Source organism: Apium graveolens, chromosome 6 (genome assembly GCF_009905375.1).
Source record: "Apium graveolens cultivar Ventura chromosome 6, ASM990537v1, whole genome shotgun sequence".
NCBI lineage: Eukaryota > Viridiplantae > Streptophyta > Magnoliopsida > Apiales > Apiaceae > Apium > Apium graveolens.
The window spans coordinates 24,984,530-25,056,618 of NC_133652.1; the positions used below are offsets into that span (position 1 = coordinate 24,984,530).

Here is a 72,089-nt window from a genome sequence, read left to right on the forward strand (position 1 = left end):
ATCCACCAGGTTTTCAAGATAAACAAACCAGGAAGTTTGCAGCTGTGACACTCCAGAATGGTTCAACTTATTCTGAAAACTACTCCAATGAAGAGATAACTGCTGATTCTGAGACTGTAACCAAGGAACAATAGAGTCACTTGTTGAACTTGATCAATCAGAAAAATAGTGGCAGTAATGGTTCTGACACAACTGATTCTGGTGAAACAAAACATGCTTTGCTAGTTGGTAAATTCTGTTTATTCTCTGATTTCAATGGTGATTGGATAATTGACAGTGGATATACTGATCATATATGCCCAAACCTAGAGAAATTCACAACATATAGCGTGGTCAATCAAAATGAAAACTCTATTACAATTCCTGATGGTAAGAAAGTCAAAGTCTGCCACATAGGGTCTGTCCAGATAAATGATGATATTGTTCTGAATGATGTGTTGCATGTGCCTGATTTCCAATTTAAATTGTTATCAGTGGCTAAATTGTGTGAAGATTTATCTTTTCAAGTAACATTTACTAATGACAAATGCTTTGTTCAGGGCCATTCAATGAAAAGGCCTCAGATTCCACTTAGTAAATTGTCAAGAGGGTTGTATATCTTGCCTAATCTTGTTACAGACAATACCAACACCATTTTATCTGTAAAAAATTACAATGCTGTGATATCAAAGACGGTGGAGGAAGCTAAGGTTTGGCATCTCATGATGGGGCATCTCCCTTTTGCTCAGTTGAAGTTTGTTATTCCTTCATTACATGTAAAGGATTGTTCAGATTCTATTGTTTGTCAAATATGTCCCGCTGCAAAACAAGTTAGAACACCCTTTCCAATAAGTCATATCAAGTCTACTAAGGTGTTTCAGTTGTTACATATAGATGTTTGGGGCCCCTACATAACTAAGTCTCTTACTGGTTGCACTCAATTTGTCACCATAATTGATGATTTTTCCAGATTTACATGGGTGCATCTTATCAAGTATAAATCTGAGGTATATTCTGTTCTACAAAGTTTTCTCAATTATGTGGAGAATCATTTTCATACTGCTATACAGTTTATAAGATCTGATAATGCATTAGAATTATCTGCTGGTAATTGTGCACAGTTATATAAGGATAGGGGAATTATTCATCAAACTACCTGTGCTTATACACCACAACAAAATGGTGTTGTGGAGATAAAACACAGACACTTACTTGAAACATCTAGATCAATTTTTCTTCAATCTCATTTGCCACCAAAGTTCTGGGGTGATTCGATTTTATGTGCCACCTATATCATAAATAGAATGCCTTTACAATCTCTGGGAAATGTTACACCTTATTTCAAACTATATAACTTTGTTCCTCCTGTTGATCATATGAGAACATTTGGATGTTTGTGTTATGTATCCACTTGCAAGGTTTAAAGAACAAAGTTTGACCCTTGAGCAGTTGCATCTGTTTTCTTAGGGTATTCTAACACCACTAAAGGATACATAGTTTTTGATCTCAAACATAATACTCTTTCAATTTTTAGAGATGTCACATTCCAGGAAAACATATTTCTTTTTCAGCTTATATCATAAACATCTCAAGCTCAGTTTCTTAATAATATTTTTCTTCCAAAGACCTTTACACCAGACTCTTCAGATGTTTCTTCTCCAAACAGTGTTACTTTTGATACTCATGAAAATCAGAATTCGTCACATAATGATACCAATGATTTCAATGATCATGATTCCAATGACAATGATCCTTCCAATCATGACAGTTTACACAACTCTGATGTTATTTTGCAAACTAGGGCATCTAGCAGAAATAGACAAACTCCAGCATATCTCAATGATTATTACTGTAATTTTTCCTCTACTCCATCTAGTACATCACACTGGTGTAATCTAGTATCAAATCATCACTTACCATCATCTCACTTTACTTTTATGGCTCAACAATCTGTGATTACTGAACCCTCTAGTTATGCTGAAGCTTCTGGACATCCTCTTTGATTTCTGCTATGAAAAAGGAAATTGTTGCATTAGAAAATAACAAAACCTGGGATTTAGTACCATTGCCTAAAGGAAAAAAACCAATTGGTTCAAATGGGTTTATAAAGTTAAATTACTGGCAGATGGTACTCTAGACAGGTGTAAGGCTAGATTAGTGGCCAAGGGTTTTAGTCAAAAGTTTGGAATTGATTTTAATGAGACTTTCTCACCAGTTGTGAAGATGAGTACTGTTAGGTGTATATTATCTGTAGCAGCTAGCAGAAAGTGGAAAATATATCAGCTTGATGTGAATAATGCATTTCTGCATGGTGATTTAGTTGAAAAAGTTTACATGACAGTTCCTGAGGGAATCCCTAATCTTCATAACTTGGTTTGTAGACTGAGGAAATCTTTATATGGTCTTAGACAGGCTAGTAGACAATGGGCAGCAAAGCTTACCTTTTCATTGATTAACTTTGTTCAGTCAAAAAGTGATTATAATTTATTCATACATTATCATGGTAATGATATCACCATACTGGCTGTCTATGTGGATGATATAATTATCACTAGAAGTGATGATCAGCATATTCAGCATATAAAAAATTACTTGGACACTACTTTTACTATAAAGGACCTTTGTATTTTGCATTATTTCCTTGGAATTGAAGTGAATTATCTTGATGATGGTATTGTCATGAGTCAACACAAGTTCATTAAAAATTGTTGCAAGAATGTCAGTTGGATGTGTCCAAGACAGCTGTAACCCCATGGCCTTTGAACTTTAAACTATTTGCTACCGATGGTGATCTAATTGCCAATCCTGAAGAGTATAGGTCCATTTTTGGAAAGTTAAACTTTCTCACAAATACAAGACCATATATTAGTTACACAGTGCAATTATTGAGTCAGTTCATGCAATTTCCAAGAACTTCGCATTATGCAGCACTGCATCATACTTTGAGATAAATATCATCTACAGCAGGCCAATGAATCAAATTGCAGAATCCAGAAAACTTGACCTTGCAAGCTTTTTCAGATTCTGACTGGGCATCATGTCCAGATTCCAGAAGATGAGTCACATGATATGTTTTGTTACATGAGGTTCTCCTATTACATGGAAGTCTAAGAAGCAACCTACTGTATCAAGATCTAGTTCAGAAGCTGAGTACAGAGCCATGACAACAGCAACTTCTGAAGTCACTTGGGTTGTACAGTTGTTAAAGGAATTAGGGGTAAGAAATATGCAACCAGTTACTTTACTCTGTGATAATCAATCTGCTTTGCACATAACAAAAAATCCAGTATTCCATGAGCGTACAAAACACATAGACGTGGATTATCATTTCACGAGAGATAAAGTTCTCGAGGGTTTATTGCAGCTGTCATATTTGCCAACCAGAAACCAGATTGCAGATGTTCTAACCAAGATATTGCCTTCTCATCAAATGCTTGAGTTATGTTCTGAGTTAGGCTTAACTGATTCTCATATGCAGCCTCACTTGAGGGGGGATATTAAGACTAGTGGTTGTACAATTAGTAATTTAGAGCTGCAGTTAGAAAATAGGTATAGGTTTTTGTTATATTTGATTTTCCAGCTGCCGCCTATAGCTTATATATAAACTTTTGCACACAAATATTCTGTACAGTTTTAACAACACAGATCAATACAATTTCTATTTTCTCTCTTCAACAATCTCTATCTTTTCTGCAACTTTTACAGAAATCTACATTATATGCCATTTATTCCATGACCTTGTACACCATTTATTCCATGACCTTGTACACTTTCCATATTCTTGAGCAGTTATAAATAAACATTCAATTCACAGGGAGATATCCCATTTATTAACCTACATGGCCTCACATACATTACATAAATACATGCTTGATAATCTATATTTTCTATATATATATTTATCTATCTATATCTTTATATATATATATATAAAGAAAACCCCCAGAAACTCTATAATCGTCTGAAAATTATTTATCTATTTTTCTAGAGTTTCTCAATTTTAATTCAATAAAATTAAATTTTCTTTTATACATTCGAATTAATAGGGAACATAATAAATATTTAAAAATCAATCATATTTAGAATTTGTTTAGTTGAATTAATAGGGAAGATAATAAATATTTAGAAGTCTATCTTATTTAGAATTTATTTAATTGAATTAATAGAAAAAATAATAAATATTTAGAAGTCAATTATATTTAGAATATCTTTATCTTTTTATATATATAAAGGAAAATCACCGGAAACTCTACTCTCGAATCATATATATCTTTTTTTCTTGAACTTCTCTATTTTAAAAAATTAAATCAAAATTTCCATCTTTAAGTCCTTTTTTTAGAAAATAAAATAAATCTTTTAAAAATTGAATAGAAATTTTTCGGAATCCCATTTATAATCCTATATAAAGTGATTATCACCCAAAAATTATATGTCTATGGCTCTATTCTTCTCCTGCTCTGTTGTACAAAGAGCTTTAGTTTAGTTTTTTTTTATTTCTTTCTCATATTTATCATTCCTAGTTTTTTATTATTATTCAGATTCATCTTTTACTCTAGTACTCCACCAGTGCTTTTAAACTACATATATATGTGGAGGTTTGACGTGCCATCTTAGAAGCGACTCATCAAAAGATTGGGCAGTTAATTACACGCCATCTAAAAAATAATGACTCTTACAATACAACTTACACGACTAGATAGAGATCACCTATTCAGTGTGAAAAAAATTGTTTCTTATAATTTTTACGTTTAATTTATTTTATGCAGATTAATTTTGTGATTTTTGTAAACTTGCAGACTCAATACACACACACTCTTGTATATATTGAACTAGAGAGAAGATAAACTATTATTCTTCTTATTTTGAAAACAACGTACAGGATATGAATATAAACATTACACAATATGGAACCTGGAAAATAGGATCCACTCAAAACAAACTCCTACCAAGTCTCTACTACTACTATTATTTCAGTCCTACAAATACGACACCCACAAGACCCATTCTGATCTTATTTCCTACAAATAAAAACTAGAAAATAAACTAATAAAATATGTTTAGATTAATAAAATATCCAACACATTTCCCCCTAATTTAAACACCTTCACAGCCTGCAAATTCAACTTGCTGCTGCAATGTTCTCGACCCCTATCATTTTTCGCATTTCCTCAAATTTAATCCTTCCCAAAGCTTTAGTGAGAATATCTGCCCTCTGCTCATTCGTGACTACAAACTTAATAATGAGTTCACCTCGTTCGATGCATTAGCGAATAAAATGAAAGCGGTCATCTATGTGCTTGCTCCTACCATGTAGTACTGGAATCTTCATTAACTCAATAGCAGATTTATTGTCGACATGAAGAACGACTGGTCTAACTGGTTGTCTCGAAATCTCACTTAATAATCCCCGAAGCCATATACTTTGGCAAGCTGCAGTAGTTGCTGCCATATATTCTGCCTCACAGGAGGACAAAGCAACCACCTTCTGTTTTTGTGAAGTCCAAGAAATTAAATTGCTGTTAATCAGTTGTTCCTCTAATATACCTTAAAATATGCTTCACAGCTTGTTGATGTTTAATTGTAGGATTCTCCATGAATCTACTTACCACTCCCACAACATAAAAAATATCCGGCCGAGTGTGTGTTAGATAACGTAAACTCCCAACAATGCATATGTACTCTGTAGCGTCCACCAGTATGCCTTCTCCATCCGTGTCTAACTGTAGCTTGTGCTCCATAGGATACTTGGACGGATTACAATTACTCATTCCAGATTTATCCAACAATTTCTTGGCATAGGCCGACTGTTTCAGAGTTGTGCTCACACTTCCCTGATTTACTTCAATACCGAGATAATAAGTCAGTAGCCCCAAATTGCTCATTTCGAATTTCTCGTTCATCTGTTGCTTAAACTCATGTATTTCTTATTTTTCTGATCCAGCAACTAAAAGGTCATCAACATAAACTCCTACAATGAGTGTACTCTCATTCCTGCACTTTGTACATACAGCCTGTTCGTGCAAGCATCTGTCAAAACCCAAATCCTTTAAATATCTATCCAACTTGGCATTCCACGCTCTAGGGGCTAGACGTAGCCCATACAGGGCCTTCCTCAACCTGTACACCATTTGTTCTTGTCCTGGCTTTGCGAATCCCTCGGGTTGGGTGACGTACACTTCTTCAATGAGCTCGCCATTTAAAAATGCTGCTTTAACATCTAAATGATGGACTTCCCATCCTTCTTTTGCTGAAAGTGCTAAAAAAAGTCGAACATTATCAAGGCGCGCTACCGGGGCAAAGACCTCATCATAGTCTATCCCTTTTCTTTGAACGTATCCCTTGGCGACGAGGCGCGCCTTATGTTTTACCACATTTCCCTCCGGATCCTTTCTTTTTTTTATGTACCCATTTTAAGCCTATGGGCTTGTGCCCAAGTGGTAAATTTGTGAGTTCCCAAGTCTCATTCTTTTCTATCGTATCAAATTCCAACTCCATCGCATCCTGCCACACTTCATTTTTGATTGCTTCCTGAAACGACGTTGGTCCTTCTACTTTCAACAGCATCAGCTCATCAATTAATTCAACAATCTCAGTGTTATCATAAATATTAGCTAATTATCTGAATCGTCTGGGCTCAGTGCTTGCTGCGGACATCACACTCGTAGTTCCTGTAGATAATTCAGTTGAGGGAGTGGTCGGGGTCTGCTCAAGTGTTGACTGCATAAATGGCGACTGGAGATATGGTGACTGTAGAGGAGTTGTCGGTTCATGCTCAGTTTCTGTGTTAATCCCTTCATCCGCAGACACACTCATCTCAGTATAATTCCCAGGAAAACACACATCAGTCATCTTTTCTTCTTCCCATGGCCAAAAAACATCCTCCTGTATTATCACATCCCTACTTACACGTACAGAGCTTGTCTTCGGATTAAATAATCTACTCCCTTTTGTCCCTGGTTCCTTACCAAGGTACACCGCTAATTTACTCCGATCATCCAACTTTCGTACGTGCACCGATGGAATTTTCATATACGCAGTGCAACCAAACACCCTCAAATGTGTCAAATCTGGTTTATGCCCACTCCAGGCTTCATACGGAGTTCTACCATTTAGACTTCGAGTGGGTAAATAGTTTAATACATAAACCGAGTGATGTACCGCTTTTCCCCAGAAAAGTGCTAGTAATCCAGAGCTCCTTAAAAAACTTCTTGTCATGGAAGTGACGGTCCGGTTTCTTCGTTCTACCACCCCGTTTTGTTGCGGGGTGTATGGTGCTGTGTAGTGTCTTTGGATGCCTTCTTTCCCACAAAACGATGTAAACTCTTTAGAGCAAAATTCCCCACCCCGATCTGTCCTCAAAATTTTTATTCTTTTTCTAGTTCCGTTCTCAACTAGTGCCTTAAATTTTTTGAACATCTCAAATGCGTTGCTTTTCTCCTTTAACATATAAACCCACATTTTCTTGCTAAAATCATCAACAAATAATAAAAAATACCGATTACCTCCATTAGTCGTTGGTGTGATAGGCCCACAGATATCAGCATGTACTATTTCAAGTGCTTTCTTCGCAACACAACTAGCTTGGTGTGGGATGGTTTTCTAGATTGCTTCAACATTAGACATCCTTCGCATTTTTTTAGTGGTTGTATCAAAGTCGGAATTCCGTGTGCCATTTTCTCCTTTGACATTAGTTCTAACGCTTGAAAGTTAACATGCCCAAGTCGGGCGTGCCACAACCAAGTATCATCTTCCAATTTGGATAGTAGACATGACGACTTGCTTTCCTCGAGGCTGATTTTATATAATCGATTTTCTGTTCTCTTCACCTTCATTGGTAGCTTACCACTAGATTCGTAGACCCACAAATAATCCCCGTCTAAAACTACCTTGTTTCCCACTTCAGATAGTTTCCCCAAGCTTATTATATTATTACACAAATTCGGGATATAATACACCTCCTTGAGAGTCCTTTCCTCACCATTTTTGCATTGGAAAGACACTATCCATTTTCCCTTAATATTCACTATCGACCCGTCACCAAACTTGACTTTCCCGGTCACACGTTCATCCAGCTCCTTGAATTTTCCACGTTGCCCGGTCATATGGTTACTAGCACCGTTATCGAGGTACCACACTTGTGATTCCCTTTGATCTCCAATATCATGCCGTAATTTTGGAACTACTGCATCCTCCTTCAATAACAATGACTCGATCTCTGTTTCTCCCACCTCAGCAATTAATAATGCTGGTTCATCCTCTTGAATCTTCAAGAGATTGGCTTCCTTTTGCATATCTCTCACATCTTTACGTGGTCGTCGACATTCCGCAGCAAAGTATCTGCGTGCTTGACAATTAAAACACTTTACCATACTCCTGTCCCGTACTCCACGAATGCTTCTGCCACCTCGATCCCCTTCTTTTTTAGTTCTCTTCAACCACTCTTCTCAAGTCAGCAAAAGTTGCCCCTCATTATTTTCCTTTTTTCTCCACTCCTCTTCTGTCAGTAGCAGCTGCCCCGGGTTTGTTTCAGTTAGCCCTCTCAATCGTTCTTCGCGGGCCTTCAAGGAGCCGACAACTTCTTCTACCAACATCTCTTCCAAGTTTCCAAATTGCTCAATGACTGATGCAATTTGTAGAAACTTGGAAGGAATAGCTCTGAATAAATATTTAACCACATACACCTCTTCAACTTTCTCCCCAAGAACTCTGATGTTGGTAACCAGACTATTTAGTTTCAAATAGAACTCATCCAGGGGCTCATTGTCTTTCATGCATAAAGCCTCGAACTCGCTCTTAAGGGTCTGTGCTCTTGCAGCTTTCACCTTATCAGCTCCCAGAAACATTGTTTTAATAGCCTTCCAAGCATCCCTCGATATCTTCTTTCCTACAAGTGACAACAAGATGTCCTCTAGTACTCCTTGATAAATGATAGCCAGGGCTCGTTTGTCGATCTTGTCATCTATAGCGGTAGTCGCCTTGGGGTCCTTGGGCTAAATTGCCTCCCACACACCATGGGCCTGCATAAAGACTTTTATTTTGAGGGCCCATGTCGTGTAGTTGGTTTTTGTCAACATCGGGTAACTGAGACCAAACGAACTCTCCTTGGTCTTGCATGACTCCATTTGAAACGCGACTGAGATTGTTTACCAAGCTCTGATACCAAGTGTAAACTTACAGACTCAATACACACGCACAATCTTGTATATATTGAACTAGAGAGAAGATAAACTGTTATTCTTCTTATTTTGAAAACAACGTACAGGATATGAATATAAACATTACACAATATGGAACCTGGAAAATAGGATCCACTCAAAACAAACTCCTACCAAGTCTGTACTACTACTGTTATTTTAATCCTACAAATACGACACCCACAAGACCCATTCTGATCTTATTTCCTACAAATAAAGACTAGAAAATAAACTAATAAAATATGTTTAGATTAATAAAATATCCAACAATTTTAACCTTTTTTAAATTGTCAATTTCTCACTTCACCCTATGGCGTTGCGGTATATTTTTTTATTTTTGATGTTTTGTAATGATTTGGAATGCATGTAGAGATAAATTTTAATTCTAACACTTCCTATATTCAAGCAAACCTAAAATTGCATGTTGTGTTGCCCTAACCTGCAAATCTTAGTTTTTTTTAAACGGGGGCAAATATTAAAGTTATCGGTTTTTCTATGGTGTGCCCATGGGCACACACATTAAGCACAAACTTCTATAATTTTAGTTTGTTTTGATTGGTCAACACTTCTTAATAATTTTGGATCCCCCTCATTTACAACAATTCCACCAATCAAAACACTTCAAACTTTATAATTTTTAGTGCTTAGCATGTGCCAATTGCCACACACTAGACAAATCCTAAAGTTATTACTCTATCAGTATGCATAATTAAATATTAATGACGAGTTCATTGATTGATGAATTAAATATTAAATACACTATATATGTGAATTATGAGTCGCATCTTGATAATTAGGTTAGTAGCAATTAAAATATTCCCGAGAGGTATATCTATATTTCTAGAAATAATCTACTTGATAAGATGACCCCGGTTTGTATGTTTTGTTAAATTTGGGAAGCTTTATAATCATACTAATCATAATTTAAATAGAAAAAGCATTCAATTATCTTCCCTACTAAACAGATACAGATAAACTAAAAAAGTTGAGCCGCCGCCTCCCTCCTCTCTCCCCTGTCCTAGGGTTTGTCCATTTTCAAGTAAATCGAGGGGCTTCCACTGGTTTTCTCCAGTGGAAAGCCCCGATCCCTTCATTTTCTTTTATTCTGGTTGATTTTTTTCAATAAAACCCAATTCTTTTGGGTATTTGTGTGTCTCTCCTCTTGGAGTGTGTGTTTGTCTCTCCTTTTGGAGTGTTTGTTATGTTTTTGTTTAGTCATGCTTGGGTTAATCTGGTATTGGATCTGTTGAGGACGAAGTTGCTGATATTTTTGGTGATCTGCAAAACCTGTATCGAATCTGGGACGATGATGATTATTGCAAGAGTTCACCTTTCACAACCAAAGATTGTTCATGTTTTATGGGTTTACACTTTCAGCATGTCTATAGCTGGTATCCGACATATAGATAGATGGGGTGCCTTCGGCATGTCTATAGCTGATATCCGGCATGTAGATAGCTGGGGTGCCGCTTCTCCAATCTCATTTTATGCTATTGTTGTTTCTGAATATTGGGTTAACCATAGTTTTTACGTGATATGGTCAATTGCGATGTTGCTATCTTCAGAGATGCTGGTGCAATTTGGATCGCTTGAGATGTTTTTGATTTCGTTTTTAGCTTCAAGAATTTTTAAATTCTATGTGTTAAACGATCTGGAAACAAATCATCTAATTGATTCTAGTATGTTATTTGTTTCATCACCTGGTTGTATCGACAGTTGGGGGTTTGTCCCGGCTGTATTATATTCAATTTAATGAAAAATTTTTGCATTTGTAAAAAAAAAATAGAAAAAGCATTCAAGTTTATAAAAAAATCAAATTTATAGCAAAACCATATAATTTAAGAGTTTAATTTTACACATTCGAAATATTTATTTATCTTTATTATCTTCTATATCTATATCTTTATATTCTTCTTTATCTTCTTTATCTTCTTTATCTTTATCTTTATATATATAAAGAAAAACCCCAAAAAATGATGATATTTAAATAACTCTTTACATACATACAAACAGTCAGGAAGAAGGACCCATGACAATGGAGTTTAAAGAAGTCGATAGACCTTCCACTTATAAATTTTTAATATTGTTTCGTAACATTTTTTTATTTATTTAATTTTGTAGGTCGTCAACTCCGTAAAGTCCTAAATTTTAGGTAAGACTATAACTATTAAAATATTTTTTAGTTTATTCAAAAAAAATTGCTACTTACATATTCGAAATGTAAAATACTTATAATAATAAAACTTATTTTAATTTATTCGAAATACAAAAGAAAAATAAGTTGCTACTAACATATTCAAAATAGAAAAGAAAATAACTTTCAACAACAATATATAAATGAAAATTCTTCAAATATGTATAATATATAAATAATTCTCTGCATGCAAAGCCATGAAAGACCCATGGTCATGGGAGTTAAAAGGAGCCGATAGAGTACAAATCTTTAAAATTGTTAATCGTAACCCTATTCTTTTATGCGATTGTTGTTTCTGAACATTGGGTTAACCATAGTTTTTACGTGATATGGTCAATTGCGATGTTGCTATCTTCAGAGATGCTGGTGCAATTTGGATCGCTTGAGATGTTTTTGATTTCGTTTTTAGCTTCAAGAATTTTTAAATTCTACGTGTTAAACGATCTGGAAACAAATCATCTAATTGATTTTAGTATGTTATTTGTTTCATCACCTGATTGTATCGACAGTTGGGGGTTTGTCCCGACTGTATTATATTCAATTTAATGAAAATTTTCTGCATTTGTAAAAAAATAAATAGAAAAAGCATTCATATTTATAAAAAAATCGAATTTATAGCAAAACCATATAATTTAAGAGTTTAATTTTACACATTCGAAATATTTATTTATCTTTATTATCTTCTATATCTATATCTTTATATTCTTCTTTATCTTCTTTATCTTCTTTATCTTTATCTTTATATATATAAAGAAAACCCCCAAAAAATGATGATATTTAAACAACTCTTTACATACATACAAACAGTCAGGAAGAAGGACCCATGACAATGGAGTTTAAAGAAGTCGATAGACCTTCCACTTATAAATTTTTAATATTGTTTCGTAACATTTTTTTTTATTTAATTTTGCAGGTCGTCAACTCTGTAAAGTCCTAAATTTTAGGTAAGGCTATAACTATTAAAATATTTTTTAGTTTATTCAAAAAAAATTGCTACTTACATATTCGAAATGTAAAATACTTATAATAATAAAACTTATTTTAATTTATTCGAAATACAAAAGAAAAATAAGTTGCTACTAACATATTCAAAATAGAAAAGAAAATAACTTTCAACAACAATATATAAATGAAAATTCTTCAAATATGTATAATATTTAAACAATTCTCTGCATGCAAAGCCATGAAAGACCCATGGTCATGGGAGTTAAAAGGAGCCGATAGAGTACAAATCTTTAAAATTGTTAATCGTAACCCTATTCTTTTATTTAATTTTGCAGGACGTTGACTTTTGAGTGTATATAAAGATATCCAATACAATATTCTTTATTTGTAGAGACTTGCATCTGTTTATTTTTTCCATATTTAAATACTTTTTGTCTAAATTATAATAAATTTTTATTGGGATTGCATTTGACGGGAGTACCGCTCAACCTAAATTTTATCTAAATTATAATATATATTTTTATTAGTATTGTGTTTGACGGGAAGACGGATCAAACTAAATCTCATCTAAACTTAAATAATTTTTTCATTGGTATTGTGTTTGACGGGAATGCGACACAAACTAAATTTTATCTAAATTTTAATAATTTTTTCATTAGAATTGTGTTTGACGGGAGGACGGCTCAAACTAATTTTTATCTAAACTATAATAAATTTTTAATAGTATTGTGTTTGACGGTAGAGCGGATAAAACTAATTTTGATTTAAATTATAATATTAGTTTATATTGGAATTTATCTAATTAATCTTTTTTTACTACAACTGACGGCTGACAAAACTTCATAATTAGATTATTATCGACTTATGAAGACGTGATATAAACTGGTATCATGAAGAAAAATGTATGTCACTTTGTTATGTTATGTATATTATAACATGTGTCGGCCTAACAAAGAGTGACACAAAATGGACAATAATTATGAATAATTTTTTTTAACTATAGTTTGTGTTTTTCTTAAATAATCTTCCTATTAACTTTTTTAATAAATTTTTTAGGGTCGCTGCGCAGCACGGCTTTGTCGACTAGTATTTATATAAAGAAAGTTATGTGCTTTGTATATATTTTTAGGCTAACTCAATTTTGGACTAATTTATGTGAAAATAATCAGTTTCTGGCTGTCTATCTCCTAATGTCAATCAGTTTCTAACTTTCCATCCGCCAAACCTAATCAAGCGCCAAAAACCTATATATGTAACGCCTTAATGATTTGTTAAGGTTTATTTCCTCTCGGTTTCGATTTTGTGAAGGTAATTGTTAAAATTTGGATTTGTATTTGTTTTGGAAGTTCTAAGTGTATTTGTTTTGGTCAAGAACCAATATAACAGGATTACTTTAAGGTTCCTGCCACCATTTCGTTTCAGCTAACAGTTCAGGCAAGTATGTTGAATTAAGTTACTGCTTTATTTATGTTGTGGATGTAATAAAACTGCCTTCAAATATTGTGTTGTAACATGTATTCATTCTTTAGTGATTTGAGGGACATGGTTACATTCGAGGTCAAATTTAGTTTATAAGTTCGGTCGGCAAGATAAATGTTTACAATTTGTCAAGAAGTAGTTGCTTCCATCACATATTTCATAAGAATGTTCCTGTAGTAATTTCTCAACAAGATTATAATCTTCCTACAAATTTCGGATAAAAAGTAATCTTCTCAATATCCCATACATGTTTTGAAATAATTTACCGGCTTATTTGTAAATGTTATTAACATTATGCATATATCTCATACAAAGTTTCGTACAAGAGATGCATAATAATTTAATAAAATGAATAAATCTTGCCGAAGTTCATAATTAGAAATCTCAGGTGCCGACTATATTACCGTAATATATACAAGATATAGGTATTAATCACTAGTGGCGGGCGGACAAACCAGATTAAACATACATTAACAAGAGTTTTCACCATTAATCAGTTCACTTTTTTGTATAATTTGATCTCTCTCCACCTTGATTTTATATAGTACTCCTCATCAAGTGCAAAATTTCCATTCCCTTTAATTATTTTTGGTTATTGCATCATAAATTGTGTAATAGATAAAAAATTTCTTTCAATGAGGTTTCTTTTCCCAACTACTTCGATGCCAAAATCTGAAATTGCAGGCTTAGTCTTAACAACTTGTTTTTATATTGCAGATTCAAGTAAAGCAAGAGTCAGAAACATCAGGTATCATTGATGTAATAAAGGGCAAATTAACCATGTTTTTTTTGTAAGATCTAGCCAGTATTTTTGAGGTTTTTACATTTTCAGGCTCTTGAAAATTGAATTTATAAACACTAAATTATTGTTCTTAGTGTATGCTTTCATTTTATGAAATTGGCATGGGTTTTCAAGGGGGTTTCTCGTGGCCACTGCTGCATAAGGTCTTCTAAAGTCCTACTTTGGGTTTGTTATTAAAGAATTATTTTCCTGACTAAAATAATAAATATTTACATTTTTAAGACTCGGGTTACAAATTTGATTTTTTAGAATTGGGTTATAATTTGATTTCTAGAGTACATGTGTTTTACTAAGAATTTAAAAAGTGGAGAGTCGTTCATTTCTCAAAAATTAAGTTGAGTGCTTAAATCTAATTTCTAATTGTTCAATTTCCTTCCGCAATTGTAAAACATCGTGTTTATAAAAATAATGCGTGTCTCTTGAATAAATGCAAATTGTGCACAGTAGAAATAACACTTCACACATTGCATTGCAGATTCCAAGGCAAAAGCTTATGTTCTTTCAGTTCGTGAATTAGCTTAACAAATGGCAAAACAAGTTATTTGATGCGCCCAAAAAGTAACTTTAAGGTCAGTCAATACATATTAATTGTGATGGACGGGGTGTCCTTTGGAACATTAGCACACGCGTACCCGCCATTCTTTTTTCTCTCCTCCAACATGTTAACCTAAAGAAGACAACATCATACTTGGCCGCATAGACCACATTATTGTTATTATTACATTATTTTTTGTTTTCAAGGTGAGCAAGGATATGGAGAAGTTACATATTTGCTTTATTAGAATCCTGATCTGGCATATGCTGCAAAGCACACTGAAAATCTTCTACTCACATGGATTATTGAAATTGTAGAAGTGATACTGAGACAGCCGTCTTTTAATATCTTATAGATGATGTCCTAACTACATATTACCTCGAATTGTACAGTCCATGCTTGAGTGGTAAATATAATGGGTGCTTCTGGATATCGATGCTATGATTTGTATTTGTAAAATGAACTCAGGCTGCTTTGAAAAGAATCGTCACAACATGCCTAATTGATTGGAATTGAGAAAATTATGTCCATTTTGTGGTTAAACTTTGTTCACATTGTGTAAACTCATGGGTGGTACAGTAGAACTTAGAGAGGTGTTCGTCAGAGTCATATAGTTTCGAAGCAGTCTTAACCGCAGGGTATTCCGTGATTTTATTTTGTTAAATTATGAACTTAGCAGTCAGGCAGCTGAGATTTTGCAAGTGTTTTAATGTTAAACCGACAAGAGCTTGGAAAAAACTGAATTACATCATCCTTCGTGCCGGTTCTCTGACGAAAATAATACATTTAGTTTTATTATTAGCATATGGTCCTTTTTGCTGCAACTCTAAGTTTTTGCTGCAACTGTAACTGAATTTACAAAGGAGGTTCTTGGGCATATGACCTGACAGCCTCCCAGGTAATTATCGATTTTTTTTTAATCTCTGATCAATTTAAAATTGATTGTTTAAATCATATTTCAAGTCTTTAACTCTACTGTCTCTCTTTAGAACGATCAAAACTTTAGGTTGCTCAAAATTTGAAGCTAACATGAAAATTTTGATACCCTTAAATTTTACTACATATGGTCGTGACCTTTTGAAACTTTGCTGTGCACAGGTCAAACTTAGTACAACCCAAAAGGAGTCGTGACAATGTTTTCTTCCTGTGAATTGATATAACTCCTTCTGCAGGTACTTGCGGCTTTAATATTTTGTTTTAACACAGAAACATTAAACAATACATGTATTTATATATAAAAGGAAGATATGAAAGCTGGCATAAGATCTTAAATTTCTCCCAATTTTGTATGTAAATTCTTTTATATCCTGTTTGGTAAACAAGATTTCATTTGAAATTCTGGATTTGATCAAATAAGCTGTTTGGAATTTTGGATTTGGATTTGATTTGAAATCGAGTACATTTAAATATTAATATAAACACGAGAATGTGAAATGACAACTCAAATCCTATCATTTGAAATCACTAATTTAAAATGAAATATAAGTTTCCAAACGCCATCTTCGACATTTTTAATTTTAACCTTTCATGTTCACATACTTTCTACGAAATATGCCTGACAAAAAATTTGAGATAATCTATGCATATCAATAATAATGCAATGGAATATATGTTAAATTAAAAGTGGTAACTAGCAGATTTATTAGTCCACTAGATGAAGTTTTATCAAATGTCATTATACATATGGTGGTTTTTAGGCTTCTTGGTGACTTTAGACTTTAGAGTAGAGGGTATCTATAGGTCACAGGGTCCGGCTTCTTTCATCTGTGATGGCTTTTTTCAGTTTAAGTTTTTATATTTGACGGTTACATATATTTAAAGCGCATTGATGAAAGAGGCATAATCTTGCGTTCGTTGAAAAACAAGATGCTCAGCCCCACACGACGACACAACTAAAACTTATATGCCCATCAAGTGTAACATTTCATTGAATAATCTACCAGTTGATTTTTCACGCATATTTTTGCTGGTAATTATTCCTGCATATTGGAGGTATATATCTATGGATGTGTCCCTTCATTTGCCTATTATCATATTTAAATACTATTATAATTCACAATTGTGATTTTTCTACCCCCATGTCTAAGAGAACTTCAAATACGTGTGCTCGGTTGTGTTAAACAAGAGTTGTCAAAATTCACACTTATTTTACTGTCAATAATTTTTTCAGTTGCCAGTTGATTATTATGTAAAAGAAATTATAATGTTAAGATAAGAAAGTTCTTATCCCTGTTCATCAGTGATTTAAAAATAGTCAAATATGATACATCAACTGATCATGATAACAACTTGGAACGAAAGTGTGTCTTACAAGATTATAATTTCGTTCATTTTCCATCCAGAGGTATATTATATTTTTTTAAAAAAATATTAAAAGATAAGAGAACATATTTTTTCGTAAAGTATGCAAGAGAATTGGAGAACTAATAGACAAAGTTTAAATAAAATATTACTAATTTAAGTATTTCAAATATATCATTAAAACGGACTTTCGAGTTTTTCTGACCGGGCGAAGGTGATTGTACTACCTAGTTATACAAGATAAGAAAAACATATTTCACCCCCTTTAACTAGGATAATCATTACCCGACTTCTGTCTCTTCAAAGTATAGCATATGATCTTGTATGTGCCATGTGAATAATGTATACATTCATAATGTAATCATTCATAATTTCATCTAATTTAGTATATGTGCCATGTGAATAATGTATACATTCATATAATTGATGCCATCTTATAATAATACATGGAGCAAAACTTGTACATGATTTAGCGAACAAAAACTAGATATATTATCACCCACATACACGAAAACTATATATATAGCCCTCGTAAGATCTAGCTAAGTTGCACATTATATGTGTTGGTTAAAGTACATAGCTGCATTTGGAGTCTGGGAGAGCAACATGCCTCTAATTAATCATGGATAAAGACACTGCAAAGCGAACTGGAACACTCCAGTGGACAAATTTAAAAAGTTCCAACACAAATATAAAAAGGATAGACAGGACATGAACAAATTGATGGAACAAAGTGGTTTGGATATGGCGGTTAGGAGAATAAAGGAACAGGACTGAACCAGAAGTGCAGTTTTTAAAAATGCATAAGCATTCAAGTGGTGTACAAACACAGCGAGTAAGACAGCATTTCCTAATCTTCCCCATCCTTGTTTGCTGTTAAGTGTTCACTTAATGCTAACACATTTACCCTAACCTGAATTGTCTGAAATTTGATCCATCCCAGAGAGGGCCTGCCATACAGGTCAACTTTTATGCTTGTACTTCTCAGCCAATTCACTCACCATTAAAAAGAAAAAAAAAATAAAGTTCAATGTATTAGAGGTAATAAGCTCATACAAATTTAGAGAAGGTCTAATAAATATACACAACCACAAGTTTAGGCAAGGTCTAATAAATAACAAAATATACACAAGTTTAGACAAGGTCTTAAGAGTTCAAATCACAAAAGATACAACTTTCGGTTACTCTTCGGACAAGTCAAAATAATATCAACCACGTTCAATTCACAAAGAGATACAAGCTCATCTGCAGAGCATAAGTGTAACTTCCCCAGAGTACAATTTACTTCACATACCCAAAAGAAGTAAAGCACAAGTCTACTTTACATACCAAAACAAGTGGAAGTTTAATTTACATACCCAAAATAAATTCATCAGCATAATGGCTCACATTCTGCGGCACATTACAACACTGGGACTCTAATATCTAGCATGAGTGTCTACGGTACGATACGAGGAGCACGAGCTCATTAACTGCCAACTCTCTTTGTCGTCATCGCTGCAGGGAGAAATTTTGAAGTTATAAAAAAAAATGCTTAGACCACCAAAAACACTAATGTGCTGAATACAACATATATATGATTGATAATAAGGAAAGAATGAAACTTTGGATGGAGAAACTTACATCAAGTATGCACCCATTACACTGGTAACCTCTCTGAGAAGTGGAAAGCAGAGACACGCTACGGCAGAAGCAGTCAAAGAGAGCACTGGATTTTTATCTGTACCGATATCAGAATTGGAATCCGTATGCTCCAAATCTATCTCTTTATGAAGAGAAACATGCAAGATGGTGATATGCAAGGTAGAAGCAGAACGAAGGCAGGCAACAAAATGAATGTCGCACCATAACAGGCCCAAGAGGTTTGGGGATATAGGAAGCAACGCCAGAGGATAGGAATCTCTATCCTTCAAAACTTTGTTGATGAAACTATGCTCTTCTTCTCCTTTGAAGACACTAATGGGTCCTACATAATAGCTACCGTTACCCTTCAAAATATAGGCACAAAGTCTCCCAAGTTGGTCAATCCAGTAGAGAGTGTCATCAGAGATGACGGGATGAAGATATGTGATCCACCCTCGGAAGTGAAGGAGCTGGCACAAACGTGTACAGGCACGGAATGGAGACCAATACCATGAGGATGTACTGAAAGTATAGACGACATGTGATACATATCCAATCAGCAAAATAGAGGAGGATTCATGAAGGGGAAACACAAGGAGTTCGTAATCAGCTAACTTTCCAAAGGGGGGGTTTGGAAGTGGGGACCAATATCCAAGGTCGGGGTCAAATACCTCAGCATAGGGAGATTGGTCGTCGGTAAGAAGATTACCTCCGAAAGCATAAATCTTACCATTCATTGAAACCAGTTTGGGCCAAATGCGAGGAGAGATGAGTGGTGCAGGACTGATCTCCCACTTGGGTTTTGGCTTGCTGAAATCACAGAAGTGTAGGCGATGAGATGCGTGATTGCTAGTAGTGAAGCTAGGGTTGCGGAAGGGAGGTTTGACACTGGCACGCCCACCTGTTATATTCCATTCCAGTTAGTAAGATTAACGTTGGTGGTAATAATTAAAAAAAAAACAATGAGTATAATCGCAAGTAGTGTGTGTGTAATCTGTAATTTCAGGATAAAAAATTGGGTTTTATTAAATGAAGTTGATAGTTCATGAGCTTGCCTACATATTATCCGAAAAAAGCAAGAAATATAGTATAAAGCAGGTTGCGCAACATACCCGTGACAGCTTCGGTGGTAACATATGGATTGGGTGGACAGACTTGACCGGAAGCCTGAGATAGAATATCCTTATACGAAACGACTTCAGCTGGGTCGGCACCAAGGGCGTACATGACCGAACCTACAGGGGAACAACGGATCCAAGGAGTGTAAATAAAATTATTCCGAAGGGATGGGAAATCAAAAGGGCCATTTATTGGATCAAGTAAGCAGCAAAACTTATTCTGATTCGGAAGCATAAACTCGCCGCACCCATCATCCTCCTCATCAGTATCGGAATAATCGACTAAGTTTGGTATATCAAGAGGGGAAGTAGGAGAAGCATATTCTAATCGTCCACGTTTATGCAAAAGGATGGCTGGGATCTTCACCCTCAACCACTTCGCATGATCAGGACCGTCTTCGTGGTCCTCAAACTCCAAACGAATACAGATACAAACATCCTTGTAATCTCCATACGACGACGTCGTATCACACATCCTCCTCCTCATCCTCTTGTGTTTCGATATCTTCGGTTTCTGCCCCGATCTTATTTTCTTTCTCCCCCATTTCATCGTACTACCGCTGCTATTCATATTTTCTGATTCTCTGCGTCTCTGAGTCTTTATTTATCAAAATCGATTTGCCAACCCTACTTTCTTCCCCAATTCCGCTTCTCACTCTTACCGGCTTACGGCCCGTTTCCATTTCTGACTTGTATAATTTTATTAAAATTATATTTAAATAATTAAATATTAAATAATGATTATAAAATAATAATTTCATTGTCTATTATTTCAACTTAAATTTAAATAGTATATTTATTGATGAGATCTTTTTATAAATAATAATATAAATGTTTGTTATTGCTGAGGTTCGAACCTGAAATTATATACGTATCTTTATAAATAGTAATATAAATGTTGGTTGTTAACGTGATTCAAACCCAATAACTTATATCTTATAAATAATAATATAAATGTTTTTTTTCTTGACGGAATTCGAACCTGAGAACTTATGGAATGTATTTTTTTAGTATTTGGATCTAACGACTCTGATTTTTTGATGAATAAGACCTGATGGTCGTGATGAAAATGGACTACCAAAATGAGAGTTTAACCGAACTACAAATTATACTTCATTCCGATTATTATAGTATATATATATATAATAGCTTTACAACTCATGCGATACACGGGTCTCAATTAATATTTTTATAATATATTATACTATTTATATCTATAGTATATTATAGATATATATAGTATAGTATATAGTATAGATTTCATTCAATTCTCGGCCGCCGCCTTTACATAATTTTTCTTTTACAATATCTTTTCTTTTTTATTTTAAAATACTTAAGAATACAAAATTTAAGTAAAACTATATTATATTTCTTCTTTGAAAGAAAAACAAACAATATTATTCAAATATATTGATGTATCACATTAATAATAACCTAGTATTATAATTTGATCGATCAAACTTGTCTTGGATCATTTTATTTTTATCATCTCCGGATTTGGGATTATTTTATTCGGATCTAAACTCATCCTGAGTATTAAGTTTCGAATATCAGCCAAGTTCGTATTTTCATTTTTCTAACCGTCTGGTCTGTGATCCATCGAATACTAATCAAATATGACCCATTAATATTGAGTATCATTTTTATTTGAAATATATACATGATCATTTTTGTAAAAAAAATGTAATACTCCCTCAGTCCCATTGGATCGCTTACGTTACTTTTTACACGTTTTTCAATACTCGTTTAAAGTATAGTTCCATAATATTTTTTTAATTTTTTTCTGAATAAAGTTTTATGTTTAAACTTTTATTCAAAAAAATATATTTTAAAACTATATTTTGTAAAAATCTCGAAATACGTGCAAATAGTGAACGTAAACTATGCGGTGGGACGGAGGGAGTACGATAAAAACATAATATTTACGAAATAATAACTTAAATATTATGATAGACTAAGTATATCTACATTGATAGATTATAATATTGGATAACTTATATTTTGTTATAATATAAATTTATAAAAAAATATTTAAAGTTTATAGAAATGTTCTTTGCTCAGAAATGTAATTAACTAAAAATATAATCCATATTCAAGTTCGAACCGAATACAAATCATGGACCATATTCGGATAAGATCATTTTATTAAATATAATATGATACATAATCTAAGCGGTTATAAGAGTGCTCATATCCGGTATCATATTTTATCTGGACCTAATTTTTCTCCAAATTTGGATTTTTTATAAAACAAATTTGTTACATTTATCGTATTTTCCAGTCAAATATAAATAATGATACCGCATAGTTCATATAATTTCCGGCCCTAATTACACAAATCTCACCTAGTTCATATATTGTTATTATGTATAAGATTTACTATATTTTATTTTATACTCTCTCCACCTATTTTTTTCTTTTTTGTTCTTTTCATTAAAGCTAAACACGAATTTAAGGAAAATATGCTCTTACTTAAAGAGAGTATAACTATTTTCTTGGTCACAGGTTCGAATCCCACCGGAGGAGAATTTATGATTATGCCTCATGAGTTAGAGTTTGTCGTTTAAATGCAGTTTACCTTGATTCACATGGTTTGCAACCTATTGCGTGAGTCCGTAGGGTTTACCCAGTGCGTACCCGAAGAGTAGCGGCTGCGGGTTACCTACGATAAAAAAAGAGTATATAAGTTGTTCTAATTTAATAAATTTGATACCTAAAAATTAATATATTTTCTTAATTTACTTTCAGACATATATTATTATAAATTAATATATTTTTCAATTTATATTTGAACCATTGAGAATATATTAGCATATAAATAATTTTAAAATAAAATATATTATTAAAAATCATTCGAGTGTTAAAAAAAATCCGTGCATCGCACGAGTTATAGGCTAGTTTATTTTAAAATAAAAACATTTTTGAAAAATACAAAATTTAAGTAAAACTAGTCAAACACGCTGCGCTTCGCTGTAGAATTATATTTTTTTTTTCTAAAATACTTATGAATCAATTCTTCAATTAAAAAAATAAATTATGAAATTACAGCATAAAAGTTGAATATATGATCTAATTCAATCGGATCAAATTTTGTGGGGTACCAAATATTCCACCATCATTACTTTAAATAAAATATATAATATAATTTTCAACTCAACTTAAAAAAGTTTTCTTTTATTCTCCATCATCATTCTTTTCTTTAAATAAAAATATAAATGACCAATTGTTTAAAAAATATATTATCATATATTATATATATATCATAATTATTTATTGTCTTAAAATCTCAAATAATAACTTATTTTAAAAATAAATAAAGATAAAAATTATAACATGATAATGAAATTCCGGTATTTAATATGTTTCTCCGTAATGTGTCGCACTCTCCTTAAATACGTTATTCTCTTGTTGAACACATCTATTTATCTATCTATATAGTTCTATTACTATTATATAAAATAACAAATATTAAAAAATTTGGTACGGTACCTATTTTTTGGTATAATGTAATTTTATCATTTAATATGTTTCTCCGTAATGTGTCGCACTCTCCTTAAATACGTTATTCTCTTGTTGAACACATCTATTTATCTATCTATATAGTTCTATTACTATTATATAAAATAACAAATATTAAAAAATTTGGTACGGTACCTATTTTTTGGTATAATGTAATTTTATCAAATTACCTTTAATTATTATAAAAATAATTTTAAATTTTTTAATATGAAATTTAATATGACAGCGCAACCTAGGCAGATTTAGCACCCCGACACCTCAAGTGTTTGAACAAAACCCTCTTAAGCCTTAACCTCCTCTCATAATCTCATAATATAACCCACTTCCTAAAATGCACTCTAACAGTATTTTAGTGGTTCCTTATATCACTAAGACATCTTTCTCATGTTTTATCTTTAAAAACCACAAATTATCCCTTATTTTATTTTTATAAATAAAAACTGATTTTTCTCTTTTCTTTTTAGTTCTTTTCTCTCTTTTTTTAATATCTCATTCAAATTTGTTATTATTTTAATAATAAGGAATGAAGATAAATATCATTGTTGGAGTTCAAATTTAAAATCATTTCTCAAATCACTAAAAATTAATATTTTATAATATTTATAAGAAACTTATTAAGAGACTGTTGATAAAATCCCTACTCGATTTATGGTCTCAATCTCGACCTCTGTCCCATGACATATTTATTGACATTGATTTATTTACTTATTTTTACATAATTACACTTTTATATTATTATATTAAAGATAAAATAATAAAAGTTTTGTTGGTAATCGGTCTCATCACATGTAATTATAGTAATATTTTAAATAACTCTAATAAATAGATTAATATTTATAATATATTTAAATAAATATAAATAGAATTATAATATGTATATTAGTTTTGGACTTAAAAAAATTATGTATACACTCGGCTCAGTTGCTTAAAGAGAAAATAATTATCCTCTTTGTCACGGGTGGAATCTCACGAGAGTAAAATTTATGATTATGTCTTCTGAATCAGAGTCTGTCGCTTAAGTGCAGTTTACCTTGGTTAACGTGGTTAAACAAAATTTAAACCAAATTAAATATTATTAGCTGGATTTGGTTGATATAACGAGTCTGAGACTAAAACAAAATAATATACTAAAAAATATAAATAAACTAATATAGTTAGCTAGATTTGCTGTTCAGAGTTAAAATATACCTCTATCCCGTTACATATTTATTGGTATTGATTTATTTACTTATTTTTACATAATTACAATTTTAAATTATTATATTAAAGACAAAATAATAAAAATTTTATTGGTAATCGGTCTCATCAAATGTAATTATAGTACCATTTTAAATAACTTTAATTAATTGATTAAAATTTATAATATAATTAAATAAATATAAACATAATTATAATATGTATAATAATTTTGGACTTATACAAAATTATATATACTATTCACCCAAACTAAACTAAATTATTTTATTGTCTGATCCTAAATAAAAAAATTTAATATAGTTAATTGGATTTGTTGTCTCCAGTTAAAACATAATAATATATATTTTTCATTCGCGCTAAAACCAAATAATATTCACCGAGTTAAAACAAAATATAAATCAAATAAAATATTATTAGTTGGATTTGGTTGATATAATGGGTCTGAGACTAAAATAAAATAATATACTAAAAAATAAAAATAAACAAAAATAGTTAGTTAGATTTGATGCCTAGAGTTAAAATATAATAATATATATTTTTTATTCGTCCCAAAACCAAATAATATTCATCGGAGTTAAAATAACATTTAAACAAATTAAATATAATTAGCTAGATTCTGTAGATCTAACGGGCCTAAGACTAAAATACAATAACGTATAATACTGATTTGCGGTAAAACCAAATTTCAATTAAACATAAATATAAGTCTTATAGTGTTGATCCGACTTAAAATGAAATTAAATTAAAGTCTGCATATTTCGTTGATATATATAATACAAGTTTAAAAATAAGTTAGATAATGGAGATATGCCCGTGATTAGGGATGGCAACGGGTCGGGTTCAGATCGGGTATTGCAAAATCCAAATCCAAATTCAAATATTTTCGGGTTATCCAAATCCAAATCCGTCGGGTTTTGGATCGGATCGTGTATTTTTTGGGTATCCAAAATTATGAATAGTGTAGTCAAATTTAATATTATTTATACATACAAATACTATCAATCACATTATTGTAAAAGACATGCATGTACTTTAATAAGATTAAGACATTTTGTCAATCCTAAGTAAGTTGTATTGTTATCTTAATTTGTATTTTGTACTTGTAACACTTTAAAGTCTGTAAAAATGCAAAGGAGCAGACTGAAGTCTTTTTCCTGAAACAGTATCAAGCCTAAGGATTCTATCTGGAAGAAGATCAAAAAGATCATGCCTCAGAAGAATTTTGAAGAAGTTTGGAGTTGAATAAATCTGTTTGGATAAAAATACTCTAAGTCAGGATCTCTACAAGTCACAGATTTAGTGTTATAGAAAAGTCATTCGAGAACTCCAAATGACTTATCGAGAAGTCAAAAAAGCTACTAGAGAACTCAGAGAGATATCGACAAGTCAAGAAAACATGAAGCTTGAAGATATCGACAAATCATTTCTTCACTAGAGAACTCAGAGTTATCGACAAGTCAACATTCATTAGAGAACTCTGAGTTATCGATAAGTCAAAGTCCATTAGAGAACTCAGAGATATCGATAATTCAAAATTCACTAGAGAACTCTAAGTTGTCGACAAGACAAAGTGAAGACATGATGCTGAGAGATCTCGACAAGCTAAAGTTTCATTCGAGAATTCAGAGACCTCTATAAGTCAAATTCACTAGAGTATTAGAGATCTCGATAAGTCATTATACTTATCAAGATGTCAAGATCTCTATGTGCCTAATTGGAGATCTCGAGTAAAATTCTCAAAGTACAAAATCATAGACCAATTCAATATTCAAGATTAACAATCAACAAATAATCCAAAGAGCTGGATTGACAAGTCTACAAAAAGCAGCTTGAAGAATGTGTAAGATCAATGGTGAAGATTAACTGACAGATGAAGATTAAAATTATCACATGATGCTAAAAATATGCTAAGCCAGAAATGGAAGATCTACTTTTCTATAAATAGAAATGACAAGTGACAGTTTAGAAAAGCTAATAACATGTCTTATTGTACACTGTGTAAACCAGCAGTTAACTGAATTATAAAGTTAATACTGGTCTTTTAGTCAGTTGTAACAATTTAGATCAAATTTCTTGTAACACTCTCAAGGAGAAGCTAAGCTCTTTATCAATAAAGAGCCTAGAAATTTTGTAGCAAAACAGTCTTAGTTTTAATATAAAATTAAGTGAGTTTTGAAGATCCGTGTTCTTTATTTTCTACAAGCTTAATTTCTGCATGAACACATTCTACTACAAGATGTAATTTACTTTGTTCAACCATAAACATTCAAGAAAAACCCAAAAACAGGTAAAACACATTCACCCCCTCTGTGTTTTATTCATTTCCTAACAAGTGGTATCAGAGCAAAATCTGAAAGTAAACTGATTCAAGATCTTGGAAGAATGAATACACAGAAAATCAGTAGCATCAAAATTCCTACCTTTGACAAAGCTAACTATACTCTTTAGAAAAAAAATGATGTTGTTTATCAGGATGACCAATCCCCTCTACATTCAAATCCTCAAGAATGGACCCTTCATTAAGAAGACCTAGAGAGCACGAGACGGCTACGGAGAAGAAGACTTTTGTTTTCTTTAGTATAGTTGATACTTGGATGCTTGTTTTTTATTTATTTTTGATCCCTAGTACTCTTATATTATTTTATATCATGCTTTCATTGGAACCCGTGGTGACGATGGGTTCGGTTATGAACTAATCATTATCATGGGGGTTCCAACGAATTTACTTATAGATTTCTGTAGTTAATTTGTTTCAATATCTTGGTGTGTGGTGATTGATTGATATCCTAGTATTGGTTGTGCTTATTCGTCTTATGTGCGTAGCTAACATATAAGATAGCGTGTTAATCTCTATTGAAGTGAAAGTGAATATAGAGGTTTAGAACTTGTCATGCTAGCATAGGTTTATGTATTTATTATGCATGATTCGTAGGTAATTTTAACCATCTTACTTGCCCTTTATAATTACGATAGATAACTTGTTCATTAAACCTTTATGTTGTTAAATTCCATAGACATATAGGGTCTCAACATAATTGGTGTCTATTCAGTTTCCATCTCTTTTGTGGATGTCTGTTAGTAGGGTATTCGTACAACGAAAGTTGGCGTTTACTAGTTTCATGTTATCCAATTAGTTGTCATCACCATTGCATGCTAAGGTTGAGAACAATGACTTTGAATGAAATATTTAATGAAGTTAGAATATCATGTTTGTCTCATATAGTTAAATCAACCATTTTAATCTCTTAGTTATTTGCATATTAGTTTAATCTTAGTTATAATCAATCTCAACTAGTTATTGTCTTAGTATTGAACGATAGCCATACCATTGTTGCATAAGTGCATAAATTGAAGTTAACCTAAACTAGTCTCTGTGGGAATGAATCTGATTGATATCTTATACTACTTACGAACGCGTATACTTGCGTGTAATTTTAGCGCGTGTTTTCGCCCTAACAAGTTTTTGGCGCCGCTGCCGGGGACTCGGTGTTAATTTTATTTTATGTGCTTGACATCAGTGGTTGTTAAAGTTCACTGACTCAGATTCTTTTACTTTCACAGTTTACTTGTGTGTGTTTCAGGTACTCTAGTTTTTACTGCAATAGGAGAACCAGCAACAACGAAAGTGGATAGATTTTTCTCAACCCAAGATCAATGACATTCAATCTAGTATTGCCAGGCCAACGATCGCAGATAATACCTTTTAAATGAAGCCTGGCACGATTCAGATGGTACAAAATTCAATCAGTTTGGGGGTTCTCCAACGGAAGATCCTAATATGCATATTACGGATTTTATCGAGATCTGTGACACCTTCAAGTTCAACAATATTTCTAAAGATGTTGTGAAGCTGAGACTTTTCCCATTCTCCCTGAGGGATAAAGCTAAGAGCTGGTTACACTCTCTACCAGCTGATTCCATCACTACTTGGGAGGATCTTGCTCAGAAGTTTCTTACTAAATTTTTCCCTATGGTGAAGACAACTACACTCAGGTATGCTCTTACTCAATTTGCGCAACAATCGGGGGAAACTCTATGTGAAGCTTGGGAGCGCTACAAGGAGATGCTTAGGAAGTATCCTCATTATGACATGCCTGATTGGATGATCATCAATTATTTTTACAATGATTTGGGAGCACAGTCTACACTCATGCTTGATACATCATCAGGTGGAGCATTATGGGCAAAGAGCTATGAGGAAGCTTATGGTCTAATTGAACTGATGGCTACTAATGAATATCAGTATCCAACCTAGAGATTTCCACAGGGCAAGGTAGCAGGAGTTCTGGAAGTGGATACAGCTACGGCTATCACTGTTCAACTAAAGGCGTTGTCTATGAAGATTGATTCTCTGGCTAACTATGGAGTCCATCAGAGGACAAGTGTTTGTGAGCTTTGTGCAGGTTCACATGCGACGGAGCAATGCACTATATCTAGTGAATTAGCTCATTTTATGAGCAACTTTCAGAGATCGCAGCAACCAATGCTAGACACTTATCATCCTGACAACTGGAATCATCCTAACTTTAGCTGGAGCAACAATCAGAATACGATGTAACAGCCGTTCCAGCAGTTTGGAAACAAGCAATTTAATCCTCCTGGTTTTCAGCATCAATTTGCACCAAGACAACAACTCCAACTTTAACAACAAACTCATGGTGCAGGTCAATCTTCGAATGAAAAATCTGAATTGGAGGAGTTGAGGCTTATGTGCAAAAATCAGGCTCTTATATGCCAAAGCTAGGTTATTTCTATCAAGACTTTGTAGAATCAGATAAGGCAAATTGCTAACGCCTTATTGAATCGATTACCAGGAACGCTTTCTAGTGATACAGAAGCCAATCCAGGAAAGAGGGAAGTTAACGAACAGGTGAACTCCATCACCTTGAGATTCGGAAAGGTCGCAAGCTCCGAAATTCAGCAAGACGAAGAGTATGAAAACTCTGCCCAGAATGCAGGTACGTCTGCACCCTTGCCAATTCTATAAAATGAGATTGTAGCTGAAAAAATGGTGCAGAAGGATGCCGAGGTGGAATCAAGGAAGAAAACTGTGGAACACACTCCTCTTGAGGGTAATACATGGGAGAAACAGGTCTATCCTCCACCTCTTTTTCTTAAGAGGCTGCAGAAGCAGAAGTTGGATAAGCAATTTGCTAAGTTTCTAGAGGTGTTCAAGAAACTTCACATCAACATACCTTTCGTTGAAGCTCTTGAACAGATGCCTAGCTATGCAAAGTTTATAAAATGTATTCTCTCTCGGAAAGTGAAGCTCGATGACTTAGAGACCGTTGCTCTTACGGAGGAATGTAGTGTGTTCTGCAACAAAAATTGCATCCAAAGCTTAAGGATCCTGGAAGCTTCACGATTCCTTGCACTATTGGAAACTTGTCTTTCGACAAATACTTGTATAATTTGGGAGCTAGCATCAATCTGATGCCCTCGTCAGTTTTCAAGAAACTTGGACTACCTGATCCAAAACATGTGAACATCTCTTTGCAGTTGGCTGATTGTTCCATCACTTATCCGCGAGGAGTAGTGGAGGATATCTTGGTTAAGGTGGATAAGCTCATCTTCCATGCTGATTTTGTCATTCTAGACTTTGAGGAGTGTTATTCCCTAACAATACGACAAGAATTACAGAAGGGGGGTTGAATGTAATTGTGGCTTCTTTTTCAAAATTTTAAAACAGTTCTTACTTGATAATGTATATAGTGTTTGATTTGCAAAGTGCGGAATAAATGATTTATATGAATCAAAACACAAAGTAATAAAAACACAAGCTTTTAAAACTTTTGGGTGGATTTGAAAGTATCCACCAGAGATAGAATGAGAACCCTGTGAAGCTTGAATAGCTCACAGCTGCTTACAAGTAGAACAACTAAACTTACAGAGAAATGTTACAGAATACAGCTTAAAAATATTTCTCTGAAAATGTGTGTGCTTAATTAATTGTTCTACTAACTACACTTGGTTTATATATCACCAAGTTTACATGATAATAAGATAAGATAATAAAACAAAACATATCTAGTCTAACTCCATGTTGCTTCACTACTCTATTCCAGTATCTTTGAATATCTTCATAATAACATGGAAATGGTAATGCTTCTTTGTTCTCAAATTCCTGCTTAACAGGCTGCCACATTCCTTTTGCAAACACCTAACGCATGTGACTGTCTTGTCAATGTCAACAGATATTTGAATTTGATCATCCGTCGGGTACATACTTGTCATCCTCCGGGTAGCTTTGTTGATCATCCGTCGGGTAGCTTTGTTGATCATCCATCGGGTAGCTATTTTGTCACTTGACTCCATTTCACTTACATATAATTACAAGACATCATTATTTTATAATCAATCAACCTATTATGCATATCCACTAGTAGTCAATATGACTCATATGCTCCTACAGAATCTACACAAAGTTATTTGCAAGAATGTGTTGCAATACTTATTTATTACGTAAGCTACTCACTCGATGGATGTCAATTGGTCATCCGTCAGGACTATAAGGTTCATCCACCGGGACTATATTTTATTATCCGTCGAGTGCTACAAAATTTACTAAGTTAAATCTACTAAGGTGTTTTGTTAATTTAATCATCAAGTACACAACATATTCTTAAAAATCTCCCCCAATTTATGTCTACTGGAATTGTAGCCATAAATTAAGAGAAACTTGATGATAACAAAACACTCTAAAAATATAGATTGAAAATAGTAAATGAAACTGATAAGTGCTAAAATATTTACTGAAAATTGAACAAAGAAAAGTATACAATGAAGTTGCTCACAATCATTATCAAGGTGCACCTCTAGTCTGAGCAGATAAATCTATTTCCTTGATTGTCTGGATTTCTTCCCAAGCCTCTTGTTCAACTCTATTTGATTTTGGAGTTATCTGTGGAACTCAAGTTCATCAGCTTCTGAGAGATCTAACATTTCTTGTATTTCCAATAGAGTCTCATTGCTAGAGATACTCAACTGGTCCTCTAATCTGAAGAATATTCTTACTCCCTTTTCATTCCTGAATTCCATAAGCCAATAAGGCCTCAGATGCACTCTCTTTCTTGTGTAGGGAATTGATAGAGTTTTTGGTAGTGCATCTTTAGCTCTATTACTCCTCAGCTCCTCAATCTTCTTTAGAACTAATCTCCTTGCAGTCACATTGTATCCAAAGTTCTTTTTGAAAGATGAGTAGATTTTTATTAGAACATATTGGCTTTCTAGAAGAATCCTGTGAAGTGGCATATTATCTCCTTTCCTCCCTTGTATTTAAACACCAACCTTTCAGGGAGATGTCCGTGAGCATCAATTCCCCTTACTTCTTCCAATTTATCTAAGTAGAAGTTTATGTCAGAGAACTCCTTGATGTCACAGATGTATAACAAATCTCCCTTGTTGACTGTAGATTGAGATTTGGTTAGGGTCTTGGATATGAGAGTAACAGGCTTCACTTTCTTGATTTCTCTAGTCTTTGTCTTCTTTAGCTTGTTGAAGATACGAAAATTTAGCGCATGAATTGGCAAACTATCCCAGTCTACTGGCTCATCCTTAGGAATTATGGGCTCACCATGAATGTTCCTAGTTGGATCCACTTGTAATATCCCGATGAAATTATAATTAAGTAAAAATAAATTTATGTGCTTATATTATTTTTACAAGTATTATGCATATTATAAAAATATTTGATTAAATTTTAAATTTTGTCTTGTGTATTGTTGGTTTGCTCGAATATGTCGAGCTCCCTTAAAAAAAATAAAAATTAAAAGAGATACAGACCGAAGTGATAGGACGAGGAATGACGAAAAGAGGAAAGGATGATAAGAGATAAGCGCTGAATAGGAATAGAAAGGTGAAAATTTTAAGTAAAGCACGCAAGCTAAAATAAATTAGCCCGCATCTTTTACTAGACAAAGCCTAGTAGGAAGGAACATTGCACTTGAAAGTGAAAATGTTGCCTTGGAAATAAAATTAGTAGTAGAGCTCTTTTTATAGAGCAAGTATCTTGGTTAGTTCCACACCTTCTCGATGTGGGACTAAGTGGATGTAGACTAAAAGCTATAATAGCTTTCAAGTCTAGTATGATTTTTTAAGTTTGTTGCAAGTCCCATTATATAGAGTTGAGAGAAGATCTCTTGCAAAACCAGCCTGATGTGGGACAAAGAGAATTATTCAAAAGCAAAGCTACAAGTCATAGTTGGTTTATTTTGAAGTGTTGGCTTCATAGCCTTGGGTTTGATAAAGGAAGAGATGTTACATCTTTTATATCTCATCAATGTTGGACTTGGTAAAGCCTAGTTAAACCTTAAAACTCTAATTTTTACTTGATTATGAGAAATTTATCTATTTCTCTTTATATTAAAACTTTAAGACCAAATTTAATTGGCTATATTGAAGCCAAGAGAAAGTTTTAAGTTTTCTAAGTAGAAACTAAAGCTAAGTTGGGTTTATATAGGCATTGGAGGAAGGTTGGTCTCATTCTCTAATCAATGTGGGATATATGCATCTTAGGTAATAAAAAGGAGATCTCACAACCCACATCAGCAAGAGAAGAGAAGAAGACTGAGGATATATAGAAGAACTTGACCTTAAAATTTTAATAAGTAGAAGTAAAATTGATGAAGCTAATGGTGTGAGTTTTAAAAGGGTTCTTATATGTTCTAGATATTATGTTCCTTGCTTAACTTTTATTTTTTTTGTTAGATATATTTGATAATGTCATGGCTAATATGATTTATGTTTAGTTTTCAGATCTTACTTAACAGGATAAATCAGTACTTAACTGGGAATCAGTACTTATACTGGAAGTCAGGACTTAAGGATATCAGTACTTATATTATCAGGAGATAATCATCAGAAGATGGATATCAGAACTTAAGTGTTGAAGGACGTTCAGATAAGGACAGTAGCTGATTAAAGGAAAGAAGATCGAGATAAACATAAGAAGAGATATACATGAAGAAGGAATTCTATGAAGAATAGAATACTTGGAAGAAAAGATATCTGATTGATATATTTTAGGAAGCAGAATTATATTCCATATCAATTAGCGATTATCTTGTAACTGTGTAGTATATAAACACAGACACAGGGTTTACACTATAAGTGTTATTATATTCGAGAAGATTATTCATTGTAACCCTAGCAGCTCTCGTGATATTTGTTCATCACTGAGAGGTAACAGTTCCATACTGTAACAGAGTTTATTGTTTCAATAAAGTTTGTTTTCTGTTACTTGAAATATTAAAAGTTCGATTTGATTGTATTTTACACTGTATTCACCCCCTCTACAGTGTGTGTAACCTAACAAGTGGTATCAGAGCCTATCTGTTAACACACATACAATTAAAGATCCAAACACAATCATGTCTGGCACAGAAACTCCAACTAAGCCTACCAAAACTGAAGAACCTCCAAAGACACAAATTCAAAGTCGGTATGAAACCATCAAAGTTCCCATACTGAGACCATCTGAATATGCCATATGGAAGGTGAGGATGACCATGTTTCTGGAAGCTAAAGATCTAGAATATCTTGATAGAATCAAGGAAGGGCCTCACAAACCAACCAAGCTCGCAGTTGCAGTTGCAGGTGAAGCAGCAAAGACCGTACCAAAGGAAAAGAGTAATTATACTGCTGAAGATATCGCATCAATTGCTAAGGATGCTAAGGTACGACACTTACTGCATAGTGCCATTGATAATGTAATGTCAAATAGGGTAATTAACTGCAAGACTGCTAAGGAGATATGGGATGCTCTGGAAATAAGGTGTCAGGGAACTGATACAATTAAGAAGAACATGAAGACAATACTCGCTCAAGAGTATGAACACTTTGACTCAAAGGCTAATGAATCATTGACTGATTTATATGATAGATTTGTCAAACTCTTGAATGATCTGTCACTGGTTAATAAGGAGTATGATCTTGAAGATTCAAACCTTAAATTCCTGTTAGCTCTTCCTGAATGTTGGGATTTGAAGGCAACAACAATAAGAGACAATTACAATCTTGATAAAATAACTCTTGATGAAATTTATGGAATTCTCAAGACTCATGAACTTGAGATGGAACAAAGAAGCAAGAGGAAAGGAGGAAAGTCAAGGACAGTTGCTCTTAAGGCTGAAGAAGAATCCCCCAAGGCAGCTACCTCAAGGAAAGACAAGGGTAAAGCTCTTTTCACAAAGTCTGATACTGAGTCATCAAGTTCTGAAAGTGATGATGACTCAGATTCTGAAAGCTTGCCTGAGACTGATGCTGATGAGTAGATAATGAAGCTGTGTGCTCTTATGGTGAAAGGGATCACAAAGATTGCATACAGGAAGTTCAGGAAGGGAAAGAAGTTTTCCAGGAAAGGCATAAGTTCTGATAAGAAAAATTTTAGAAGATCTGAAGGCAGAGGAGGAAAGTCTGATAGAGGAGATTATACCAATGTGAAATGCTATAACTGTGGTGAGAAAGGCCACATATCTCCTGATTGCAAGAAGGTAAAGGGTGACAAAGGCAAGGCTCTTGTCACAAAGCAGAAAAGCTGGACAGACACCTCAGACTCTGAAAGTGAGGAGAACTATGCATTGATGGCAAATGCTGATAAAGAAAGTGCTGAGAGCAGTTCTGAAGCTGCTGAAACAAAGGTACCTCAGATTACTTATGCTTTTCATACTGATGATATTAATGAGTTGAGAAAATATCTTAAAACCATGTTTGTTAGTTATAGAGATCAAACTTTAACATGTGAAAGATTAACCTCTGAAAATCTTGCTTTTAAGAAAAGAAATGATTTCTTAGAAAAAGAGTTAGTTATGTTCCATCAAACTCAGAAGGATAGAGATGATGCTTTTTATGTTAGGGATGAAGTGCTAAAAATGAATGAATCTCTAAAAACTGAGTTAGAAAAGGAAAGAGAGATAATCAGGACTTGGACTAACTCTGACAGAACAACTCAAAATTTGCTAAGTAGTGAAAATTGGAAAGAGGGCTTAGGTTATGGAGAGGATAAGAATGATAAAGGAACTGTAGAAATTAAACCTGTTGTTAAGCAAAAGCCAAAGATAAAACCTGTTAAGTTTGTAAATGTAAAGTCTGATAATGATAAATCAGAAGTTAGAGAGGGATTAACTTCTGACAAACTAAAACAGGAAAAGACAGCTGAAGTAAACATAGGCTTAATGACTAAGAAGCAGCTTAAGCATAAGCTGAAAGATGTTAAGAATGTAAACAAGGTAAAATCACCTAGGAAAAATAGGAATGGAAAGGAAGGTGTGAATAAAAGCAATGATTATAAACCTGTTCCTGATGCTCCTAGGAAAACATGTCATAACTGTGGAAGTTCTAACCATCTGGCTTCTTTTTGCAGGAAGAATAAGAACATTAACTCCTTACCTTCAAAATCAGGAGTTAAGAGTCAGTCTGTTAGATATAAACCACAAAATCCTTGTTTTCATTGTGGTAGTTTATGTCATTCCATTTATACTTGTAAGGAATATCATAGTTTGTACTATGATTATTTTCAATTAAAGCCTTCTTTGAAGAAAGTTTCCATTGTTCCTTCTAGTGTAAATTCTGATTCAAAGTCTGATAGTGTAAGTTCTGATAAGAAAAATGTTAGCATAAACTCTGATGCTAAATCCGCTGCAAATGTTAACAAACTTGATAAGGCCAAATGATCCAAGCAAGTTTGGGTCCTTAAAACTAATCATTAGCGGTCTTTGTGATTGCAGGGCAACAGGAAAAATATTCTAGTTCTGGACAGTGGATGTTCAGGATATATGACTGGAAATAAAGCCCTGCTATCAGACTTTGTGGAAAAATCTGGCCCAAGTGTTTCTTATGGAGATGGCAACATTGGAAAAACATTGGGATATGGCAATATCAATCTAGGGAATGTCATCATTAAAGAAGTAGCTCTGGTCTCAGGACTTAAACACAATTTGCTGAGTATAAGTCAAATCTGTGACAGAGTTTATCATGTTGATTTCTTTGAAGAACACTGTGAAGTTGTGAGCAAATCCAAAGGCAAAGTTGTTCTGAAAGGATACATGCGTGGTAACATTTATGAAGCTAAGCTTTCAACAAGTACTGATGGTTCTGCAATCTGTCTGATGAGTAGAGCATCGATTGAAGAAAGCTGGAATTGGCACAAGAAACTCTCTCATTTAAATTTCAACAATATAAATGATCTAGTCAAGAAAGATCTTGTGAGAGGACTGCCAAAGTCAGTATTTGCTCCTGATGGCCTTTGTGATTCTTGTCAGAAGGCCAAATAAAGAAAATCTTCATTCAAGAGCAAGACTGAATCATTAATTCTTGAGCCTTATCATCTACTACATGTTGATCTATTTGGTCCAGTGAATATCATGTCTATTGCAAAGAAGAAATATGCGTTGGTCATAGTGGATGAGTTCACCAGATACATATGGTTGTATTTCTTGCACACAAAAAATGAAACAACATCTATCTTGATTGATCATGTCAAACATCTGGATAAATTGGTCAAAAATTCTGTGAAAACCATAAGGAGTGATAATGGCACTGAGTTCAAGAATTTGATAATGGAAGAGTTCTGAAAAAACCATGGAATTAAGCAGGAATTTTCTGCTTCTGGAACTCCACAGCAAAATGGAGTTGTTGAAAGGAAGAATAGAACTCTCATTGAAGCTGCACGTACAATACTTGAAGAAGCAAAGCTTCCAACCTATTTCTGGGCTGAAGCTGTGCATACTGCTTGTTTTACTCAAAATGCAACACTCATTAACAAGAAAGGAAAAACACCATATGAGATGGTGAAGAAAAAGAAGCTAAATCTGAAGTACTTTCATGTATTTGGATGCAAGTGTTTTGTTCTCAAGACTCATCCTGAACAGCTATCTAAATTTGATCTAAAAGCTGATGAAGGAATCTTTGTTGGATATCCACTTTCCACAAAAGCCTTCAGAGTCTATAATTTGAGAACAAGAGTGGTCATGGAATCTATCAATGTCTCTTTTGATGACAAGAAAATTACTGGTCTTGAAGATTTTATTGACCATGATCAGCTGAGATTTGAAAATGAAGACTCAAATTCTGATACTGAAAATCCTGACAGTCTAAGTCATGATACTGTAAACTCTGATGGATTAAACTTTGATGTTATTGAAACTGTGGTAACTATGTCAAAGGAAGATGCACATATGCAGGGGGAGCATACTCAAGATCTTACCACATCTCAAGAAGCATCAGAACATACATCTGGCTATTCAAGTTCTGATTCGTCAAGTTCTGATAAGCCAAGTTCTGATAGTGCTGAAAATCTAAATTCTGAAGAATCCAACTCAGAGAGCATAATTTCAGGGGGAGCATCAGAAAATGAAATTGAAGACAGCATGGATCATGGGGGAGCATCCAGTTCTAGAGAAAACCTTCCATCTGCAAGGAAGTAGACTAAATTACATACACCTGATTTGATAATTGGAAATCCTGATGCAGGTGTCAGAACTAGAACAGGTACTTCAAATGAATGTCTTTACAATTCTTTTCTCTCTCAGACTGAGCCAAAAAAAGTGGAAGAAGCTCTTCAAGATGCTGATTGGGTGCAAGCAATGCAGGAAGAGTTAAATAAATTTGAAAGAAACAAAGTCTGGACCCTAGTGCCAAGACCAAAGAATAGATCTGTTGTTGGTATAAAGTGGGTATTCAGAAACAAAACTGACAGTGATGGCATAATTACAAGGAATAAGGCAAGGCTGGTTGCAAAAGGATATTCTCAACAGGAGGGAATTGATTATAATGAAACATTTGCACCAGTTGCTAGGTTAGAAGCCATAAGGATATTTTTGGCTTATGCTGCTCACAAAAAGTTTATTGTCTTTCAAATGGATGTGAAAAGTGCTTTTCTCAATGGAGAATTGGAGGAGGAAGTATATGTTGAACAACCTCCAGGCTTTGTAGATTCCAAACATCCAGATTATGTCTACAGGCTTGATAAAGCACTTTATGGACTTAAGCAAGCTCCTAGAGCATGGTATGAGACTTTAGCACAGTTTCTTCTGGAAAGTGGATTCAACAGAGGAACAATAGACAAAACACTGTTCTACCTCAACCATGGAAAGGACTTACTTCTGGTCCAGATTTATGTTGATGATATCATTTTTGGGTCTACAAATGACAGACTTTGCAAGAAGTTTGCCAAACTGATGCAGTCAAGGTATCAGATGAGTATGATGGGGGAACTTAGCTATTTTCTGGGCCTTCAAGTCAAGCAAAATGAATAAGACACTTTTATTTGTTATAAGTCATATGTCATAGTATTATTATTATTATTATTATTATTATTATTTGATATTTGTTTTTATTATTATTATTTGTATTGTATAATTTTTTTTTATTTTAAATATTATGCAACATAACAATTAGTATCTAAAGTACTTGACAAGTATCGGTCAATGATATGTTGTTAACATTATGTTGCAGATATTTGTAAGCTTTTGACATGAATGAGAATTACTTAGACTTTACCCTAAGTGATCAATGTTTTATCAAAAACTCATTCATATTAAAAAACAAAATCAAACTTCTTTCTACATTAGTGATTTCTTATTTCATGTAAAATCCTTTAAAATCACTATTGTACATCATTACTCTCAAAAGATTAAATGTATAATTTTCATTCATTATAAATCTTAAATACATTTTATCTCTATAGTGCCATATATTCTGTGTTACAGGTTCAGTCTCCAATGACTTTCTTTCATTGACAGCCATGAGGTTGAAAACCCACAACGTCTATACCAGACTGTAAAGACAAACATAAAAACAGAACCAATCAACAGTCTCTTATCACTAAATGTAGTATGAATAAGCGTGAGGGAGATAGTGCCTTAGTGCACCACATAAGGAATAGCTCTGTCTCCTACAAAGATGAGTAGTATTTAAACCGAGACAACTGCTAACCCCCATACATCTTCTCAAAAAGATGTAATGGTTGAAAATGCACAAAAATAGTTACTAGATTCATTCTCTCAACAGGGTGCGTCTATTAAAATTTGCCTGTCGGCCAAGGTATCCTATGTAGTGTCACCACCTCAAATATAAACAATTCTTAATGCACAAGGAAAGGTTACACACATAAAGGATGAGTTGACGGAAACAAGAGTTTCGATCATTTTAAGGTCAGATTCGATTGTTCAAGGTTCGTTAATGGACCAATTGCCTTTACAAGTATTAGGAGAGGATACTGATCCAAAAGCCATATATCAGTGGTCAGTGTCTACCTCCCCAGGCTTAAATCCCCTGGATGCATCTGCGGATAGTGGATCTGACATAGGCGCAGATCGGCAACTTGTTGACAATGATTCAGATATTACCTGATGAGTCACAAGGAAATGTCTTCACAGACATTAGAAGGGAACTTTGATCTTTATGCTAAATTCGTTGGATCATTGTTTACCTTCCCAGAATTCAAATCTGGAACCCTAAAAGGGAAACTAGCAACTTGTAGATTATGACTCAGATTCATCTGACGAGTTTAACAAGGATGGGGATTTGCGAACTCCCATTGCACCACCTGTGACCTCCTTAAGGATGGCTAAGGTGATTTTCCTTGCAGGTACAGCTGGATTATGGAGCTATGAGAGAAGAGTGATACACTTGTGAGAATGAGTGTAAACACGAGTGGAGAGAAGAGTGAAACACATGTGAGGTACACTAAACAGAATCACACACTCACAATGAGGAAGAAAGAGAAACTTCTTGTTATTTCTTTTCCAACCAAGTGAAATATGAGAACTCCTTCAGACGACGGCATACATTCCTTCTTTAAGGGGGAGATAAAAGCTTACGTAATAGTTTGGAGGATTCCTCAACTAAGGGGGAGAAATAGCAGGGAGGAAGAAAAAGATCATATATACACTACACCACACCATTGTTGTTTATAACTACGGATCCTATTGTACGAGAGAGGTGGTAAACACAAGGTGATTTTCTAGTAAGGGAAGAAGCTATTTTCAAAAGGGGAGTACCATTGGTTTTTATCTGCGGATCCTATTGTACGGGAGAGGTGGTAAACGAAGGTGATCTTCTTTAATCAGTTGATTCTCATAGGGGAAGAAGCAAGAGAGATATGGGCTTCTCAACAGGAAATGTGGTTGTACAAATGAAGATGCAACTACTTGAAGATATGTTCAGTCTAGAGGAACATCTACTTGGAATCTGGAAAATGTTAAATCTAGTCCAGAACTTTTCTACTATTTACTTTGAATTTCTTTTTATATCTTTTTCTTATTTGTTAGTTGAGTTATCCTCTAGGTATTTGTGTGTTATTGTCTAACAAACAAATAGGGGGAGATTGTAAGTCATATGTCATAGCCTATTTGTATATTCGAGGATTCAACTCAACTCAAATAAGAATGTAATAAGTAAATAGTGGATCTACCGTCAGAGAGATCTCGCAAAGTAACATCTGTCAGAGGATTCAGAAACAAGGTTCATCTACAGACTTGAGGAGTTAATTCACTGGAAGAAGTTCAAGAAATTGATCAAGCCTCGGTGATATAAATCAAGATCGTGGATTTAATCAAGTGACAGAGATCTCGTCAGGGTATCATTAATTACAAGGATTTAATCTGAAGAAAATCAAAGTGTCAAAGTCAAGACATGAAGAAACGTCACGGAAGTTAGTCACTCATGAACCAGACAGTACATCGAGTGTCAACATTGAAGTGGTGGAATTGATTCATATATTTCAGTGATTTTCAGAAGATATACAGAAGAATAGATGCTGCTCAAGATTAGTATTAATTCTCTATTAATTAATTAAGTCATATAATTTAATTAAGAGAATAAATTATATCTGCAAAGATTAATTTATTTGATTAATTGAATTAATTGATTAATTAATTCTGAATTAATATTAAGAATTTTCATAATTTAAATTGGTTTAAAAATCTGTTTAATTCAACAAAGACAACTGATTATATTAGTATGACAATCGGTATGACAATCAATAGTCATACCGAAAGTCATGCTAATTCAAAAGGATTGTCTTACCAGAATTATTATAGGATTTAAATCTATTTATTTTCAGCAAAAATAATCTGTTTGAACTACTATGACAATCGGTATGACAATTGATTGTCATACCGAAAGTCTTGCTAGTTCATTCTGATTGTCTTGCTAGTTCTAAAAGATAGTCCTACCGAAAGTCTTGCTGAGCCAAAAAGAGATTGTCATGCCAGTTCAATTCTATTCGGTTGATTGATTAAAAGAAGCAGAAGCAGTTCAATCAAAAAACAGAACACAGAAGTCAAGAACAAAGCAGAAAAGAAAAACAAGAAGAAATATTTCATCTTTTCATCTGCATACTTCAAGATTAAATTTCTAGATTGTAAAGTTAAATCCAATCTACTAGAAATCTTTATCTTGCTCTTGTGTAACAATCTAGCGGATCAAAATCCCTAGAACTTAATCTCAAATCGCGTTTAGCATTTGATTCTAATTATTGCAAAAATAGAAAAAGTTCATGTCGAATTTATTCTAAATTTGTGATAATTAATTTGAGATTAATTCCTTGTAATCGATACAATTGTTGTAACACCTTTCAAGTTTAATAATATTCTTATTTAACTTGAATTTTGTTTCATATTTTTTATTCCGCATTTATTCGATTATTCGGTACTGTTTTTATTCAACCCCCCTTCTACAAACACATTGGGACCTAACATTTGTCAAACTAAGTACACCAGAAAATTGCTAAAGAAATTTGTAATGCAAGATTGTTCAAGTGCATCCATTCCCATGACCACTGCAACAAAACTGGATAAGGATACTGGTAAATCAGTAGATATTACTGATTACAGAGGTATGATTGGCTCTCTACTCTAACTGCTAGTGACCTGATATCATGTATGCTACCTGTCTTTGTGCAAGATTTCAAGCAGATCCAAGAGAACCTCACTTAACAGTTGTGAAAAGAATTTTCAAGTATCTTAAGGGCACAGCTGATCTGGGATTGTGGTATCCCAGAGAATCAGACTTTAAACTAATAGGTTACTCAGATGCAGATTTTGCAGGTTGCAAAATTGACAGGAAAAGCACAAGTGGAAGCTGCCAATTTCTTGGAGGCAGATTGGTTTCTTGGTTTAGCAAGAAACAAAAGTCAATTTCCACATCAACTGCAGAAGCAAAATATATTGCTGCAGGAAGTTGTTGTGTACAGATTCTTTGGATGAAGAATCAGTTACTGGATTATGGGTTAACATATTTCAAAATCCCTATTTACTGTGATAATCAAAGTGCTATTGCTATGACAGGTAATCCAGTTCAACACTCTATGACAAAGCACATCAGCATCAGGTACCACTTCATCAGGGAACATGTAGATGAAGGTACAGTGGAGTTGCACTTTGTTCCAACAGATCAACAATTAGCAGATATCTTCACAAAACCATTGTGTGAAGCTACCTTTACAAGATTGGTAAATGAACTTGGAATGGTTTCAGGTTTTTTCTCTAAATCTGCTTAGTTTTGTTCTGTTGCATCAGACTTTATGATCAGTATTTACAGAATTTAATCTCTTTGTGTATTCTGTACTTAATTGAAAAATGTGTTTAAGTACTGACTGTTGTCTGATATATGTTTCTAAACTCTGATAAGTGATATGTCTGTTTAAGTAACTATTCAATCCTATGAGGATAACTGTGCTAGATGCTGAACTAGTAGTCTTCAATAAACAAGGGATCCCATGTAAGAAGTAATTATTTCTGTGGAAATCTATTGACACAAGCAAATTCTGATAATTGAGCTTAGTTGAGTTTACTTTGTCTATCTTATTACTAAGTCACAAACTAGAATAATGCTACTCATCTGTTAAGTTCTGATGCTAGTAAATCTGTTGAATATACTAAGTGCTGATAAATCTCACTTATCAAAAGAAAAAGCAAAAGAATCAAGGATTGAAAATCAGGTACTCCTTTGAGATCTAGAGTAAAAATGTGGAAGGGAAGACCCAAGTGCATTGCTGGTATTAAGTAATATGCATCAGAAAAGCAAATAAAATATTTTCTTGGTGACTTTTCACACTCTATGATTACTGGAAAAATACTCTGATAATAGCATAAATTCTGATAAGCAGTCGTGACTCACTTACACTGAGAAGCCACTGTAAAATGGAATTCAAAAAGATGCATAAAATTAGCACACAATAGTTGAGGTGGACTCATGCATGGACTCATTCAACAGTAGGTTTCAGAATAATGACAGCTCTTTAGCAAAGTGTTAGTTATGCCTTATTTCTAAGATGTACTGAAGTGAATCAGACTTTACTCTTTGTCTGATATTTATCTTAATGCACACACTAATCACTCCATATGAATGATGAAAATCACTGTGGTGATCTATGTTGTTTTAGATGAACAGTCATTGTGTCACATTGCACAAATTCTGAGGACAAGTTCTGATTACATATTCTGATGATTAAGTTCTGAAGAATATAAATCAGAATTTGTGAGAGGACTTACTAAGATAGGCATTTCTTTTTCGAGTTAAGAAATTATGTTCTGATGACTGTTAAGTTCTGATATAAGTCTAAGTTCTGATATTAACGTATGATTCCTTACTTGACTTATTTGTGGATAAAATTTGGAAACAGTCTCAGTTTAAACCTGAATATATTGAAGTGGAAGATTAATAGTCACTTTGGTTAGGGTTAGTGGTACTCGTACTTGAACAGTCAACTTTTACTTGCTTCTTGTGCGCATTAAATCATGTTTTCCCTTTCCAATGAATGTTTTTCTTTTTCCAAGTCTGGGGAGATGAGGTAAAAATTAATTCTACCTGTCAGCATTAAATTTCTTTGCATCTCCTGGCATTCTCCTGCCTATATAAGCAACCACTTCACTTCAGTCTTCCCATCAAATCTTTTCTCACAAACTCATCTTCATACTTTTTCTTTCAAAAACACCATGGTCAAATACAACATGTTTTTGAACTACGAAACCTTCAATATGGAGCTAAGCTGTGCCGATTGGCAGCAGGAATGGCACGTCACTGCCATTCCTGATGAGATATGGGACTCTGTCCCACAGGAGGTTCTCACCCACCTCCTGTTCTTCTATATGGATTACCATCGCCATCTGGAGCGATTGGAGGAGGAAAGGCTGGAAGCTCTCCGCCAGCAAGAGCGAATCATTCGACTCGCCATTCTGTTTGTCGAGAGTAGGAAGAAGAAATGATTTATTTTCTTCTTCCTGTTTTTCTTCATCATCAGCCTTGCCTTGCTTCTTGAGCTAGGACAAGGGCTGTTGACGTTAGGTTTAGCAGCTTAGGGAAATCTTGTATAAGTTCTGATGTAATTTCAATTTCATGAATGTATTATCTTGATATATTAATGAAATTTATTTTTGTTTCAAGATTTTGTCTCTGAGATAATTTGTAATGCATTGGTAAATCCTGATAAATAATCATATTCTGATGACCACGTAAATTCTGTTTTAATTTAAGTTCTGATTTTCCTTTATCAGTACTTACACATCTGATTTATTTTGGTCATTTTCACTCAAATTTATTTTCAGAATATTGATGTTGCAGTGAGAAATAATTAAATAAGTGGGAACGGTTTCAATTTTGAATTAAAACTGTTTCACCGTCATTAATGGAATAACTGGGTAAGTGGAACGGTTTTTCCTTGAAAAACTGCAAGTGGGTAAGTAATGATTACTGTTTTCTCGAGCCCAGTAACTATCCGTTATTACTGCATGTCTGACAGGTGTCCAACAGTAACATTTTTTTCAGAGTATAAGTAAGAGAGAGAGAGAGAGGATTTTTTAATCTTTTATTTCCCTTCATACTTTTTCTCTCTACTTGCTTTTACTCTCCTTCTTCTTCTAACGTTGGTTTTTCATACAGACAGTTTATCGAACACCTAACAGGCACTCTTAAATCTCAATTTTTCACATGGTACCTAAGGATTTAATCATTGATGGAGCTAAATTTGTTCCAAACAACTATGCTGCAATTCTTGATCATGCTGAAGCTCCATCTGAATTGCATTTTGTGCAAGATCTTCTTGCACACAGTGAGATTGAGTATGCATTGACCCAGCCTTCAGTCTTTTCGAGCCAACAAGTTCTGACATTTTGGCGGACTGGACACTTTGATAATGGTGGTACACATGGCACTCCCAGTATTGTTTTCGAAGTGGGTGATTCTTCATATGCAGTCACTCCTGGTACAATACGCAAGGCTCTACATCTCCCAGAAGGATGTACCTTTTCAATTCCAGAGGAATCAGCTCTTCAGGAGTTAATGGCCAATTTGGGGTATGAACAGAGTTTGGCAAAGCTTGGGCAGTTGAAACGGGCTCATATCAGAAGAGAATGGAGCTTCTTCTTCGACTGCATCACTAAAGCTTTTGGGAACAAGTGTTCGAATTTTGATGCTATCCCTATTATGAGTCAGCACATCGGGTATGCTATTATTAATCAAAATCATTTTGATTTTGCAACTATATAATTGGTTTTATTGGGGATAGGATGACAGAGGATATGAATGTTGTCTACTTTGCTAGATTCTGTCAACTTATATATACTTTTTGTACTGATGAACCTCAACTAATTAGTACCTCAACCCCACCTTTTAAAGTTGCAAAACAATACTTTAATGACCTGGTAAATGCTGACACTAAGAAATCAGTGGTTAGACCTTTACAGATTCCTCAGTCTGTAAAACAGATCTTAGTAAATGCTGATCCTGATACTTATAGATCTGTTTATTCTGATATCCAACCAACAATAACCTCCCAAACACCACAACAACCATCCGTACCTACCACTCATTCTACTCAACCTACCCTCAGGCAATATATCAAATCCTATCTCTCTACTTCACAGATAGTTCAACCCTCAACCTCAGTACCTACTGTGAAGCCTTCATCTTCCAAGCCAAAGAGGACAAAGACTGTTCCTCGAACACCTCAAAAGAGAAGGAAGATTGCTTTGAGAGATGAATCTGATACTGAGGAACAGGTTCCTTCTTCAGAACCTGTTGTTAAAGAAGCTGAGACAGTGATTTCTCAGAAGGATTCTGGAATTGGGGGATCTAGGCTTCTCAAGAGGCTTAGAAGAATGATAGTTCCTGACACTCCCAAGGAATCAAAATCTTCCAAGAGATACAAGAAATAGAGGGCAAAAAGACCTGTTTCAGATGATGAAGCAGCAGCAACTCAGGAAGGGGATCAGGAATCTCTGATCTCACAAGAAAAGGAATTTGCTAAAGTCACTTCTTCTCCATCAACTCAATCTCAGGAAGCTGTTTCTGAAAAGGTCAACACACCATCTGTATCTCCTATTGATCCAGGCATAAGTGCTGATATTGAAGTTCACAACTTGGTTGTGCCTGAAGTAATTCTGTTAGATGCTCCAACAACATATAATCCATCAACAACACCTGTTACTGATGCTGTTCACACTCCAGAGTTCTCTACTACACCTTCTCTGCATCTAGATGCTGATGATCAAAATATAGGTGAGCATCAGGATATGGCTGTTGATCAGAACTTTGAACCAGATTAGAAATTAGAGGATGCTGAAGCCTCCATTGCTACTCACACTGTTGTTTTATCAGAAGATACTGCTTCTGTAAGTTCTGATTCTGCAAATGCTGGAGATACTGGTGATGCTGCTCCAAATGCAGATGCTGATGCAACAGGTCCTTCAGGACATGCTCCTCAACAAACTATTTTTAAGTCTGAACTTGTTAAGAAGTTTGTTACCAGAGAAGCACCAGTGCCTTGGAGTGAAACTCCTGTAGGACAGGAGTGGACTAAGGAATGGAACTCAGTTTCCTGTATTCCAAATAAAAAGCATCTTGCTGAGCACTTGACTAAAGCTGATGAAATGTTAAATTCTGATGATTTCAAAACCCAGCTTAGAGTCACTGCATTGAGTACTAAACATCTACAAGGTCTTCATTCAACTACTCATGCAGAGCTACACAAGATTCAGGAAGAACTCATCAAACATGAACAAGTTCAAAAGATTGATAAGAAAAAGTTCTTCCAACCTAGCTTTGACAGGATTGCTTATATTGAGAAGACTCAAGAGAAACAACAAGCTCAGATTAATGATATTCTGAAAAATCAAGCTTCTCAGCTATCTCAACTTACTGAAATCCAAGCCTCAATGGAATTGCTTGTCTCTCTTCTACTTCCTGCTGATGCCAAAAAGGGGGAGAAAGTAATTAAGTCCAAATGCAAGACTGACAAGACACTGAAAGGGAAGGATAATGAAAAGGATGATCAAGGAAGCTCTGGAATGGGTAGAGGTCATAGTCAAGGTAGAGGTTTCACATCAAAAAAAACTGAAATCACAAGTCACAGGACAAGTTCTGATACTGGGAAAAGAATTAGTTCTGCTACTGGTAAAATGATAAGTTCTGATGAAATTTTAGATCTTGATGAAGAAATGTCAAGACAGTTATTTCTTCAGGAAAATCCAGGAATGGACTTGGAGAGTTTAATGGAAGAAGAAGCCAGACTTAAATCAGAAAAAGCCATATCTAAATATGAAGCTTCTGGTAAAAAGACACTTCCAAAACTCAAAGGCATTGTGATAAAAGAAAGGACAAATGTTGAAGCAACATTGGCTAAATCACAACCGCAGATAGATCCAAGATCCAAGGGTAAATAAAAGGTTGGTGAACCTATCAAGGTTTATGTGCCTCCTGAGAATGAAGAAATCACTGATGAAAAGGATGATCTTGCTCTGACTTCAAGAAAAGTTCTTAAAACAACCTCTGACATGGCTCAAGTTGTTCAGAGTCAAGATAAAGTAAGTTCTGATATTTCAAAGAAGCAAGTAACCTCTGACACAGCTCAAGTTAACTTGATATCAGAAGATAGACCAAAGACACTCCTACCAGGATTCACTAAAGCAAAACAGACTCAACCTTTGAAGACTGCTGCAAGTGGTTTTGAAGCAAGAGTAGTTACTGGAAAGGAAGCAAGAGATAAAACTGGATTGGGAAGTGCTGATGAAAGAAGAATACAGAACACTACCAATGATCCAACTTCCTTAAGTGAACCAGGTATTGGAGCAACTCTTGAGAGATTGAATAAACTAGAGTCTGTACAAATGGTTTACCATACCTACTTGAAAGAACACATCTTGTTGTACTTCATGACAGATGGTAGGGTTTATCATATAAGGCAAAATGCCATTCCATTGAAGTATTTTGAAGAATTGGAGCATGTACTATTCTTACTTCAAGTGGATGACAGATTGACAGGAAGTGCTGCAAACTATTTGAAGGATCAGATTCAGAGACAGAAAAGGCTTTATTCTGTTAAGTCTGACAGCACATATGTTCCAAAGTACAAAGATCACAAGGATGATATAGTTGAAATGAAGCCCAACATTGCTAAAATTATAACTACCTTTATAGGTTACAGGGCAGTGGAATTCAATCTTGAGTCTGATAAAGCTTATTTGATCAGACTGGATCAGGATATAAGAAAAGCAAAGATTAATGATCTCAGGGCTGCAATCTTTCAAATTGGTGAAGATACTGCAGAGCTTAAAGATGCTAAAAGGAGGATGATTGATGAACTTAGATATGCTGAGAGATGTTTGTTGAAGAACTATCTCAGAACAACTCCTGACATCAGAGAGATCAGAAGATGAAGCCAAGTCAAGATCTACAACTGATTAAATTCTGATATTTGTACAGACTGAAGCTGTTATCAGAAGTTAAATGTTGGTAAAGCTTTAAGGACTGTAAGTTGTAGTTATCTAGTCTAATTCTCATGCATTTGTACTTAATGTTTTTGACATCATTAAATATCTGTTAAACTTGTATATTATGCTAATTTACAAGTTGGGGGGGATTGTTAGATATATTTGATAATGTCATGGCTAATATGATTTATGTTTAGTTTTCAGATCTTACTTAACAGGACAAATCAGTACTTAACTGGGAATCAGTACTTATATTGGAAGTCAGGACTTAAGGATATCAGTACTTATATTATCAGGAGATAATCATCAGAAGATGGATATCAGAACTTAAGTGCTGAAGGACGTTCAGATAAGGACAATAGCTGATTAAAGGAAAGAAGATCGAGATAAACATAAGAAGAGATATGCATGAAGAAGGAATTCTATGAAGAATAGAATACTTGGAAGAAAAGATATCTGATTGATATATTTTAGGAAGCAGAATTATATTCCATATCAATTAGCGATTATCTTGTAACTGTGTAGTATATAAACACAGACATAGGGTTTACACTATAAGTGTTATTATATTCGAGAAGATTATTCATTGTAACCCTAGCAGCTCTCGTGATATTTGTTCATCACTGAGAGGTAACAGTTCCATACTGTAACAGAGTTTATTGTTTCAATAAAGTTTATTTTCTGTTACTTGAAATATTAAAAGTTCGATTTGATTGTATTTTACACTGTATTCACCCCCTCTACAGTGTGTGTGACCTAACATTTTTCCCTACCTATCTTTGTACCACATTGAAAACGAGAAGTGAAGTATATTAGAATAAATAGAAAGGTACCATTATATGTAATTATGAAAAAGGAATAAATAGAGGAAGTCATGTGATAGTTTTTCTATATTTTTCTAACTTCCCTACTATTGTACCGCATCGAGGATGTAGGAAAAATGAATCCTTACTTTTCTTATTTAAGTTTGTATAGTTTCCTTAAATAGAACTATCCGCTTCAGTTGTTTCAACCAAGGAATTCAGTTAGTTTTTCTTAATCGCGAACTTAATTTCTTTATCTTATTTAGTAATTTGGTAAATTATTAGTTCATTTAGAAAATAAATGGGTTATATTAATAATAAAATTTATGTGTATTTTTGAATTATGTATTTAGGAAGAAAGATCGACAGTAAAATTAATTCGAAGTTCGGGATTCAAAGAGAATAAATTAAGCGGTGCACTGTAAGTATATACTGTACTGATTCACTGTTGATGTTTTAAATGATGATTTGAGTTTGACTAATGCTTCACTGATGAAAAATAAGTATTCTTGCATTGATATTGATGAACTGATGATGATACTTCCTAATCGGAAGTAAAGCTAAACTGATTATTTAGCTGGCCGGGATCCCAACTTGATGAATTGATGAACCTGTTATGCTTGAATACTCAGTTTTAATCTTGTGAGAACTATATGATGAATTTTTGTTGATTGTAGTATCTTTCATGTCTCTTTATTCGAATATTTGTTTGATGAACTTTGATTTCTCGGATAAACCTCAGTTGAATTCTACTATATATGCTTACTGAGCTTTCTGAGCTCACTCATTTATGTCACTAACTTCCACAGGAAAGAACTTTGGAGAAGGATGTTCAGGAAAGGATAAGTATGTGATGAACTAAGGCTTAGTAGACGATGAATGCGTGTAGTATCTTAATGAAAAATGCTTGTGTAATAGACTTTTGGTTGTATCGTAAACTTTGGTTGTAATACTTGGAATACTGTAAGAATTATATATTATTATTTAAGTTTAAGGTTGTGTAAGCATACATTGAGTTGATTGGTTTGGTTTGGCATTCCCGGGTTCGGGTTTCTGAGGTTATCCCGGGGTCCAGGGCATCACACCACCACCTTGAATTCTTTAAATACCACTGAGGGTTTTGATGTCTGAGTTGAAGTTGTAGGCCTTTTGGGAGTATAATCTTCCATTTTCTCATCACTGAAGTCCAATTTTCTCTTGATTCTTTGCTTGTACCTTGGTTTCTTTGTCTGTTGTGGTTCATCTTGCACTTTTTGATTTTGAGGTTCAGCAATTACAGATGGTTTTGTAGAAATCTCAGTTGTGGTCTTTACAGCTTGAAGTTTGGCCAAGATAGCAGCTTGCTTCTTCTTTTATTTGAGCTTCTTAGCATCCAGAGCAGCTTGCTTCTTTTCTTGCCTTATTCTTTCCTTCTCTTCCTTTTTAGCTTCCATAAACATAGGGTGTCCAGCCACCACACAAATTTCCTTACCATTTCTGTAAATCTTGGCTAATTTTCTTTTGAGTGTTGAATCTGCTGGATCTTTGTAAAATGCAATTGACCTAGCCAACAACTCCTTCTCATCTGGCCTAGGTGTCTCATACATAATATCCATAGGATTTTTGTCTGAGAACTTTGAGTAGTTCCTTTTAGGCTTCATGATCAGATTTGCTTTTGGAGATTTGATACAAGATGTTTGGCCTTTTTCCAGATAATTCATACTCATTTCATTCACAGAAATATTCTTGACTTGAGAGTGATGAATGAATGTTTTGTCTGGCTTCTGAATTGGTCCAAATTTCTGTTGAATTTCTGCATCTATTTTTCTCCATTTTTCTTTTAACTCCTTCTCAGCTGCTGCTACATCTATCTTTAGTAGTTTGTCATTTGTGTTTAGTTTTGCTGCTGCCAGATTTATCATGTCTATGATGTCCATTGTTGGTGGCTTTGTGAAAGCAATTGTTGGCACAATTACTTTGCTGACTTGGATGTTTAGCACTTTCTGCTTCCCCTAACTCCTTGATCCCTCTTGACTGATTGGGACAATAGTACTTCCTTTCTCCCCATTTTTGTCATCAACAAATAGAGTAGAGGAAGAGGTTTGTGCTACCACTAGCTTTTGAAGCAAGTCTGTTTACTGTGCTTCATGTAGGTGAATAGCTGTTAGAGAAGCTTCCATAGCAGTCATCCTTTTATCCAAGGAATCCACTTGAGTAGCAAGATCAGAGTTTTTCCTTAGCTGTCTCTTAATATCAATTATTGTTGCTTCTGGAAGTTTAGCATCCAATCTTTTAGAAATATCCTTCTTCATTTGATCAACCTCATTTTTCATAGAAGTGACATTCTGATTGTGTTGAAAGCCTTGGATTTGTTGTAATTGAAAAGAAACAAGGTGTGCTTGTAGGAGCTTCTTGGTGCTGGCATTTGTTGTTGATTGAAGAGCAGATTGTGTCTGAATGATGAGTTGTAGGAGGGTGGTCTTGAAATAATGTTCATCACATTTCTTTGAAAATCCCCAAGCTGGCATACCAGATCTGGAACTAGGGCCTACTTCTCCCCTATGTCCAGTGACACTTCTTCACTATCATCACCCTCATTACCAAAGAATTCTTCTGATCCACCAGCCTCATAATCTATGTCATTACCAGCTGTAGAAGGCATAGCTGTGATGACATCCTTTGCTCGTTGCATGGATTGAGTGGTGTGCACCAATTTAGCATCCTTTCTGCATTTTCATTGCCCTGTCCAGCCAAAAGTTGATATGCTGGAACCTGATGAGTAAATGTCTCAGTATCCAAAGAGGTGGAATCTATAACAACTTGATTATGCTGAGATAGTTCCTCTCTGTCTGCTTCATTGACATTCATTGACTCACTAACAACGATGTCCACCCTTATTTCTCCTGTACCTGCATTTCTCTCATGATCTCTTTATTCTTACATCAAGGGCTCCCCTTGGCTTCCTGTAATATCCGGGATATATCGTATAATAATTTTTGCTAATAAATAATTATTATATGTGTTCAGTATTTATTCTGTGAATTATTTGTTAAGTGTTAAATGTGTTTAGATGTTTGAAAATAATATTAATTGAGTATTTTAATTTTTATATGTCCAAAATAAATAAAATATAGATAATTTTCATATCTTCCTAATTATTTTTATGATGATTTATGATTTTATAGGAATTATGTGGATTTTATAAAATCTTTTTCCGAGTATTTAAAAAACTATTTTATACAAAAGGGAACCAACCGACGTCATCCGTTTTTACGTTTTTATAACCCGAAACTCTTCCGAGAACTCCTTCCTAACCTAATTGCAATATTTCGAGCATTTTCCATGTTTCGACTTTTTCGATCCGGCGTACGGTTTGTCCTGCGTGGGTCCCGACACAAAATTTTCGATACATTATTCGTTTCGGTAAATCAATAAAACTCGTATTTTCGATAAACATGATCGTTTTATTAAACTATCACAATTATCACCTCGTAATACGTGTAACCAGGCGCTGAGACCAAGACCGCAATACAAATTGTACTGATTTGGATAATTATCCCGAAAACCGGTACCATTTGGATCAGTTTTTATAAATAAACTTACCATTTTTAATCCGGAATGATCCAACGGGATACTAATTTTCCGTAATTATAAATAGCCTTTACCGTATTTTATTCCGTATCAAAAATCATTTGCAGTCAGTAATTATAAAATTTTCCAGAGAAAATATTTATATTCATAAACCTTTCTGAGAATCAAACCAACAATCAGAGGTGTTACCGGAGTCCGTTTGGAAAGCTCGAGTACTCAAAACGAAGGTCTTGACGTGTACTATTAGATTCTGTGAACCATATACCCGCAGAAATCAAGGTTTATTTTTCTGAAAATTTGTTTATTTTCGAATTATTTTTATTAAAAATATGAATTTTTGTTCGAACGATTGTTTGAATGATTTGGTGATTGCATGTTGTAGAGCTTGTTTTCCTGATGATTTTCATATGTCATATGTCTGATTTGGAGTTCAATAACATGTTCAAAATTGAGTTTAATCTTCGAATTTTAAAACTAGGGTTTATAACCCGTATGAATGTTTTCAATTGAAATTTGGGCCTTTTTGATTTAGGGGTTATTAGCTGTTGATTTATAGTGGGTTGTGTTTCTTATGAAATTTGCAATCGATTGGTATATAGCTCGTTAACAGAGGATGTCTGAATCGAAGGAATTGTGTTTTGAAGTTTTCGATGTTTCGCCGGAAACCGGCGATATTCTTGGCCATTTTCCGGCCAGGACAGGGATGATTGATGTGTTTTGATTGCATGAATAGGTTCCTGGTGTTGTGTAGAGTATATCTGGAGCAGATGGTAAGGTGAGGGTGCCAGAATCGTGTTCTCCGGCCACCCCTGTGTTTTCCGGCGACTGGAACTGTAAAATTACAGTTTAGTACCTCAATTCTAGAGTTTGCAAATTTAGGATTCTTGTTTTAAAAATATTCAAAAATTATATTTTCTATTTATTTTAATTATGAAAACTCGTTTTTAATTTTTGAAAATTCTAAAAATTATTATTTTAATTCCAAAAATTATTTTTAATTCAAAAATAAATCTGAATTAATTAGTTAATTAATTTCAGTTAATTTTTAATTGGTTAATTGGTCAATTAATTCAAAAATTAATTAATTAATTGATTTAATTAATTATTAATTGATTATAATTAATTATTTAATTAGATTTAATTATTTAAAAATGATTTAAAAATTCCGAAAAATACTTTCGAGTTTTAAAATATTATTTTAAATTGTTTTCAACCCAAATTTGGCCAACCGAACCCTGTTTATTACTTTGAAATTGATCCAACGACCCGTTTTAATTCCGAAAAATGTTTTAAAAAACATTTTAAATACCCGAAAGCCTCTTTATGACCCGACACTTCTTTATAAATGATATATCATTGATTATTTGACGTGGTATGTGCTATATGTGACTTGTTGGTTAACTGCCGGTCTATATATTCGATGTTTACTTGTTTATAGTATAACTTTCAATCCATTAATCGGATTTGGGTAAAACGAAGGGTAGATAGAAGTACATGTCGAATATAATCGTATGAGTTAAATATTAATAGATGCTTGTAATATGTGAGCAGAAGAGGCAAGGCGTAGGAAAGGGAAACAGATAGTCGAGGAGTAAGACAGTTGTGATTGAATGTGAGTGCAGTATAGCAAGCTAGTACCAGGAAAGTGTTCTGAACTTTCTCAAGATATATTGTAGTGGATTGATAGTCATGTTCTATATTGCAAGTGCTTTGAAGCACTAAACCCTAAACCCTGATTCCAGTTATTGATCTTGAGCCGTAAACCTTATTCTTTCTAAACCATTGATTGTTGTACACCCACATACGAACCATAAACATACGATACTACTCCACAAATACATACAAACTAAATACCAAACACTGAACCGAATTACTTATCTAGTCAAACCATTGTACCTTATGATTTGAAAGACCAATTCCTGGTAACCCTGAAACATTGATTCCTTTGTTATTCAATTCTTTCATTACCTAATATCCAAGCTTTGAAAATGCTATATTAATCCTTATGCATATTGAAACCATTTCATTATTGAACATCCAATGTTGTTAATGATTCTGTTTATTGCTTATTACTGTTTATTATATTATTCTGTTAGAATTGGATTATTTTTATAAAATTGTGGACCAGATTCGTGGTCAGACCATATAATGGTCAAGTTAGGCCAATGTCTGCCTTGGATCTAGTAGTTAGAGCAGTGCTGTGTGCTTTGCTCGGGGTTAGTGTGTGACTGATCAGCAGCCTAACCTTGGTTTTTAAGATGAAAATATAATATCCAATTATAAATCATAATTCATTGTTCACTTGATATCATAACCTTTTTTATTTGATGATCATTATTCTCAGTTTTGTCGTTGTGACTTGTTGAGCTAGTTAGCTCATTTGTGCGATGTTGTTTATGTTCTTTTCCAGTTAAGGAGGAACCAGTTGGTAACGAAGATCCCCAGTCCAGCGCAAGAGCTAGGGGTTCAGGTTGATCGAGTTAAGCTATTAGGCTTCTTTTGGGATAATTTGAGTTTGTAAAAGTTTATAATAATGTTTAATACTCAGTTCTGAGTTTGGATAGTTAGGATTTGAACAGTTTGTAATATAAGTGTGTGTTTGGCTTGTGTGCATACTTTAACATATTGCGGTCCGTGGTAGTTGGTAAGTAGGGTCACTACATATTATTATTATCTTTATTATTGTTATAAGCAGGTTATTTATAAGGTGTGTGTGTGGACCCCAAACTTCTGACCTGGGTTCGGAGGGTGCCACAGGTTTGGTATCAGAGCTACAGGTTATAAGTCACTGATAGAAGCCTAAATTCACGGGAATGGGTAGAGGGTTAGGATTAGAAGTAAGGAATAGAAAGATAGAACGTCGAGAGGTCGAGTGATACGGTATAATAGGTATTAGTATGATTCGTGTCATGGTTCAAGATTCTTATATTGCGATATGATTTCAGATAGCAGCGATGGCCGACTCTTTCATCCCCGTATCAGCTGATCACTCAGAGCCTTCAGTTGGAGTACCATCTTCAGATCCACGTCCTGTTGTTCCACCAGTGTTGGCTATTCTACCTCCACCTGTGTTGCAGCCCGTACCACTGCAGGCTATTCCACCCCCAGGCATCAGACCACCTATCAGAGGACCCCCACCTGCTGATTCAGGCTTTACTGGTCATTCAGTTACAGGAGTACCTTTCCAGTTCTCTTCCTATCCTGTCCCATATCATCAGTTTGAGGCTTACCTTATGGAGCAGCGATTCCTACAGGGTCAGATTCAGGAGTTATTGCATATCATGCGTACCAGAGAGGTTAGGAGTGGTGAGAGGCGACTTAGAGAGAGGCTCCAGGTGTTTCGTAGAGCAGCTGTTGTGAGAATTGATGAGGCTACATATGAGGATATCACCCCTGATTTCCTAGTGGAGTGGGCTAAATGGGTTCTAGAGGAGCTTGAGGAGATTGGAGGTCCAGACTTGCCATGAGTCAGAGATCCAGAGATGGAGATGCTGATCAGTGTTGTTATGGTTGTGTAGTATGTACAGTAGTGTGTAGTGTGTATCAGTAGACTTTTGAGTTGTACTTATAGACTAGGTATGCTGACTAGTGAGTAGGCTGTTGTATCCTTTTTGCTTTTACTTCCGAAGCGTCTTTACGCTTGTACTACCCAAAACTTTTGGATCTATATATATATCATCACCTTTTCCTTTTCAGTATTGTCACTTACTTTACTGTACCAGTTTTACTTTACCTTATTTATTGCACCAGTTATACCCCTGTGATACCATGTACCCTGTTTCCTTAACTGTTTATATTCTGTAAAGAAACATGTAATTTACTTAGTTCAACTGTTACAACTGTTTTCAAAAAGAGATATTTCTGTTTTACAAAACTTTTCTTTTATGCAAAGGATTTGATTTAAAAGCTAAATAAGTTGTTTGATTCTTTACAGAAAAATGTCTCCCAGAAGAAATACCCGCACCAACACCCAGAATGAAGAAACCAATAATAACAACAATAATAACAACCAAGATGATACAAACCAGAATGCAAACCCAGGACCCATAGACCCAGCAATAGCCCAGATTCTCCAAATCTTGGCCCAACAAACAGTTCACCTGGCACAACAACAACAATGACAGACCAATCCCCAGGTAACTTTCAAAACTTTTCAGGCAGTAAACCCACCAGAATTTAAGGGTTCCTTAGAACCGATTGAAGTAAATGTTTGGTTAAAGGAAATAGAGAAGGCATTTGCCTTAGTGAAGGTAAAGGAAGAACAAAAAGTTGAGTTTGCAAGCTACTATTTGAAGAATGAGACCACCTATTGGTGGGATATGGTGAAGACATTGGAAGGTACAGATGTTATTACTTGGGAGAGGTTTAAGGAATTGTTTTTAGAAAAGTATTTTCCTCAGTTTGTTCAGGATCAGATGGAGCTGAAGTTTTTAGAATTGAAGCAAGGAAATATGTCGGTGGCAGATTATGAACGTAAGTTCGAAGAGTTGTCAAGGTATGTGCCGTCATATGTGGATACTGACAGAAAGAAGGCTAAAAGATTTCAGCAAGGTTCGAAGCCATGGATTAGAGGAAAGGTAGCCATTTTTGAATTGGATACCTATGCAGGAGTTGTACAGAAGGCTATGATTGCAGAGATAGAGAGTGAGATGTCACAGAAGGAGAAAGAAAGCAAGAACAGGAAATATGAGGGAAATGAAGGTCAGTCACAACCAGGGAAGTTTCCAAATTTTAAGAAGGGAAAGTTTCAGCCAGGGAGAAATTTTAATTTCAAAAGACAAAATGCAGGCGACGGAGGCCAGGGCAACTGTCCAGTTAATGCGAATCAGCCGAATCAGTTGAGGTTAACTTTTCCAGATTATCAGGTATGTGGAAAGAAATATGGAGGAGTTTGTAATAAGTTGAATGTAGTTTATTTCAAGTGTAACCAGAAAGGGACTATTCGAGGGAGTGCCGAAATCAGCCAGCGAGAGAACCAGCAAACAAGGATTAGCCTATCCGGAATCCAGCAGTTAAGGTTCCAGCTATTAGATTTACATGCTTTAAATGTGGAAAGCCAGGACATATATCCAGGGATTGCAATACACCAACCCCAATTAGTAATGCATTGAGGATTATGGGATCTACCCCAGCAGTGAATGAGACTCCAAGGGCTAGAGTTTTTGACATTTCTGTGAAGGATGCTATCCAGGATATTGATGTCATGGCAGGTACGCTTAATGTGAATTTTTTATGTGCCAAAGTGTTAATAGATTCGGGAGCAACTCGATCGTTTGTTTCACAAGATTTTGTTAATAAGCTAAATTGTCCAGTTGAGTATTTAAATGAAATAATGACTGTGGAATTAGCAAATTAAGAACGAGTATCTGTTAATCAAGTTTACGGGAATTGTGAGATTGAGATTTCTGGTAGTAAGTTTTGTGTAGATTTAATACCATTTAAGCTAGGAGAATTTGACGTTATCTTAGGAATGGACTGGTTATCTAAGCCCGATGCCCAGATAGATTGTCAAAATAAAAAGGTAATGGTGAAGACGCCAGATGAAAGGATAGTAACGTTCAAGGGCCAGAAGCAAGTAAAGAAGTTCTTAATGATGATTCAAGCCAAGAAGTTACTACGGCAATGATACGAGCATTTCGTGGCATATGTGATTGACAGAAGTCAGGAGTCAGCAAAACTTGAAGATATTCTAGTAGTGAATGAATTTCCAGACGTGTTTCCCGATGAGTTACCAGGACTTCCTCCAGATAGAGAAATTGAGTTTGCAATCGACTTACCACATGGAATAGAACCGGTATCCAAGGCCCCGTACAGAATGGCGCCCGTTGAGATGAAAGAGCTAGCGAAGCAATTGCAAGAGTTGTTAGAGAAAGGAGTAATCAGACCCAGTGTATCCCCGTAGGGTGCACTGGTACTATTTGTTAAAAAGAAGGATGGAAGCATGAGACTGTGCATCGACTATAGGGAGCTCAACAAGCTTACAATCAAGAACAATTATCCATTACCCAGAATTGACGATCTATTTGACCAATTGAAAGGAGCCAAGTACTTCTCCAAGATTGACTTAAGATCGGGATATCATCAACTAAAGATTAAGCTAGAGGATATACCGAAGACAGCTTTCAGGACAAGGTATGGACATTATGAATTTTTAGTGATGTCTTTTGGATTAACCAATGCCCCAGCAGCGTTTATGGACCTGATGAACAGAATTTTCAAGGAATACTTGGACAAGTTCGTTATTGTGTTTATAGACGACATTTTGATTTATTCAAAGACGGAAGAGGATCATGCGGAATATTTGAGAACAACTTTGGAGATTTTAAGGAAAAAGAAGTTATATGCTAAATTCTCAAAGTGTGAGTTTTGGCTACAGGAAGTTCAGTTCTTAGCGCACATAGTCAGTAATGAAGGGATCAAAGTGTACCCAGCAAAGATTGAAGCAATTACAAATTGGGAAAGACCGAGAACACCAACAGAGGTAAGAAGTTTCTTGGGATTAGCGGGATATTATCGTCGATTCGTTCAAAATTTCTCAAGGATTGCAACACCATTAACAAAGCTTACACGCAAGAATGAAAAGCTTATACGGAACGACAAATGCGAAGAAAGTTTTCAGGAATTGAAGCAAAGATTAATCACGGCACCTGTTTTATCACTTCCAGACGATCAAGGTAATTTTGTAATTTATAGCGATGCTTCTCATAAAGAACTAGGATGTGTTCTAATGCAGCACGATAAAGTAATTGTGTATGCGTCAAGACAATTGAAACCACATGAACAGAAATATCCTACTCATGATTTGGAGCTAGCATCCATAGTTTTCGCTTTGAAGATTTGGAGACATTATCTGTATGGAGAAAAGTGCGAGATTTACACGGATCACAAAAGCTTGAAGTACATATTCACACAAAAGGAGCTTAATATGAGGCAAAGGAGATGGTTAGAATTGATCAAGGATTATGACTGCATGATTAATTATCATCCCGGTAAAGCGAACGTTGTAGCAGATGCGTTGAGTCGGAAGGAAAAGTTAATTATGTTACCAGTGCCCGAAGAAATATATAAGGAATTTCAGAAATTGGAATTGGAAATTAGAGTTTGCAAGCCTGGTGAAGCAAAAGTGTATAGTATGACTTTCCAGACAGAGTTGTTAGAGAAGATAAAGAAGTGTCAGGAAGATGTAATGGATCAAAATATAAATCGTTTGGTAGGTGAAGAATTTTGTACGCAAAAGGACAATCAAGGTATTCTTAGGTTTTCTTCTAGAATTTGGATTCCACCGGTGACGGAATTGAAGAATGAAATTTTACAGGAAGCTCATAACTCGAGGTATTCAATCCATCCAGGGAGTACCAAAATGTACAGAGATTTAAAGGAAAATTATTGGTGGCCAGATATAAAGAGGGAAATTGCGGAATGGGTTAGCAGATGTTATACATGTCAGAGAGTTAAAGCAGAACATCAGAGACCAAGTGGATTGCTACAGCCATTGGAGATTCCAGAATGGAAGTGGGAACATATTGCCATGGATTTCATAGTTGGATTACCCAGGACAAGGGCTAATTGTAACACCCCCAAATCCGGGGTCGGGGATCCGGGTTGTCACGAGTTCCATTTCCCTTAATAATACCCAATCTTAATAAATAATCAACTACTCTGTACTGTGACCCCACAATAAACACACACACCACAAGTTATAGTCTCAGAGATGAATATCCAAAAATAATCACACGTTATTTTATTCCACAATTATCTGTCAATACACCTTAAAAGGGTTTCTGAATAAATTTACATTTCTTTGCCATTATTACAATTCATAAATATACATAAATCTGGTACATCAAAAGTTGAAAGCCTGGCCTATTGGTAGCTCCTACCTCAGCTACAGCGACATCAACGCCTATAGGAAACTGCGGAACGTTTCCTACCCGCTCGCGAATTGGGAGCTTGGTCCTGTTCATCTTGTCTATCTGATGTTGTGTGATGAAAGAAGAAAGCAAGGGTGAGCAACAAGCCCACCAAAATAATATATATACTGATTAACAATATATGAGCATACTCATAGTACTCATGAAAGTCTTGGTCAAAAGAAATGAACCAAGCTGATATCTTAACGCGACCAAGTCGCAAAATATTCAGTATATATATATACATATATATACTTTTCACAATCTTAGAAATCCTCTGACATGTATAATATACACAGAGTTCCAGTTTATAACTGTATAAAAATATCGTTGCCAGGTGATCTCATATATCTAACCTTGTCTCAACATTTTTCTGAAAATCTTTGTTATGCATAAGATAATCATTTACTAGATATAAGTTTAAAAGATGAAGTTACAAGATACTCCAATATACTTATATCTTTTTCAAATACTACTTGAACTACCACCGTTCAAGTTATAATGAGCTTTCAACAGTTTATCACATAGATGAGACTACAAGACAAGATTTGAATAGATTAAATCTTTGAATATATCTTTGAATATCACTATAAATAATGAAGTTACGAGATACTTCATTAAGTCCCGATATATATATACAACTATATATATACATACGTTTCCTGAAAACCTCTGTCATGTAAAGTATGAACAGAATTGCAATATCCAATAAATTTGGAAAGGAAAGAATTTTGGCATAAACCTGATATCTTGCTGATCAGGCAAAGATACCAATAAGTAACCTTTTCTACTAGTAGATGAACGAATTCCCCACTGGTCATCACCCTGGTCACAATAGGACCTTATGTTGGACTGCCACTCAGCCACTTACGCATTTGATGGACTCCCACTGAGCCACTTATACTATCATGGACGCCCACTGAGCCTATGTTGCTTATGCCGACTCGATAGATGGACTTACTTCCCGAACGTTGGGTAAGTAATCAATTCATTTACCAAAGCAGCAACCTCGTTGCGAATATAAAATACACCACAGAGCCGGATCACTCAGGTTTTGAGCGAGTATTTAAATCCCCTTTAAAAGGAAGATCTTAAATATAAAAATGAGTTTTGGGATCCGCTCTAACTTTTAAAAATCATTTTGAAGACTCGAAAACACTTTAAAGAGTGTTTGGAGTAATGCTGATTTAATGAAGTAAATCAGTCCCAATATATTTCGAAAATATCTGAATATTATTATTTAAATAATATTCCCATAAAGAATAATCTTTATACAAATAATTGAAGTAGAAGTTGTAAGACTTATACTTGAAATGAGTATTAAATAACCAAAGATATACTTATACGAAAGTACTATCTTTATTTGAATAATCAAAAATAAGTTTGATTATCGACACCTTATTCTTTAATAAAATAAAGAATATAACTCAGCAATAATCGGAGTCATAGATCCTCAAACGAATAGAACGAATATTCAAATAATATTCATTAAATAATATAAACTGAGTCATAAGCCCTCAAATGAATATTCAAATAATATTCAATTAATAAAATAAACTGAGTCATAAGCCCTCGAATGAATATTCAAATAATATTCAATTAATAAAATAAAAGGAGCCATAAGTCCTCGGATGAATATTCAAGTAATATTCATTAAATAATATAAAGTTATCGAATAAATCTTATTCGATTAATAGTTTTAAAAACCATTCATATATATATATATAAATTATACTCGGGAGCCTCGCCTCCCGGTTTTAGAAAATGTTTCACCTTTTTGATCCCCTATACTAAGGGTATACGCAAATACCGCTTATCTCTAGCATAGGTATTATGCAACTAATAAGCATTTGAACCAACAGATATATAAATCAAGAATACAAAACATGCATGCATATATACCATATCACATGCTACAATATATAGCAAGAATTTGCTAATAACAAATATGCATTTATCACAAGATCATGCATATACACATATACATCACAACAACAGTATAGCAGGTAGAAAACTTGCCTGAGTGCTCCCGGATAGACTTAAGTTTAGAGTGGGTCCGATAACCTATGAACAACAACATAAGTCGGAATTAAACCCCGGTCGCTTAAGAAACTAGACTTTAACCATTTAGAGTCCTAACGTTCGCTTTCGTGCTTAACGATTCACTTAAGTTGCTCTAGTACTCTCGGCTCCACCATTTTTAATAAATTAACCATTAAGGGTTTTAAGGCGATTCTTTCGCGAGTACCTTACCAACTGCCTAATCCACTTAACATAATTGTTTCATACCCCAGTTAGTCCTTTAAGGTCCTTAACCAAGGTTTCAAAGTAAGGTGAGGGGTAATGGTTCGGTCGCGAAACGCCGTTACTTAAAACGGTCGTTTCTCCTAAACCGTATATCGGAATCAAACGAACTACATATCAAAACGAAGCTCGTAACATGAACTATCTAAACATGGAAATGGTAAAAACCTAGGAGGGAGTTCTCGGGTCCTAATGTTATGAACAAAAGCAGTCTAAAGTAAATCGGACATTACGACGACTATGTTTACGCGATTTCCTAATTTTATACCATCCCAATTCAACCACCAATCAATCCCAATCCATTCATACAACCAAAATCCATCCTCACTACATCATAACAGCCCCAATCAACTCAATATTAACAATTTATACTTATTCTTAAACTTGAATTTAAACTATACTTAAGTCCTTTAACCAAACCATAAGATTTCAACAATCAATTCACTACCATTCCAACCCAAACTCTAAACCAACAAGCATCAAGCTACTCTTTACCATAACTATCAAAATCATCCTAATATACAAAGTAAAGCTAGGGTTTGGAGATGTTATGTCTTCCTTGAAGTGGTTGGAGTAGCTAGGAAGCCTTAAGAAGCCTTGAGATGTCTTAGAGATGCTTGGATCTTAAAGGAAAAAACAAGAAAAATCAAGTTAAAAACTTTGAAATCACTATTCATTGTCTTCTTTATTGATTTATTGGAGAAGATTGAGAATGAATTGGAGGCTTAAACTCATAGGATAGCCATATCTATGCATAAGGAGTACTAGATAATTAACTTACCAATTTAGGAAGCTTGGAACTTGAATTTTGAAAATTTTGCTTCTTGAAATGGAGAAAAGCCGAGAGCAAGGTTGAAGAATGAAATGATTTTGTGTTTTTTGATTTGTTTATCTTAGCTTGGTTGGTTTTTGTTTTGTTTTTGGTTAATTACCTTTCTAGCCTTGAACTTTGTGTGGTTTTAAATCAACTACATCTCCTTCCCCTTATGTCATGCTTATGTCATGCTTATGATGTCATCATCCCTTACTTGCCCCTTTCTTATTGGTTGGATGACCTCATCATCCCTAACCTCCTTGATTAACTGCCTAATTGTTTGCCTAATGACCGCTGATCTGTTATACGGTTCGCTTAACTTTCGTTTTCGTTTATCATTTGAGGGACCATACCCGGGATCTTATTACTTAGGTTTCTTTAACCTTTCTCAATACATTATATTCCTTTCATGATCCTCTCTTATAATCCTTTTATTTAAATCCTTTTTATCCTGTTACCTTATACTCAATTCTTTCCGTATCTAGTGGATTTCCGGGAAAAATCAAAGTGTTCGGAATTAGATTCTGACGATCTTTACATACACTTATATACCATATAGAGTACTAATAAAATCTCAGAATATCCATAACAGAATCCCTACATAGTGTGGCATAAAAAGTTTTCTTATTCAGCATAATCAGCAAAACACTATTCATAAGGGTTTCAAAAATTCCAAAAATTGGGGTTGTTACAGTCTCCCCTCCTTAAAAGGATTCCGTCCCGGAATCAAATAGAAAATGAGTAGGGATACTTTCTTAGCATTGCACTTTCTAACTCTTACGTAATTTTTCCACATTGTGGTCCTACCACCAACTCTGCTTAGTTTGATAACCCTTCTCCTAAGCATTTGTTCCTTTTCACTCTATAACCCTTCCTGGTTGCTCCATATAGGTTACGTCGGGTTGCATGTCTATGTGCTCATATGCCCCTATTTATCTGGCATCTGAATTACACTTCCTTAACATTGATATTTGGAACATGTTATGAACTTGCTACATGTTCGGGGGTAGGGCTAGCTCATATGCTAATTTCCCAATACGTCGTAATATATCCAAGGGTCCAACAATTCGTGGGCTTAGCTTTCCTTTCTTTCCGAACCTCATCCATCCTTTTCAAGGGAATACCTATAACAGCACTAGGTCCCCTACTTCCTATTCCTTGTCCTTTCATATCAAATCAACATACTTCGTGTGCCCATCTTGGGCTACTACCAGCCGTCCTCTAATTAAATCTATTATATCCTTGGTCCTTTGGACCACTGCTGGTCTAAGCATCTTGCGCTCTGCAACATCATCATATCATAAGGGAGATCGACATTGTCTTCCCTCAAGGATCTTATAAGGCGACATCTCGATAATGACATATGATCTATTTTCGTAATAAAACTCAATCCGTGTTAAGTGATCATTCCAAATTCTTTCAAGTCTATTGCACAGACTCTTATTATAGCTTTTAGCATTAGAGCTTTTGCTTCTTAATACCCATTCTTTTCCAGTTCGTAATCGCTACTACCTTCCGTTCCTAATATTATACTGGTTATACTTTTGCTCGTTAGCATTCTATAACCTTGTAATAACCACGTCAACATTAGTATCACGAATGTGTTTCCATTCCGAATACTACCACAACTTTATTACTCCTTTTTCAGCTGTTTCTATTTCCCAAAGTTTGATCAATCATATAGAAGTAAAGGAATTTGTTGAGAGATCACTATGATCATGAACACTTGTTTCATTGTATAGTTAGTACAGAAGGTGGCCGGCCTTTAGTACTTGACAAGCAATTAAACAACAGGTGGTATCCTACTAGGCTTCTATCACACAGATAGATAGTCATTCGGCAATACCTCCCCTTCTGGAAGCGTTGTTCTTCTCAGCTTACATGAAATGAAAAGAAGAGAAAAGGACGAACTGAAGATAATTGTATATATAAAATATACTGCCACAAAATATCTGGCTTGGAATCTACCTCTGAACTATAGAGGTTTATCATAGGAGAACAAAACATATATGTATTTATATCAACATCAAGTATTATAGCATCGTATTTCACATGCCTAAATATTTTTGCTATTCCGTCCATCATTCTATGGACCCTTGCTCTTCCTCGAGCTTATACACAATCACCTTTGAAACTCCCTCGATATCGAAAATCGAACCTGGGATCTCATTCTAGACATCATCGTTACTAGAATTCTATGCTTGCACCGCAACCTTCCTCATATAGTAATACGACTCTCTTTTCATAAGAGGGAATAAATATTCAATAGGTAGATACTCTACTTAATTAGTCTATCAATGATAACTTATACACTACCACGACCCGATTAGTGGTACTCAATCTCAACATCCATTCCAATACAACTCTCATGGTTGTAATCAGCTCATTACTCACAGAATCATTGCTGCATTACTATGGTCCACCACTGACCTACTGTCGTCATTCACGTTCCATGAAATCTTAATATCTAACCATACGGAGTCCATACATGTCGTATCAAATCCTTCTAAGGAGTTAACATTATCACCAATCATAATTCATAAAGAACACTCCAAACTCTGACGTACTTTCATGACATAAAGTAGATAAAATTGCAGAAGAGTTTCAGTCAAAGCAACGATAGCAGGTTAATACCATTCTTAATCGTATGCCTTCAATAGAAGACTTAATTCAAAGGTTCGTTTAGTCCTTTTTGAAATATGGTCCTGGATTGTTCTCAAGATAGGACCTTCTAAGATAGATAGCCCGCTCATGGCGATTACACAAATTAAACCTTTACCAAACTACTATCACGATTGGGTATTGCACAGTCATCAGAAGGAATGTTAATCTTCCAAACCATAATACAACCTTCACAGTTTTAACCATCATCACTGTATTCTTTTGGCACAAGCGCCTATAATTATCCTCTTACCTTTAAAGTGTCGGCCACCTCTTTGGCCTTTCCTGATAGTAAAATTTCCTTACAGTCAATGTCATTTTAACCACCTCCAAATAATTTTCTACCTCATTTCAATCACTGCTTATGTGAAGATGTTTTCCTTAAAATCTAATGAGTAAAAAATATCACCATCTTTTTTCATAAGTTATTGCCTCAGTCTTTAGAGGTTAATCACTGTCACGACTGACTTTCAATCATACTTAGAACATCTTTTATCTTAGGCTCTAATTGCCCTGAACAATTTCGACCTTTACTGGTTCGATCCATACTTTCTCGTGGTTTAACACGTGCCCCACTTGGCATCATTATAATTACGTCATATTCCCTTTATCAACATTTCTATTCTTGAGAATTTTGAATATTACCTTTCTCCTTGTAAAACCTCTAAGGTTATCCTTGAATCGTTCCTCCTGTATTCCCTAGAAACAGGGCATATCAAAATACCATTTACTAATACTAGAACCATTGTCTATATACTTCTGAAAAATTTCTCCACTGATTCTTAAAGGTTGTTGTTACCTTAATCATTTACAATTCATACTGTCAAAACTCATACTATCCCTATTAAGGGTGAAATGCCAACCTTTATGCATTCCCCTAGGATTCATTTTAAGTTACCGATGTTCTATCCTTAATTCCACCTTTAAAAGGTACCTGCATCCTTCCATGGATAAATCAAGTCATATATCCCTGATAAGGTGTCTTATTCAATCATTCCCACCTCGATAGTATATGTCTAATTTCACCATAACATCTGTATTAAAAAGGGGGTCAATTAATATGGCCTCCAAAAGATAACAGCGGTTATCCACTTGTCTTGCCTAATTTGATAACGATAACAAGGATGTTCTGGAAGCTATTGGTCGTGTTCAACATGAACCTCTTCTTAATAATTCCTTATTTACTTTTGTTGTTTACCTCAACAGTCACCTCAATGTTGGGATATCTTTCATACCTGGCATCTCCCTTTCTGGGTATCAAGCCACCGGTCTTACACTTCACATTCTTGAAGGTCACTTCCTTCATCCAATTTTCCTAATTTCTTACTTCATTGTCTCCTCAGTCTATCCGCGTCTCATTATTTATCCTTCGAACTATTTCAAGGTTTCCTCGAATCCTCCCAACTTACAGGGGATAAAATATATGTATCTCCTATTTCTTCAATCATCAACTTTAACTCATGGTGAATCACCCTCATCCTGACGATTACATACTTTTCTATTTCTATTGCTACGAGTCTTTAGGGTTTCCTCATACCCAACTCCCTTATCATTCCTCAAACTCTATTGCCTTTATATTCCTTTCCACTTCAGTTTTTTTTTTATTTTCCTTTCTCTTATCATTATTTCATGAGCCCACTAATCATTGACTTCAAGCATCACATCATTCTGGGATTCTTGTCATCAGAACGAATCTTGACAACTTTTACAACTTAGCTTCATATTTCATCATACTCGTCCGCCTTTGTTCTGACTTTAAAGCTTTTACACTATCTCCATAACCTTGGGAATTACTTTCCCGAAAACAATTGACTGAACTTTAATCAGTTTATTCTAACCTCTGGCTCCGTGCCTTTCTTGGTCTTTCACCAGTGGTGGCCCTTCTCTTAGGAGGGTAAGTGACAAAAATAGTCTTTTGTGATTCGTCCATCATTTAAAATCTCAAATGATTCCTATATTTCCTTTAGCCAGGCTCTTGCCTCGACTGGTTCAGCTTGTTCCTTGGAACTCTAAGGGCTTAACGACTTAAAGGTCCTGAAAGAATTTCTCACCGCATTGTTTCCTCAGGGTGGTGGTTGGGGATAATAGTCTAAGTTCTGTCTAGAAAGGTCCATAAATTTTCGTATAGGAGTACCGTCTCGGGTCTCCTTTCCTTACTCGACTTCTGTTTCCTTAGTCTGAACATTCCCTCCTCCTCCCCATAATCAGGGTCCTCCTACATATTTTAAATCCTCATTTTCCACTTCATTATGTTATGGGTTCCTTCGATCTTGATGGCGACCTCCCTGACTATCACGTTCAGGGTTTGCTCTAAATCTTATTCCTCAAACTAGCTTTCATCTAAGATCTCATCTTTAAGCTCTTGAACATTTGGAACCCAAATTCTGTAGGAATACCTCATTATTCCCTTATCATCTTTCTCGGTATTAATCTCTTATCTATTTATTGGCTTTCTGCCTTCATTTATCACTTTTTCTGGCACAATCTGTTCTTTTCCAATAATTTGAACTGTATTGCAATCTCAAACAGCTTTTCGGTACCGGCTCCGGTTACCTTCACTTCTATTTCCATTTTCTCAAAATCTCTTATAAACTCTCCAAAAGACATTATCATCTTGAGTCTCTCCTTTTTACTAAGGGCATCAGCCACCATATTGGTTTTCCCCGAATGATAAAGAATCTCCCAATCATAATTCTTGATTAGCTCTAACCGCCTCTTCTGGCGTATATTGAGCTCTTTCTACGTAAAAATGTACTAGAGCTCCTATGGTTTGTGAATCTCGCACTTCTCTCCATACAAGTAGTGCCTCAAATCTTTAGGGAAAAACTATTGCCATGAGCCCAAGCTCATGGGTGGGGATATCGAATTTTAAATTCCCTTAATTGTCTTGACGCGCACGCGATTACCTTGTTGTGCTGTATAAGAAGCACCCTAATTCCTTATGCGAAGCGTCACTACACATCACAAAATCTCCTTTTCCATCCGGGAACGCCAACATAGGTGCCATCACCAACCTTTGCTTCAGTTCTTGAAAGTTGTTCTCGCATTTCTCTGTCCATTCGAACTTCTCAGTCTTATGAGTAAGCCGCGTTAAAGGGGGCTACTATCTTTACAAACTTGAACGAACCTCCGGTAGTGACCGACCAATCCTACCTCTGGTAGTCGACCTAACCATGGTCATCAATTCATCAGTGGTCCTTTATTCATTCTTTTCAGGATCCCCCACGAGATCCTCCTTAGCAACAATCCCTTCTAGGAAAACATCCTCAACCGCTACATCCTCAATATGAACATCATCCGATCCCGCATTAGGACGCTCTATCGGATCCATAATATGATCTCCAATAAGTAATAAAACATCATCGCGTTGTTGCTCCTCAACCTCAGGGTTCGGAGTCCCGCTACCATATACGATAACGAACTACGCTTCTATCACGATATTTATAAGGGTTCCCATAAGGGTTTTAACTGGCAGTACTACATTAGGTAGCCCGACTATGAACTTGGCAAGGGTTCTTATTATCTTAGTGAACTTATTATCTTAACGTCATATCATCTCTGAGGTTTATAACGCTTAGCTCTGATACCACTTCTGTAACACCCCCAAATCCGGGGTCGGGGATCCGGGTTGTCAAGAGTTCCATTTCCCTTAATAACACCCAATCTTAATAAATAATCAACTACTCTATACTGTGACCCCACAATAAACACACACACCACAAGTTATAGTCTCAGAGATGAATATCCAAAAATAATCACAAGTCATTTTATTCCATAATTATCTGTCAATACACCTTAAAAGGGTTTCTGAATAAATTTACATTTCTTTGCCATTATTACAATTCATAAATATACATAAATCTGGTACATCAAAAGTTGAAAGGCTAGCCTATTGGTAGCTCCTACCTCAGCTACAGCGACATCAACGCCTATAGGAAACTGCGGAACGTTTCCTATCCACTCGTGAATTGGGAGCTTGGTCATGTTCATCTTATCTATCTGATATTGTGTGATGAAAGAAGAAAGCAAGGGTGAGCAACAAGCCCACCAAAATAATATGTATACTGATTAACAATATATGAGCATACTCATAGTACTCATGAAAGTCTCGGTCAAAAGAAATGAACCAAGCTGATTTCTTAACGCGACCAAGTCGCAAAATATTCAGTATATATATATACATATATATATATATATACTTTTCACAATCTTTGAAATCCTCTGACATGTATAATATACACAGAGTTCCAGTTTATAACTGTATAAAAATATCGTTGCAAGGTGATCTCATATATCTAACCTTGTCTCAACGTTTTTCTGAAAATCTTTGTTATGCATAAGATAATCATTTACTAGATATAAGTTTAAAAGATGAAGTTACAAGATACTCCAATATACTTATATCTTTTTCAAATACTACTTGAACTACCACCG

At 34.7% G+C, this 72,089-nt stretch overlaps 2 protein-coding genes, 1 long non-coding RNA gene and 1 other non-coding gene across 4 annotated transcripts; 1 reads left to right on the forward strand and 3 right to left on the reverse strand.

Moving 5' to 3' along the window:
- Positions 1-8,423: 8,423 nt before the first annotated feature.
- Positions 8,424-8,822, reverse strand: LOC141664798 (uncharacterized). The gene has a single exon (XM_074470751.1). It carries the CDS (start codon positions 8,820-8,822, stop codon positions 8,424-8,426), a length of 399 nt encoding a protein of 132 aa, XP_074326852.1.
- Positions 8,823-13,482: 4,660 nt separating this feature from the next.
- LOC141668612 (uncharacterized) lies at positions 13,483-16,345 on the forward strand. The gene is made up of 5 exons (XR_012553116.1): positions 13,483-13,746; positions 14,509-14,539; positions 15,069-15,162; positions 15,335-16,026; positions 16,227-16,345. It is a non-coding gene; the product is annotated as an uncharacterized LOC141668612 (long non-coding RNA).
- Positions 16,346-18,508: 2,163 nt separating this feature from the next.
- LOC141667038 (uncharacterized) lies at positions 18,509-20,846 on the reverse strand. Its single transcript, XM_074473349.1, has 3 exons — positions 20,165-20,846; positions 19,053-19,953; positions 18,509-18,926 (listed from the first exon to the last, which is right to left on the reverse strand). The coding sequence occupies exons 1-3, from the start codon at positions 20,739-20,741 to the stop codon at positions 18,848-18,850; spliced, it is 1,557 nt and encodes a 518-aa protein (XP_074329450.1). The 5' UTR covers positions 20,742-20,846; the 3' UTR covers positions 18,509-18,847.
- An 8,025-nt stretch (positions 20,847-28,871) lies between these two features.
- LOC141670186 (small nucleolar RNA R71) lies at positions 28,872-28,978 on the reverse strand. The gene has a single exon (XR_012554428.1). It is a non-coding gene; the product is annotated as a small nucleolar RNA R71 (small nucleolar RNA).
- Between the last annotated feature and the right edge of the window lie 43,111 nt (positions 28,979-72,089).

What these genes read in the sequence shown, in the direction of transcription:
- LOC141664798 (XM_074470751.1), bottom strand. Translation starts at nt 8,822, where the DNA reads ATGTTTCTGGGAGCTGATAAGGTGAAAGCTGCAAGAGCACAGACCCTT.
- LOC141667038 (XM_074473349.1), bottom strand. Translation starts at nt 20,741, where the DNA reads ATGAATAGCAGCGGTAGTACGATGAAATGGGGGAGAAAGAAAATAAGA. An exon ending in TACCACCGAAGCTGTCACGG is followed by an intron (nt 19,954 to 20,164) that starts GTATGTTGCGCA and finishes GGAATATAACAG; the next exon opens with GTGGGCGTGCCAGTGTCAAA. An exon ending in GTAATGGGTGCATACTTGAT is followed by an intron (nt 18,927 to 19,052) that starts GTAAGTTTCTCC and finishes TTCTCCCTGCAG; the next exon opens with CGATGACGACAAAGAGAGTT.